We start from the raw sequence: 72,089 nt of genomic DNA, 5'->3' as shown, positions 1-72,089 counted from the left end.
TTTTATCCTTTCATCCACTAAAGAGCATCTAGGTTGGCTCCACAGTTTAGCTATTGTAAATTGTGCTGCTATAAACATTGATATGGCTGTGTCCCTGTAGTATGCTGTTTTTAAGTCCTTTGGGTATGGTCCAAGGGAGGGGTAGCTGGATCAAATCGTGGTTCCATTCCCAGATTTCCAAGGAATCTCCATACTGCTTTTCATAGTGGCTGCACCAATCTGCAATCCCACCAGCAATGTGTGAGTGTACCTTTTTTCCCCACATCCTCACCAACACTTATTATTCTTTGTCTTTATAATAGCTGCAATTCTGACTGGAGTGAGATGATATTTTAGATTAGTTTTGATTTATGTTTCTCTGATTGCTAGAGATGACGAGCATTTTTTTTCATATATTTGTTGATTGATTGTGTATCCTCTTCTCAGAGTGTCTGTTCAGGTCCTTGGCTGTTGGGGTCTTTAGCCCCCATCTTCTCTTGATCAGCAGGAGAAGGCAGAAAAGCATGCCCCGACCAGGACGAGCCAAGAAAGGTAAAGGTTGACTGGCCGCCCACCCCAGCCCTCCCTCCAGGGAGGACAATCAGATGTGCCAGGGAGAACAGTCAAAGCAGGATCTTGTTTAATAAGGAAGTACACACAGTTTATAGCACAGAAGCCAATCAGAATAAAGGTCAGAGGGGTGAAGCAAGTTGACGTGTACACCCACCCCATAGTCTGTAAGGGAAGGCACGCTGTTCACGAGGGTGGAAGTATCCTAGACCTATCCTGAGGTGGCCACTGTCACCGCCCACAGAACCACCTCCTGACTGATAGCCAGGAGCTGTCCCAGCCACGTGTGCAGCCTCAAGACCAGGAAGCAGGCATCCATGCCCTACATTTGGCCCATTTGTTGATTAGGTTATTTATTTTTTTGTTGCTTAGCTTTTTGAGTTCTTTATATACCCTAGAGATTTGTGCTCTATCTGATGTGTGAGAGGTAAAAATTTGCTTCTAGGATGTAAGCTGTCTGTTCACCTCACAAATTATTTTTTTTGCTGGAAAGAAACTTTTTGGTTCACTTCCATCCCATTTATTGATTCTTGGTTTTAATTCTTGCACTGTAGAAGTCTTATTAAGGAAGTTGGAGCCTAATCCCACATGATGAAGATTAGGGCCTACTTTTTCTTCTATTAGATGCAGAGTCTCTGGTTTAATTCCAGAAAGAGGTGAAAGATCTATACAATGAAAAATATAGAACCCTAAGGAGAGAAATCAAAGAAGACTTTAGAAGATGGAAAGATCTACCTTGCTCTTGGATAGGCAGAATTATTATTATCAAAATGACCATATTACCAAAAGCACTATACAAATTTAATGCAATTCCAATCAAAATCCCAATGGCATTTCTCACAGAAATAAGAAAAGCAATCATGAAATTCATCTGGAAAATTAAGAGACCCAGAATAGCTAAAACAATCCTTAGCAGGAAGAGCAAAGCAGGTGTCATCACTATACCAGGCCTTAAACTATTGTACACAGCAATAGTAACAAAACAGCATGGTATTGGCACTAAAACAGATTAGTAGACCAATGGTACAGAATAGAGGACACAGAGACTAACCCATAAAATTACAATTATCTTATATTAGACAAAGGTGCCAAAAAACATGCACTTGAGAAAAAAAATAGCATCATCATCAAACAGTGCTGGGAAAACTGGAAATCCATATGCAACAAAATGAAATTAAACCCCTATCACCATGCACAAAACTTAATTCAAGTTTGTATTTCATACTCACTTTCAAATAAAACTGCCAGAGGTTACAAAGTCATCTCCCAGGTGCAGTGTGCTCTTTTCTAATAAAATGTGCCCTCAGTATACCAAGCTTTCCTGTCACAAATTTACTCACAAGGCTTCCTATCCTTTCAAGTGAACAAAGACTCCTGCCATGAGACACATGTGCTCAGAGGCAACATGTTAACAGTCTGAATAAACGTTGAGAAGAGTCAGCTGGAGCTTGCAAACATGCCCAGAAGCCACAACTTCCCTTGGATAAGGACACCATGAAAATCCTGAAGGGCTTTTCCCAGCTCCCCAGGCTCCTCTCCCTTCTCCTCCTTCCACCCACCATTCCCTCCTCAGTGGAGGACAGAATGCCTCCCCTTCCTCCTGCTCTTTTGGAATTCGGTCTGCCCAGACCCAGGACATGTTGGCAGCCACAGCAGAGACCTTCCCTAGGACCAAGCACACAACTCGGGCACCCACCTGTCCAGAAGCTGGGGAGCCAACAGTGAGAAGGTGGCACCAGCGGTACAAATGTGGCTGGGACAAGCAGGGTTTAGCAGCAGTCCTCCTAGTGGTCACTCCAGTGCGGCTTGCTCCCCTTGATGTGGGAGAGGTGAGGAAAGGAGAAGACCCAGGCAGCTTGCCAGGCAGCCTTAAGCACCTAAGCCTGGGCACCTGAGACCAATTAAGAAATACCTTCTTTGGTTGTTAAGTTCACAGGTAGCTAAGTCCTGCCAAATAGAGTACAATGGGAAAAATTATTAGGGGCTTGTAACTATTCTGGAGTGTGTCATATAGTACAGTAGAGAATGTAATAACAGTGTTCCCTGAATACTAGGCAGAAAGGTTACAAGGTAAGAGTCCACCACACTGAATTTCAATACCCATAGCAATCTTTTAAGTCCACTTTTTTCATTGAACTATAATGTAGACTTATAAACATCCAAGAAATAAAATTAGCTTTTTAAAATTTACAACATGAATACACCTGTACATCTGCCACCCAGATATTTGAAAAGAGCTTTAACAATTTGCCCAAAACTTCTCTTCTGCTCCTTCCTAGTTCTTATCCCATCCAAGCGGTGCCACCATTCTGAAATATATATTAGTTTTTGTGTTTTTAATTAGTTATTTATATAATTACTAACTTATGCATGCTAGGGATCACCATTGAGTTATATCTCCAACCTGTGGGAATTTTAATAAATCTTCTCTTTATTCTGAACCCTGTCCTTGGTTTCCCATGAAGCTCTCACCAAGTCCCTGGGGATCTTTTCATTGCCATATTCTCCTTTTTTTAAAATCTATGACTGAGCTTCCTGATGAGATATTTTACATACATCTCATCTCTGTCTTAAAACTGCTTCATGATCCCACCTGCCCAAACATGTTTTAGTCATAGTCTTTATCTGGGTGAATATTGCCATCACCTGCAAAAACATCTCACCCAAAGCTTGAGTGGCATCTGAAACACCTTCCCTTCCCTTTGTTACAACATTGTTCTACCTCTTTAGCACCTATCGAAAGTATCTTTTTTCATATAGCACTTCTTCTCATTTAAGCCCTCATCATTTTTTCCATGAATTATGCATTGTTTTTATTCATGTGACTCTTCAGTAACTTAACTGAAAACATATTTAGGGCCTAAACTTGTGAGGTAAGTGATGTAAAAGAATACAATTGGGGAACAGGGTTCCCCTATAGAGAAGACCTCTCAGAAGCCTTAAACAATAAATGGAAATGTTCTGATGAGTGAGAACTGCATAAATGAGCATCATGAGGCAGGAAAACATTCAGAACATTCCAGAAGTTGAATTATTAGTTACTGGAAACTGCCATCCAATGAGAATGGAAAGGTAGTCATGGGTCAGATCATAGATCAGATGGGCTTTCTACAGTGATTACAGAGGGAAGTAGAACTTTAAAGTAGGAGAATGACACAACTTTAAATGTTAAGATGACCACTGAATTCCATGTGGACCACATTGGATAGAAGCCCCTCTCCCTATGCCCAGACTTTTAGGATTGCCAGGAATTACCTCTAGGTGCTCCTGATTCTGAAACCAGATGAATTAAGATTTATCTCCCATACCACTTCCAAAATAAACTTTAAAATCTTAAGATAATGGACTAGTATTTCACTACATAGCCTTTGCCTACTTGCTCAAAACTAACACTATTGGGCTGGGGTTGTAGTGTTCACCTAGCAAGTGCGAGGCCCTGGGTTCGATCCTCAGCACCATATAAAAATTAAATAAATAAATATTGAGTCCAACTACAACTAAAAAATAAATATTAAAAAGAATTTTAAAAACTGACGCTCTCTAAAATCATCTGGTACTTTAACCATATCAAACCATTTGTATTTTTTTTAAATTTTATTCTTTTTAGATATACATGACAGCAGAGTGAATTTTGACATATTATACATACATGGAGTAATGAAGCATAACTTATTCTAATTAGGATTCATTCTTATAGTTGAACATGATGTGAAGTTACACCATTCATATATTCATATATGAACATGGGAAAATTATGTCTAATTTATTCAACTCTCTATCCTATTCCCATTCCCCTTCCTCTCCCTGCATTCCCTTTTGCCCAAAACAATGAACTTCTAATCTTCCCTCCCCATTCTACTTATTGTATAATATCATCAAATGTAAGAGAGAAAATTTGGCCTTTGGTCTTTGGGGACTGACTTATTCCACTTACCATGATAGTCTCCAGTTCCATCCATTTACCAGCAAATGCCATCATCTCATTCTTCTTTGTGGCTTAGCAATTTTGCAGTGTGTGTCTGTGTGTGTGTGTGTGTGTGTGTGTGTGTGTGTGTGTGTATTATATTTTCTTTATTCATTCATCTGTTGAACAGCACCTAGGTTGGTTCCATAGCTTAGCTATTGTGATTTGTGTTGCTATAAATATTGATGTGGCTGTATCAGTGTAGTATGCTGCTAATATACTGATTTTAAGTCCTTCGGGTGTATGCAGAGGAAAGAGATAACTGGGTCAAATGGTGGTCTCTTTCCAAATTTTCTGAGGAATCTCCATACTGCTTTCTAGAGCAGGTGCAACAATTTGAAGTCCCACCAGCACTATATGAGTGTATTTTCCCCCACATGCTCACCAACATTTTTTATTACTCATATTCTTGATAATTGCCATTCTGACTAGAGTGACATATCTCAGTGTAGTTTTAATTTGCATTTGTCTAATTGTTATAGATGTTGAATATATATTTTTATATATTGCTTGACTGGTCATATTTCTTCTTTTGCAAAGTGTCTGTTCAGTTCCTTTGCCCATTTATTGTTTGGGTTATTTGTTATTTCGTGTGGCTTTTTGAGTTATTTACAAATCCTGGAGGTCAATTCTCTGAGATTTTTCCCATTCTGTAGTCTCCTCTTCACATTCTTAATTTCTTCCTTTGCTGTGAAAAAGCCTTTTAGTTTGATGCCATCCCATTTATTGATTCTTGATTTTACTTCTGGTACTTTAAGAGTCTTGTTCAGGAATTCTGTTCCTAAGCAGACATGATGAAGAGTTGGCCCATATTTTCTTCTAGTAGGCACAGGGTCCCTGGTCTAATGTCTAGGTCCTTGATTGAGTTTTGTGTGGGGTGAGACAAAGTGGTTAAATTTCGTTCTGCTACATTTGAATTTCCACATTTCCTGTATGTTTTGTTGAAGAAGCTATGTTTTTCCAATGTATGTTTATGCTGCTTTTGACTAGTATGAGATAACTTTATCTCTGTGTCTTCTGTTCTGTTCCATTAGTCTTCATGTCTGCTTTGGTGCAAATACCATGCCATTTTTGTAACGATGCCTCTTTAAGTTCTGATACTGTGATGCCTCCTGCTTCATTTTTTTCACTGAGGATTGCTTTGGTTATTCTGGGTCTCTTATTTTTCCAAATGAGTTTCATAACCACTTTTTCTATTTCTATGATGAGTGTGATTGGAATTTTAATAGGAATTGCATTAAGTTTATACAGCACTTTTGGTAGTATGGTCATTTTGACAATATTAATTCTCTCTATCCAAGAACATGGGAGAAATCTTTGCATCTTCTAAGGGCTTCTTTAGTGTTTCATAATTTTCATTGTAGAGATATTTCATTTCTTTCTTTTGTTAGATTGATTCTCAAAGATTTTTGTTTGTTTTTTAAGGCTGTTGTGAGGGATAGTTTTCCTAATTTTTCTTTTAGTTGATTCATTATTGGTGTATAGACACATGATTGATTTATAGGTGTTAATTTTATATCCTGCTACTTTGCTGAATTTGTTTATGGTGGTGTCTTTTGGGCCTTCTAAATATAGATTTATTTCTTTTGCAAATACGAATAATTTGAGAGCTTTTATTCCTATTCATATCCCTTTAATTTCTTTCTTCTGTTTAATTGTTTTCGCTAGAGTTTCTAGGACTATGTTGAATAGAAGTGGTGAAAGAGGGTCTTCCTGTTTTTTTCCAGTTTTTAGAGGATATACTTTCAATTTTTCTCTATTTAGAATGATGTTGGCCTTGGGTTTAACATATATAGCTTTTACAATGTTAAGGAATCTTTCTACTATCTCTAGTTTTTATAGTGTTTTGAATGTGAATGAATTCAATATTTAGTCAAATTCCTTTTCTTAATCTATTAAGATAATCATGAGATTATTTTCCTTAACTCTATTGATGTGGTGAATTATTGATTTCCACATGCTGAAACAACCTTACATTCCTGGGATGAACTCAACTAGATAAAGGTGCACTACCTTTTAAATATGTTTTTAATGCAATTGCTCATTATTTTATTAAGACTCTTGCATCTATGTTCATCAGGGATATTGTTCTCAAGTTTTCTTTCCTTGATGCATCTTTGTCTGGTTTTGAATCAGGATGATACTGGCTTCATAAAATATGTTTGGAAGGGTTCCCTCCTTTTCTATGGAATAATTTGAGGAACATAGGTGTTTGTTTTTCTTTGAAAGTCTGGTAGAACTTGGCTGAGAATCCTTCTGGTCCTGGGCTTTTCTTCCTTGCTAGGCTTTTGATGGCATCTTCAATTTCATTGCTTGAAATTGATCTGTATAAATTTTCTATGTCCTCCTGATTCAATTTGGACTCATTCATTTCTATGTCCTCCTGATTCAGTTTAAGTCATACAATCTAGAAATTTGACAGTCTTCAAAATTTTCTATTTTATTGGACCATAAATTTTCAAAATTGTTTCTGATTATCATCTGTATTTCAGTAGTGTTATGTCTTGTTGATGTAAAATTCCCTTAAGCAGTATGAAATGACCTTCTGGGTCCTTTCTCATTAACTTTGGCTTAAAGTCCATTTTATGTGATATGAGGATAGAATCTCCTGCTTATTTGTGAGATCCAGATAAATGATATATTTGTCCCATTCTTTTAGCTTTAGTTTGTGGATGTCTTTTCCAATAAGGTGAGTCTCTGGAAGACAGCGTATTGTTTTGTCTTGTTTTTAATCCAATCTGTCAGTCTATGTCTTTTGATTGATGAGTTTAGGCCACTTATATTCAATGTTATTATTGAGAAATTATTTTTATTGCTAGTCATTTTGATTTCTTTCTGGTTTTTACTTTGAATTTGTTTTTCTTTGATTGTCTATTCTTCTAGTGTAGTCCCTCCATTTTCTGATTTTAACTTTTATTTCTCATTTCTTCTTCATGAATTACTTTATTGAGTATGTTTTGTAATGCAGGCTTTCTAGTTTTGAATTCTTTTAACTTTTGTTTATCATGGAAGGATTTTATTTCATCTTCAAATCGGATGAAAGCTTAATTTTTTCTGGGTATAGTATTCTTGGCTGGTATCCATTTTCTATCAGAGTTTGATATATATTATTCCAATACCTCTTAGCTTTGAGGGTTTTGATTGAGAATTCAGCTGAGGTGCATATTGGTTTCCCTGTACATGTAAACTGTTACTTTTATCTGGCAATATTTAAAAGTCTATCCTTATTCTATATGTTAGACATTATGATAATACTGTGACTTAGTGTGGGTCTGCTGGAATTTTGTATATTTGGGGTCCTATAAGCCTCCTGTATTTGATTTTCTATTTAATTTCTAAGGTTTGGAAAAATTTCTGATATTATTTCATTGAATAGATTGTGCATTCCTTTGGTTTGTATCTCCAAGCCTTAATCTATCCTGATAAACCCTATATTTGTTCTTTTCATATTATCCCATATTTCTTGGAAGTTCTATTCATGGAAATATTTTCTCCATGGTCTACTCTATTTTGAAGATCATTATTTTGTCTCCGTTATGTAAAACTTGGTCTTCCAAGTGGTGTAGTCTGTTCATGATGCTTTTCATTGAATTTTCAATTTGGTTTATTGTTTCATTTTGGGGATCTCTGCTTGATTTTTCAGAATCTCTGTTTATTAAAATGTTCTTTCACTTCCTCTGTGTTATTTCACTCCTTATGTCAACCTATACCTTGCAAATTAGTTTAATTATGAACATTCTAAACTATTCTCTGAGATTTATTCCACCATGGTATTGGAGGACTCTGTTATTGAAGTATTTTGGTTTGTGGAGGGTGATTTTTTCCCTTGCTTTTTCATGTTATTTGTGTGTCTATCCATCTAAAATTATGATTTTAAGGCAGTAGAATTTCTACATTGTGGACTTACAGTGTCCTTGAAAGTTTCCAGTACATAACAGTTTAGTGGGAGAAAAATTAAAACACACAATACAAACAATATATAGCATTAAATCAAATAGTTCCTATTATGACATCTACAATATTAATTGTCACAATAAATAGAAATCATGTGGTCAGTTATTGCCCATAGTAATCAAGGTAAGTTTGCAAAACATTTTATAATTTCAAATAATGGACAAGGAGAAAGCAGACGTGACATAGAATGTGATAATTATGAGGAAGGAAGAGAGAACCTAGAAGTAAAAAATTAAAGGAAGAGTGAAAGAGAGAACAATCAAAATTGGTTGTTAGGAGAAGAAAAGGGAGAAAGAGAATCAAGGGTAACAGATAAGTGAGAGAAATAATATATAAAATTTTAAAAATAAAAATAAAAGAATACAAAATAAATCAAAATATATTACTCATCCTAGTCCTGAAAAACAGATTCATGAAAAAATCTGGCTTCAAAAATGCTAGAAATGAGAAAAAAATATGAATATGTATATGTGTGTCCATGAACCATTCAGGTCACAATTAAACAGAAAAGAAAAAATAATAAGAATTTAAAATTAAAAAAAAACATCTTAATGAAAATTTATAGAATATTTTCCACTGGAGTTTAAAAGATTATCAGCTTTCCTACTCCGCAGTGTTAGATGGGATGGGCTGCAGTGTAATATCTGCTCCACTCTCAGATTGGGATTGCTGGAGTGTGAGAGGATATCCTGTAGGTAGATCTTTTAGTGGTGGGGTTTAGGCTTTGGAAGGCTTCAGGTTCTTCATTGAATAGTGATTAGTCTAAAGATTTTAAATCATAATACTGACAGGGCCCAGCAGTTAAAAGTCCGTACTGGAAGACTACACCCCAGAGATCTCCCCTAGGTTCTACTCATGTGGTGGAAGAGCCAATTTTTAGCCCCCTACATCACCTGTGGACCCTATGTTTCCTTGTCTATTAGGCTCAGTCTTCAATTCTTCCACCCTTGTGAATTCCTGGCTATGCACAGCTCTCTCAGCAAGTAATGCAAGTGGCAGGATTGAAGGGAAATGGAGAAGCTAGGTGGATTTCCACAATCAGTATACCTGTGTGCAAACCTCTCTCCATTTTTTACTTTCTCCTGGTCACTTACATTCACTCTATGTCATGCAGTATGAGTTTGCCAGGAACAAGTTCCCTCAGCTGCCAGCCCCTGCACAATGGCTGCAAAATTGTTCCTTCCTCTGGCCTCCAGAAGCAGCAGGAGAGATTCATCTTCTTCCCCACAGAAGGAAATTATGTAGCATGCCTTTCAATTTAGTTGGGCAATACCTTTGATCTCTGATCTCTCCATATCCAAACATGCCTCAGGCCATCTAAAAATAAAATAATTCCCTTATCCCTCCAAGTTGCTCTTGGAGGGACATCTCTGGCTATTGCCTCTGATGTCAATCACTACAACCCCAGCAATGGCACTGGGGATTTATATCTCATTTTATTATATCCAAACTTCTGAGTCCCTAACCTGTTTTGAACGTCCAATATTAAATCTCAGTAAAGTCCTCCCCGCCCCCCTTTTTTTTTCACTCACCTTGCTGAGAAGCTGCCTATCTGCTTTCTTGATTTCACACCATGGAGCAGCTAGGAAAATGACCTCATGTGTTCTGCCATCTTGAAAAACCTGTACATAAGGTTTTGGAGTTTTTCATACCATATGTGTGTGTGTGTGTGTGTGTGTGTGTGTGTGTGTGTGTGTGTGTGTATGTATTTTATGAAATAAATAATAGATATTTTATGAAAATAAATATATACATATATTTATTTCATGAAATGTTGATTATGGTATTGACTATAGAAAATATCTAATACTATTGGAGAAAAGCTAAACCCAAGACTTAGTTAAAACAATTAACTTTTAATACACAGAGCACTATGAAGAAAATGGCATCTCATTGAAATGATAGTATTAGCCAGTGAATCTTTACTTCATCCACAGGGTGGAAAAATTGACTATACGGCTGCTTTCACTATGAATCTGTCAAATAGAATAACCATTGGGAATTCGAGTCACCCAAGAAAATGGAAGGATCCTGCTAAAAGCTTTCTTGAAAGAATGAGCTCAGTGGTAGACCATCACTTGATTTAATCTCCAGTATAACCAAAAATAAAACAAAGCAAAATATAAGTAAAAAGACAAATATAATACAAAAGTGGGATAAACATACTAGTATATATTCTTATTAAATTCATATTTTGAAAGTTGGTATTATAATTTTCATAATTTGCCTTGTTCTGATTGGTCTAGTGTGAGGTTAAGTTATAGATGTATGTAATATGAAAGCACGTACACAGTGAGGTAGGAATGGCCAGAACTGTACAAAACACAGTAAAAATTTATTCACCTGATATTCACATAATAACCAGGAAAACTGTATAAGTTTTGAGATGATGCCTTAGTCAAATCATAAGAAAAAAATTTTTCCTTAAAGTTCAAATATAAAAATACAAAACTTTGTCCAGACACATGTTGTAACAACATTGCAGGAAGCTCTGAAGGGCTAAAATGATATACAAGATCACCAGTAACTGGGGATTTCTGTTGACTGGCCCCTAAATTGCTTGATTCCTGTAAGTATTTTGCTTTTAGGAAGGGTAGATGGATGGACTGTGACCTCTTGAACTGTAGCCCAGAACAGTGAAACAATGATGGTAGAAAAGTGGTGAAATCTGGACAGAGTTTGTAGTTGAATTAACAGCAATGCATTGATGTAAATTGTTAGCCTCATCACTATACCTTGTTTTATATGAATCATATAAAATATTAATATTAAGTGAATCTGGGTAAAGGGCACATGAGAACTTCCTACACTATCTTTTCAACTTTTCTATAAATCTTAGATTACTTGAAAATTAAAAGTTTACCAAAAAATGTGGGAAGGAGACTTAACTATGTACCGGTGCACACAAAAACAAACCTGAGCTGTAGTGATGTTCTGATAACAGCAACAGAGATGAATACACAAGTGTCATTTCAAAAATAACCCATGGAGAAAAGAGGAAGTAGTGGTTGGGGAAAGGGCACATGAGCCTCCTGAGTGCTGGCCATGTTTTACCTTCTTGACCTGAACGGGGGTTGCACACATGTCTTCATTTTTGTTAATTCACTGAACTGTACTTTTTATTACATACCCTTCAATCAAAGAAAGGATTAAAAATATTTCAGTATTACTAGCAAATACTTTCCCATTTCTGGTAAAGGTGAGGATGAACACAGAATATAGAAATAAATGAGGTGTACAAGTGGGGGGATCCTGTGTGGGCCCAGATAAAACAGTCATTAGACTCTAAGTCTAAAGTTTTTAAACCTGGAAGGACCTTGGGAATGACCAAATTTAACCCTGGCAAATTCTTCATGGAGGCAGGTTCGTAGGTGCTGCTGTGTTGAGACAGGTAGGGCCAGACATGGGTGTCTTAACAGAGCTCTTAGGAGATTCTGAAGCAACCACATATATGCCACAGAGACATCTGGGGAGTGAAGTGATTTCAGAGCCAGAATATCCCAGAAATCCACAAGAACCATATCCTCGGCCTGGCTTTCTGTATAACTAAATCTCAAACCCATAGTAAAGACTACTGAGATTTGAGACCCCCACTAGAAGTATCAGTAAGTTCACCAACCTTAATAAGATTATCATAGACATGTTTTGTTATCATCATGAATTTTTTTACTCTAGAAATATCACTGTTTTTTTCAATATAATTTAGATTTCATTCTTCCAATATAGCATTAATATTTTAACATATTTGTTATTTATTAAGTAATGGCAGATCATAGTTCATAAACTATTAAAATAGAAGGGCTACTAACCTATGTATTGAGGTTGTAAAATGAAAAAATGAATCAGTCAGAGATATTATAACTAGTCAAGAGTTTCTAGAATTCAATTCTCTTTTTTCAGACTGATAAATTCAACTGAATTTCTCCCCATAATTATTGTCTAATAAGAGGAACTTATATATACTAGTTTTGGGCTTGGATTCTTTCATTTATAGTTCTGTTAGTTGTGATTTTTCTGAAAAATTTTTGTATTGAAAACACTTCAACAGTATGTTGGCAATCATGCACAACAACAAAGTCTTCATTGAATACTTAAAATAAATTAAGGTGCTTCTTATTAATGTAAGAGTAACTCATAGTATATTAAAGGTGATTTTAATTACTTCTTTTAAGAAATAACAATTTTAGGTAGGCAATTGTGAGGAAAATTATCATCATAAAAGCCAAAGCCACATGATTTTTCCATAAACTCAAAGGTGAGAGATGGATGCCCTGGTTTGTCAAGAATTCTTCACCAGTACATCTGAAATTCAACACAAAAATATATGACTAAATTCCTAACGTCTTTCAAATTGTACTAAATATAGTTGCTATTCCTTTGTTAAAGAAGTCTACAGGTCATCTAAATATTCAGTATCTGTCATTTCATAAGTAATAGCTAACATTCATTGAGTACTTCAAATTTTGCTAGATATATTAAGCAACCTGTGCCTGACAGCTTAGTTAATTTATAAAACAATCTAAAGGAATATAAATATTATGCATATTTCAAAAAGGAGATGATGCAAGCTTAACTTACTTTGCCAAGTTTACAGATTCACACTATGAACCAATTTCCTAGGCTTCTCAGATTCATCTGTTTTCAAATCTATAATGCTGCTCTCTTCAAAGGAAATACTGATCAAGTAAATTCATTTTCTCCTCATAGGAAAACCTCAGTTTTGATGATGACAACTCTGTCCCCTGTTTATATGATCAAAGCTCCTTAAATTCTGCTTACATCACAAGATAGTCATTCAAAAAATAGGCTAAGGATTCTAAAACCAGAACCAGGGGGGGAAAGGGCTTGTGAACAGAATTCTGTTCTGTCAGCTCTCACACCAATACTATAATGAGTATTGCAGATAGTCAGCAATGGGAAGATACCAGCAGGTCTAGGATCAGGCTCAAACCTTAAGTAGCAGCTGGAGGAGAGCAGGATGGAGTGCCTCTGTCAGAGGTGAGAAAAGTACCTGGGCAGGGCTTACCAGTAGCCAATCCAGAAGTTCACAGAATATAAGCCCTTAGTAAACCATGAAAATAGTCTATTACAAATTCAAATGTTCTGAAAAAGAACTCATCTTTTTCACATTCGATAATATTTTACTGTTAAGAGAACAAGAGTTACACAACATGTTCACATACATTAGTGCACAACAATTTACTTTACAAGTTAGAAAACTTAGGCTTAGAAAGTCTTATTGACCTTGAAAGGATCCTTACCAGCTCTAAGGCCAGGGACCTTTCCATATCATAGTATGATAGTAAGCAAACCCAATGTGACACTGAATGCAAACTTACATTACATAATTGGAACAGCTACTGATTTCTGTTGTACTGAGTTCTGGACAGTAGTTTTGTCCCAAAAATTCATTGTGTTGCAAAGCCTAAAACACAAGGGGGAGAAGGGTAAGATAAATAGTTTCAAGAGATTATCACAAGGGGGCAGGGTAAATAGTGTCAAGGGATTATCACAATTATGCCCTCAAGTTTAATGTTTATGATTACTTTTTAAAAAATTCTCTTTCTTGCCATGTCTTTGCCACACCAAAGTACCTAATTTTCCCTGGAAATAAAGTAGACTAGGGTTGAGATGCTGGTTCCCATTGGATAAGAAAGGAGAACTCTGGTTAGATTAGACTGTGGTTACTTCCTTCTCTCCCAATTTTATAGTTTGAACACTATAATTAACATGATATAACAGTGAAATGGTTCTGTGATTGGGTTTGGAATCTCTGATGGCTTCATAACTGTGGCATGCTTGGTGGCTAGGAAGTTTCTGTGCAAAGACACAGAATGCCTGGCTGCTAGGAAAATTTCTGTGCAAAGACATGGGATGCCTATCTGCTGTAGGAATGCTCTGCATAAGGAGGATCTGTGCTAGAGTCTTATCAGCCCCAACCTTGACCTCAGGCTCACAGCTCCTGAGAATAAACAAAACTCTCTTGTTAGACAACCACGATGTTTCACCAAGCTCCGTTGCACCTGAATCTGTCCACATAACAGTAAATTTAAACAATGGACACTTGAGAGATACACAAACCTCTTAACATTACATATTGCAACTATAGCATGTAAGTGAGGAATAAGCTGCATAATGTTACTTACTCTGTAAGCTGCCTAACGACACAACGAGCAATAATGTACTACTGATGCCAATGATCTAATGAAACTTATTGATATGAATAAATAAAGCTTACAGCTTGAATATTCTGCAATTCTTCCTCTGTATCTTGTCTCTGTGTCTCTTTTTATTTTCCTTACATAATAGAGCTCAAAGAATAATGCTGATTTATAATATCAATCTTCTCTTATTTATTTTTTCCAATCCATTTTAATTAGGATAGTCAAAAATGTAATCATTCTATATTGACTCAGGTTATTTTGGAGTTGAATATCTCATGAAAGACAATATGGTTTTGAGTATTATATGATTTTCGTTCTGTTCTAGTTTTCCTTTTGATATAAACTATAAATTCTAGTCTCTCATCCTCTCATTTACTTCCTTATTTAACTAAAACACTACATGTTTATCATCAACTTTTATCTTCACATTTTACTATGAGATTTATCTATGACTTTCCTCTTCCTCAAACAATGGGGTGACTGGGGAAAACCCCATGTGACTCCAGGAACTTGTGCTAACTGAGGCTAACAGGAGAGTTTCATTCATTGCTCTTGAAATAAGACTCCAAAATCACAGACATTCACAGCTCATGGCTGGAGAAATGAGCTGGTCAGGCTTTATTTTGCTTTTCTCATAGCTTGGAAACACATGTACTGTTAGAGAAGAAGACAACTTACCAAATAGCCATAATGAGGGATACTGAGGTACTCAAGCCATGATAGCCAAGATGGAAGAGGAGTGAAAGTCAGCAATATACCCAATAAACCCTATAAAAAGCAAAGACCATGAATCAGAACCCAACTGGTGATTTTATGAAGAATTATAGATAATACCTTTTTCAACTTTCAACTCTACAACTTTCCAAACATTTTCACTAGGATCAACTCTCTTCATATTTCTTCCAGTTACTCTAAAAAAAAATCTTCATCGTTTGAATGTGTATACACCTCTGTGTATCTAGGGTTGTTTATTATTTTAAAGAAAGAAACATTTCCTATAATCTGTATAATATATACTATTTGGATGATCTAAAATTATTAAGACTATGTCCTCAACATTCTCTGTAACTGCACACAATAGAAGTTTAAGAAGTAGTCATTCCTTGGTACCTGAGGGGGATTGGTTCCAGAACCTCAGTTCACAGATACCAAAATCTTCAGGTATTCAAATACCTTATTTTTAAAATGGTGTAGTATTTGCATGTAAATCATGTACTTCCTTTTTTTACTTTAATATTACTTCCTATATATTTCAAATCCTTTCCATATTCCTTAATGATACTATAACATAAATTCTATATAAGTAGTTGACAATACATATTTTATGGCATAATGACTAAAAAATGACATTAAGAATAATTTGAGGTTCAGAATGCAGGCTTCAGATTACCCAAAGCCTAGAACTGATAAACACAATAATATGATGAAGTACAGCAGAAAATATGGTCAATACTTCCATTTAAAGCTATCAGAAATCAATATTACAATAGAGATACTAGGAACGACTTCTCAAAACACAAGGAACAGCTACGAGGTTCACATAACACTTGTCCTAAATGGTACAATTTAGGTGGTACTTGGTACCACTAGGATAGCAACATAATGACAACGTTGTATGTCTGCCCACATTTAGATTTGACCTAACCAAGTGCTTCATATAACACATACCATCTCTGAGTAATATGTGGTTTCATGACTATGGTTTTAAGGTTCTACCAAGATCCTTTACACAATATTCAGTCAAAAAATCCAATAAATCAAACAATTCATCTGTATTTATTAAAGGATATTTTATTTATTAGATGAAATATAAACAAGACATCACTTTCTGAATGAGATACATTGTAGTTGACAAATTTAGAAATGAAAGATTTACACTTTGACAAGAACTTATGCTGATTATGTATCACTGAAAGACATCTATTGTAGCAGAGATGACAAGTGCATTAATTGGTTAAGCACTCCTATTTAGTCCATGTCATGGAACAAAAATGTGAGAACTATGTTGGGGATATAGCTCAGTGGGTAGGGTGTTTGCCTCATGTGCACAAAGCCTTGGGTTCAATCCCCAGCACCACACACACACAAAAAAAAACCCCAGGGGAACTTGTTCTGTTTATCTGTTAATTCATCTATTTGATTACAAACTTTAGGGCCATGTGAGATTAGAATTAAGTAACCATTATAAAGAAAAGATAAGCAGAAATACTTGATATAGAGATTCTTAGGAACACAAAAAGGGAATCACCTAGTACTGTGAACGTTGGAATTTTCCAGTATTCTTAAAACACTCCTTTTCAAAATACAGGACCCAGGTAAGACACCCCTCCCCATGACACACACTATTACACTTCTCAAGGAGCTTCACATTCACCTTGGAGTTTCAATGCATCCAATGAAACTGTCTCCACCGGTTAAACAGCTGGGAGTTCTCTAACTCCAGCATGAAAAGCAGGTAGAGAGTCTACTGATCTCATTACTCTGATTTCTAAAGTTCAAGGTCTTATTCAATGCTATCAAGAAGTGTCTTTTTAAAGCTCATCACTAAAGACATGTTCATACTAATGACATTAGAATACTAGCAAAATAAGTTTGGATAAAGTTGAGAAGGAAAGCTGGTAAATTCTCTAGAATATACCTCATCTAGGCCTCCTGTAAGCATCCAAGTCCCATGTATAGAATACTCAAAGTAGGTTTTAAATGACAGGTAAATGTACAAGGAAGAAAGAAGGGGAAATTTCCTTCTGAGAGAAATACAGTTCATACTCACCAGCATTAACAGATAATAGGTATTTAAAACTGCTGCTATGAACAAACGTTGATATGAACCTATAGCCAGTAGCAGGGAAGCAGTTGAATAGTACACCATCAAAAATCAAAACAGTAAGCATCGTGATTGAGAAAGCTTCTGCCTCCAGTTTCAATCCTTAGAAAGAAAAGAAGGGTTTAGCCCTGCTTCCTAGGTCAATATGTATTCAGGATCATTTACCATGCAAATAATGCTAATATTCAGAGCAATTAATACCTGAATGAAGAAAGTTACTCACATCCAACTACCATGGGCCAGCAATTTTAATTTTCACCTATATATAATTGCATGAAGTTACCACACAGATTTATTTTGTACATTTACTTCCAAAGCACTTTTCCGTATAGCACCTCTGCTTTCCTATGTGGAATTAGAACAAACTTCAGAACTACGTAGATGGAGAGGCACAGGCAACACAACTGGTCAAATTATACTGTCTTTTCCTATACTCAGACATCACCACATTGCTCACTATTTGCTGTCACTGCATTACTGAAGAAACAGGGATCAGGTTTCACAACTTCAGTGGTTTTAATGCCTGGGGGAAAGAAAGGAATCTCCATACCTAAGTCTCCCAGACAAACCATCACATGGCTCTGTGATAGAGAATGGAATAAGATAAGTATACTTTAAAAAGTGTACCAAGCAAACATTCATTATATAGTTTAAAGATTTGGAACAGCTATAAGAACACTGATCAGGAGTCTGGGGCCTAGATACCATGATCAATTCCTTATAATACACCTCTTATTTGTAAACTGGAAGTTTTTGGTTCTTATACTATAGTGTGCTATCACAAATAGATATTTCCAGTGTATGTGAGAAAGAGAGAAACATAGAAACTCAGAAGCAATTACCCTAGGGTAAAGTCTGAGAAAAATGCAACAATGATCTATTAAATCAATAAACCCCAAAGTAAACATCTTTCTCTCATTATTAAGGGTGTAGGAAAAGAAGACATGTATACACAGATTCTTTACTTTTCTATATATCTCTGTATACCTTATCAATAATACATACCAATCTAAATTTTATCTGTATATAGTCACATGTTGAGAGACAAAGAGAAACAATATAGATAGATAGGCAATAACTATCACAGCTCCTCAGCATAGTGTTGAGTTTCTTATAAATTATTTCTATGTTTCTTCATGATACATGGCATCTTGGTAAAATGAAGTTTTGTAAATATTGAAAGTTCTGTTGAGTAGAGCATGGGGAATGTGTGCCATCCCAGTTCTTCAGGGGACTGAAGCAAGATGATCTAAAATTTCAGACCAGTCTGAGAAGCCTAGAAAGACCCTGATCAAGACAAAAATTTTTAAAACAGCTGGGGATGTATCTCAGAGATAGAGCGTTTGTCTATCATCCATGAAGCCATTGGATTGATACCCAGCATGGCACCAAAATCAAAAACAAAAAGCTTCACTTGGGAAAGACTTGAAAACAATACTCAACTGAATGGCTATTTTTGAGCATGCACAATGGATACACACTTCCCTAGTGGTGGGAAGTGTGTACTTCTATTTGTAAGTACCATAAACATGCTTGCAAAAGAAATTGGTTTTAACACATAAGCAAAACTAAAGACACATTCTCTTTGTATTGTTACTTACCTATCAAGAAGTATGCTACACAAGTACATATAATTGGCAGCAAACTCCTGGGTAGTAATTCAGATACCAGTTTTCCAAAGAAGTAAGATGACACTTCATACCATCCACTAATAAACTCTTGTCTACAAAACAAAAACACATACCATGCATTCCAGATTAGTCCAAGGCACAGCCCAGTGGAGATGCTGCTGTCCAGGTTCCTGCTGCCACCAGGTCTGCCATCAGCTGCCCACGGGCTCCAGGCTGACCCTCCCACCTTGTCCCCATCCCTTCTCCATTGCAGGTATAGCCTCCCTGAAGGTGGGACACAAAGTCTGCATCTCCTCACTCTTCTCAGATACCTTGCTTCTCCTCTCAGGCTGACCCCCTCTTAGTAGTACCAAAAGGGCTAATCTTAGCAGTAACAGAAGATTTTCTTCACTCCAATTCTGACCCTGTAAAAGATGACACTGTTATTCTCCAAGGCCTCAAAGCAACTTATGATCCCTAAACTTTTTATACTTCTGCTACTCTCATGTTAGAAAAAAGAAAATGACTTCTCCCTCCAACAATCACCAAGCAACACACCCATCAGCTACCAAACCCTCATCTTTCTTCTTCCTGATGTCTTTCTCCTGAAATTCCAAACTCTTCCACCAGTATCTTAATTCCTTCCCTTTCTGATAATTCCAGTCTTTGGCATATAAATTGAGTAAAATATCTTCCATCTTTGAAAGCATAAGAAACAACCCAGTCTGCTTTTTAGTGTAAGACTGCCCTCTTGATCTTTCCATTCCTTCATCCACTAAGGCCAACTGTACTCCCACCTCCAATTGCTAATCCTACAACTTAACTCTCTACCAAGAACTTCAAACTTTTCTTGCAAGGGTAATGGTGGCCTGTTATTTCCAAAAAACCTAAAGATACTTTTCAGCTCTTTATTGCTGGATTTCTCTGCAGCACTGCAAACTGATGACCACACCTAATTCTGAAACTTTGTTTTCCTTTGGTGACAGGCTCCACAAGCTTTTGATTTTCTATTTCACTCTGGACTGCTTGTTTTCAATTAATTGTGATTACCTGCATACATATTTCAAAAGCTCATGTTACACAATGATAAAAACATACAATTTATATTTGTCAACTAAACAAACCAAGAAATAAAAGAAAAATACTGGTAATCCTCTGGGTCACACCTTTGACTCAATTATAGATCCACTCCCAAAATAGAAACCTACTCACCTAAAGAGCTTGTCCAGTTCAACACTCTTTCCTCCTAACAGGCCAGCCAAACTCTGGAAGATAGTCAGTGTACAGAGTGCCCGGGCTCTGCCAGGACAGAAAAACAAACAAACAAAAAATCCTCAGTCAATTCAAAGCTATTAGATCAGCTTTCAACTCACAGGATCTCTTTCCACAAATTATATAACATTTTTCTTTAGTATTTTGTTATGGCAGCCTGAGCTATCTGGTCAAAGAAATACCATCACCTTGAATTCAGTGTTTCTCTGTTTATATTTTAGGAATGAATGCTTGGCACCATTCCTAAAATATAAACAGAGAAACAGCAAATTTAATAAACTCCTCAGATGGTTAAAAATTTAATTAGCCAGTTTGATTTTAAAGTTGGGTCAAGAAAATGGTGAGACATGTGGAAGAAAAATGCCAGATGTTAGAAGGAACCCGCACTCTATTCCTTCAGACACACAGACAGCACACACATCAGCAAAGCCCGACAGCATCCTTGACCAGGACAGCCATCTTCCTACAAGGTCTTCAAAAATAAATCAAAGAGATATAATTTAAGAAGAAAAAAAAATTATGTGTACCTTCTCAGTAAAAGAATTGTGTTTTTTTAAAAAAATATATAATTTTTGTGATTATATACCAACCTCCTGGAAATAAGAACAAGCTTCTCTTCAAACCAACTTAACTGATATGAATGATTTTTAATTGAAACATTTTGAAAAAAAGATAATGTAGTACATCAATTAAGTGACATAAAAAACAAGAGAAAAGAATATTTTAAATATAAATTCAAGTGAACAATTCCAGCTATATTAAAAAAAAAAAAAAAACAGGAATCCAGAGACACTCCATATATTTTCTTAATGCCTAAAGAATGATGAAATAATAGTACCTGTAAATGTTTAAACATGTAAATGTTAATATGATAATTAAAATAAATAGGAAACAGCTATGCCTAGTAGATAATCAACTACATAACTTTGAGTCCAAAAATCTACCTTATGTAAACTTATAAGCTAATTTGAGATGTATGGTATATAGCAAAGACTCAGTTCAATATAACTAATGATATTATAGTGTTCATAACTCTGAGAAAAAAGACAATGAAATTCATTCAGATACATAATATGATTTATTTTATATTACTTTTTATTATTATAGAACCAATTCATTCTAATTCTTTATAAGATAGTAACTCACATTTGTCATATCTAGTATTATCTGATTGATTTTAATTTTTAATTTCAAATAAATCAAAATATACTTGTGCATATATGGTACAAAGTAATGATACTATTCATAAATATGTTAAATAATGAAGTCAAGGTAATTCAGGTAATCTCTACCACCTCAAATATTTATCATTTTTCATGGTGAAAACATTTGAAATTTAATCCAAGCAATTTTGAAAGGTATATTATTATTTAGCATCTTCACAGCAATGAGCAATGTATCTCAAAAAAATAAAAAAAAATATGTGTCTCTTCAATCTGAGACTTTGTACCCTTTAATCATAATCTCCTCATTCTGCCCATCCCTCAGATTCTGGCAACCACTATTCTATTCTATGCTTCTAAGAATTATTTAATTGTTCTGGAATGTATGTATAAGTGAGAATATGTATTATTTGTCTTTCTGAGCCTGGATTTATTTACTTTCCATAATATTCTCCACTTCCATCCATGTTGTCACAAATGACAAAATTTCATTTTTCAGTGCTGAACAGTATTCCATTATGCATACATACTGCCTTTTTTTCCCCATTCTTCTACTGATAGGCACTTTGATTCCTTAACTTGACTATTGTAAATAGTGCTGCAATGAACATAAGACTGATGACATCTTTTTCACAAACTGATTTCAAATAATTTCCATAAATATCTAGAATTGGGATTAGTGGATGCAATCATTTTATAATACATTTTCCAAATTTGCTTATCCATAACTACAACCTTACAAAGCTATTAATCAAAGGTGTTCACACTCTACATAGGATTCAAAGCCAGTTCTTAGTTATACAGGTTAGAGAAAGTGCAAGTATAGTACTTGATCCCAAAGAAGAACAAAACCTTTGGCCTCCCTAGCAATTTCAAATGATAAAGGACTGATAGTCACTGCTGGAGAATGCTTTAAGGACATAGTTTCCAAAATGATGCAAAACTACTGTTTTCTAATCAAAAGAATAAATCACTGATCACCCCAGGAGGGATTAGGTAAGCCACACACATAGGCTACTTTCACATAGCCAAATGCCCACAGAAAATGTGAACAAAGGTAAGTCAAAAGGACAAATTAAAATAAGGTTGATGTCTAAATTCTTCAAAAATAATCTCAAGAAATTGACCAAGATGCTTAGCATAAACAATTTTTTTTGGAACCGGGGGTTGAACCCAAGGGCACTTTACCACTCAGCTCCAGCCCTAGTCCTTATTTTTTGTCTTGAGACAGGATCTTGCTAAGCTGCTGAGGCTGTTCTGACTCCACCTCCCAAGTAGGTGGGATTATAGGCAGTACCTGGCTCTGACATAAACAATTTACAGGGAAAAAATAATTTACACTGATATACAGGTTTCAGTCCACCCTTGGCTGACTCCTTTGGTTGGGGTTAAAGCAGAATATTATGGCAGAAGTGATGCTGGAGGAAAGCTGCTCAGCTCATTGCAGCCAGGAAGCAGAGAGAAAGAGAGAGGAGGAGGGGCCAGGGAAAAGATCAACCTTCCATCAGGGCATGCCCCCAGTGACCTGCTACCTCCAACTAGGTCCCAAACCCATGAGTCTTTCTAACTATCAATTGATGAATCCACTGGGAGAAATGTGCCTTCATGATTCTATCACTACCCAAAAGTCCCACCTCTGAACACTCCTGCATTGGGGAACCCTTCAACACATGAGAGTTTGGGGGATAGTGTAAATCTAAACAATGCTCATTCTTAGTTTAGAAAATAGCCAGCCTTCTCAATGTATCAAAACAGACTTGACACAAGCTTTTACAATCACCCTCTATAATAAAATGAGGATAAGATCATACAGCCCCTTTGACTGTTTAGAGGTAACCTTAGGCTCTGGATGACAAGCAGCCATCCCATCAGGTAGCCACGTATGGTTCTCCATACGTGAATTATAAGGAGGACCCTGGGTATGGGATGTTGCTGAGCACCTATGTTCAGAACATGACACAGCCAGTTAAATCTCTCATCATGAGGTGAGATTAAAGGACACATTACAGTTGAAACTAGGCAACAATCACAACAAGTAATATGAGTGCTCAACACAACAGGAAAAACTGAGTCCTGCCCTCTTATCTGAAGCTCCTATGTTCCAAAAAAAAAAAATTCAAAGAAACTGACTCACTAGTAACAACAACAACAACAGACAATCTTGACTACATCAAAAATAGAAACATTTATGTGTCAAACACACTACCAACAGAGTGAATAGATAACCCAAAAGATATAAGAAACTATTCACAAATTAAGTAAATGATAAAGGATCAGAAATTCATGAATACAAAGAACTCCAAGTCAACAATAATGAAAAAATAAAACAATTAAATTTTTGAAAAGGCAAAAGACTTCACAAGATATTCACCAAAAATCCAATAGATCTCTATTATTTACAAAAATAAAAATGAACAAGTTCTGGTGGGGATGTGGAGAAACTGGGACCCCTGCCTGCTGCTGGAACAATGGAAAATGGTGCAGCTGCAGTGGAGGACAGCATGGCAGGTCTTGGAAAACTTAACAGAAAGTCCTTATAACCCAGCCATTCAATATACCCCATTGAGGTGAAAGCAGAGACTTACAGAGATAATTCTACTAATCGAAGTATTACTCACAATAGCCAAAAAGGGGTCAATGACACAGACTTTCATGAATGGATGCATAAACAATATAGTGGACAATTAGTTGGCCTTAAAAAAAAATTCCAACATATACTAAAGTATGGATGAACCTTGAGAACATTATGCTAATGGAAATAAGCCAGTCAAATGCAAAAAAAAATATTATATGACTGCAACAGAGAAAGTCAAAGATGGCTGCCAAGGGTTGGGAGAGGTGGGTATGGAGACTTACTATTCAATGGTATGAAGATTGCATTTCAGAATATGAAAGAAAGGTCTGGAGGTGGATAACAGTGATGGATGTTCAGTATAAATGTATGTGATGCCACTGAACTGTACATATAAAAATGGCTGAAAGGGTAAACTTCAGCTTGCATATAATTTACCACACATATGTATACATGTGTAAAAAAAAGAATATTGACTCTTTCCTGAGTTTTGCGTCATACTTATCATAAATCCAAATTCTTGAATGGATGTCTACAAACTTGAATAATGTAATGGAATTTTATCAAAATCAAGATCCAAATTTACCTACCTATGGTAGATGTCAGTACAATCATGTTTTAGTGCCAGGAAAAATGCACTTATGACCAATCCCAGAATGACTGCCACAGTTATCTTTTCAAAAAGAAAAATGAACATAAAAAAGGTAAGAATTTAAATTAGAGTTAAGATTTTTCATGTCATTTATTATTATATGATATATATATATATACATTTTTCATGTCATTTATTATTATATGATATATATATATATATATGATATATATATATATAATCACATCTCTCCATTTCAATGAACACTTTAATGGTGTGGCCAGAGTCACTAGGAGAATATAAAGCAGTATATGTTATGAAAATGCTATCTAAATTAGATGGCAAATTAAGGTATCTTTTCTTCAGGGAATTGGCAGGACAACAAGTAGACTACTGGACAAGCTAAAATTACTCTCAGTGTCCACCAGGCACTGTCAGTTAAGGGTCCAGTTCAATTCAGGTACTGAACCCACAAATGCTACTAAAGTTGACAGACATGCAGGGATCTGGGGAAGTCATTTGGGAACAAATCAAACTCAATACTATAACAGTATTAAAATGTGAAATAATCAGTGAAAGACATTTATGGCATAAAGGAAAATAAAGTTAAAAAAAAATGAAGCATGATCTGTAAAGAATAGTTTGTGAGGACCCTAATTTGGAAAGACTTCCAAATAAATGCTGATGGTTCTACCAATGTGCAATATAAACAGGTAAACAAGAGTCTTTATTTCATACAGAATAACTTTTAAGAATATTCAATTTTTCAGTTTCAACACTCCATATTCTTAGGTTTTTTTTTCATTCCAACTTGACATCTTATACTACCAATAAGTATTAGGATGTTTCCTATAGTTTTCAAATATTTAACAAAACAAAGAATTGCATGACAATATCATGCACACTATTATGAGGTTACACATATTATTCTGTCTTACATTAAAAAAAGAAAACTAAGCATTAGTAGTGATAATGGCCATATATCTGATCTTTGTGTATCTAGTTTGTTTTAAACACAAAGATGAAAAAGGAGTTCTCCCAAAATGTTACTCAGTCTTTGTTCAAATATGTTGAACCAACATTTCTCAAGGATATGTTCTGAGGGATGTCTATAGCTTTCACTAAAAAAAAAAAAATCTATAGATGTTCAATATGTTAATAGAAACAATGAGAGATGAAAGATGGCGGCGAAGGGAGTGCATCACCCCAGTGCGCCGCATCACTGAGCCAGTCAAAGAAGATATGAAACGGCTGAAGGATATCTTGTTGGGAATTTCCAGTGAAATTGAGGCGCTACAGAATCTAATAGACAGGTTTCCATCGTGCGAGGTTCGGCAGTGGGAGCTCCATTTCTCCGCACGGAGGGTCGCATAGCCTGATTGCTCCGCGGCGGGTTGTCTGCGGCGCGCGCTGGGGATCGGCAGGGAGCCGGAGCGGGAGAACAGCGAGGAGAGGGAGAACAGCGATACGGATTCGGGGGGCCCCTGCCAGTGATACATCGGCAGCGCTTGGTGCGGAGTTCCGGCTTGAGACAGAGGAGAGAAGCGGTGGTTCCAGTCACCGGTCTGACCACGGAGGACAGCGGCCTCCATCTTGGAGAGATGATGTAATCATCCCATTGTTCTGCTGATCTCAGCTCATTCAGCTACGGAACAGGTGAATTCAGGCTGGTATTTGCCTTCGTCTAGCAGACAGATTTCTTGCTCAGGATCGGGACTAGGGATCCTGTGGAGAATACTCTTGAAGGCTCGTGCCTGGCAAGGTGTGCGCCGGGCACTGAGCAGCGGGACTTGGGTTCCCGGGACTTGGGTTCCCGGGGCTAACCGGGCCCAGGTCTGAGGAATCTGCGGAGACTGCCTGTGAAGGCGAGCTCCGAGTGGAGCGTGCGCTGAGCTTGGGGCGACTGGGTTCTGACTCCCGAGACAGTTTTGGCCTGGGGCTGGGGAACCCCGGGGGTCGCTCGCTGGGGCCAGCTCCCAGCGGAGAGAGTGTATCCGGATCGGAAAGGCGGGGTTCTTGCTACCTAAGCTGCTTTGGCCCAAGGCTAGGGAACCGGCGGTGACTGCTTCTCGGCCAGGGTCCTGCTGGGTGCTGTGGGGGCAGAGTGGAGCTTCCACCTGCGCCCAGAGCAGGCCAAGTGACCCGCCGGCGTGGTACCATGAAACCCCAAATGCAGCTGGTGCTGAAGAGAGAAGCCGCCCACGCTTAGAATAGGACCAGCGACCCACTGGCAAGACAGGCCAGGTAGCTTGCCAACGTGGTGGATACGTAACACTGAGGCAGTCGCGTCACACTGGTTGGAGTGGGGGTGGAGCAGGGTCGCCGCCAGGGTCCGGAGGGGGCTCAGCGACCCGTTGGAGAGGTAGTCAGGTACCCCCATTGGGAGTGGGGGCTGTGCAGAACTGCGACCCACCGGCCTAGAGGTCTGCCAGCGTGGTAGACACGTCACACCAATTGGAGTGGGGGCACAGCAGAGCCGCCACCCACATCCAGATCAGGACCAACGACCCCAGGGTGTGGTAGTTACGTTACCACAATTGGAGTGGGGTCAGAGCAGAACAGCCACCAGTGCCTGCAGTGGGGGCAGACCTGCGACCAATTAGCGTGGTAGACAGACCACCCTAATTAGGGGAGGAGCACAGCCACTACCCGCCCTGCAAGGGAGACTCCCCAACTATACAAGAGCAATATAAATAAATAGGAGGTAAATTTCAAAAACACAACAGTTGCACCAAGCAGGAAGAAACGCGAGCAGTATGAAAAGACAAGGAAAGAAAGGTCCACAAGCAATGCAGGTCAACTCAACTTTAGAAGAGGTAATAGCTGCAACAGACGGAATGTCAGATAAAGAGTACAGGATATATATGCTTCAGATGATCTGGAGTCTCAAGGAAGACATGAGACAGCAAAATCAGTCAATGAAAGATCACATTGACAAACAAATCCAGGAAGTAAAAGATCAATTTCACAGGGAGATAGAGGTAATAAAAAACAAACAAATTGAAATCCTGGAAATGCAGGAATCATTAAACCAACTTAAAAACTCAATTGAGAATACTAACAGCAGATTAGATCACTTAGAAGAGAGAACATCAGACAATGAAGACAAAGTATTTCAACTGGAAAAGAACATAGACAGCTCAGCAAGTCTGCTAAGAAACCATGAGCAGAACATCCAAGAATTATGGGACAATATCAAAAGACCAAATTTAAGAGTCATTGGGATACAGGAAGGCACAGAGCTCCAAACTAAAGGAATAAACAGACTATTCAGTGAGATTATACAAGAAAACTTCCCAGACTTGAAGAATGAGACAGAATCACAAATCCTAGAAGCCTACAGGACGCCGAATGTGCAAAATCATAAGAGATCCACACCTAGACACATTATAATGAAGATGTCCAACATACAGAATAAGGAGAGAATTTTAAAAGCTGCAAGAGAAAGAAAGCAGATTACATTTAGGGGCAAACCAATCAGGATAACAGCTGATCTCTCAACACAGACTCTGAAAGCTAGAAGATCCTGGAATAACATATTTCAAACACTGAAAGAAAATGGGTTCCAACCAAGAATCGTGTATCCGGCGAAATTAAGCTTCAGGATAGAAGATGAAATTAAAACCTTCCATGATAAACAAACGTTAAAAGAATTCGCAGCTAGAAAACCATCTCTTCAAAAAATCCTTGGCAAAACATTACAGGAAGAGGAAATGGAAAATAACACTGAAAACCAACAATGGGAGATAGGACAGTAAAGGGGGAAAAATAGTCAAAGAGGATAACAAATCAGGTTTAGAAACATCAATAAACAAATATGGCTAGAAGAACAAATCATATCTCAATAATAACCCTAAATGTTAATGGCTTAAATTCACCAATTAAGAGACACAGGTTAGTAGAATGGATCACAAAAGAAGACCCAACAATATGCTGCCTACAGGAGACGCATCTGATAGAAAAAGATATTCATAGACTGAAGGTGAAAGGTTGGGAAAAATCATACCACTCATATGGAATGCGGAAACAAGCAGGAGTGTCCATACTCATATCTAATAAAATAGATTTCAAACCAAAGTTAATCAAAAGGGATAAAGAAGGACACTTCATACTGCTCAAGGGAACCATACACCAACAAGACATAACAATCATAAATATATATGCCCCAAATAATGGTGCGGCTGTGTTTATCAAGCAAACTCTCCTCAAGTTCAAGAGTCTAATAGACCACCATACAATAATCATGGGAGACTTCAACACACCTCTCTCACCACTGGACAGATCTTACAAACAAAAGTTAAATAAAGAAACTATAGAACTCAATAACACAATTAACAACCTAGACTTAATTGACATATATAGACTATACCACCCCAAATCAAGTAGTTACACTTTTTTCTCAGCAGCACATGGAACCTTCTCAAAAATAGACCATATATTATGTCACAGGGCAACTCTTAGACAATATAAAGGGGTAGAGATAATACCATGCATCTTATCTGATCATAATGGAATAAAACTGAAAATCAACGATAAAAGAATGAAGGAAAAATCAAGCATCACTTGGAGAATGAACAATAGGTTGCTGAATGATCAATGGGTTTTAGAAGACATCAAGGAGGAAATTAAAAAATTCCTAGAGTTAAATGAAAACACAGACACAACATATCGGAATCTATGGGACACATTGAAAGCAGTTCTAAGAGGAAAATTCATTGCTTGGAGTTCATTCCTCAAAAAAAGAAAAAACCAACAAATAAATGATCTCATACTTCATCTCAAAATCCTAGAAAAAGAAGAGCAAAACAACAGCAAAAGAAGTAGAAGGCAAGAAATAATTAAAATCAGAGCTGAAATAAATGAAATTGAAACAAAAGAAACAATTGAAAAAATTGACAGGACTAAAAGTTGGTTCTTTGAAAAAATAAATAAAATTGACAGACCCTTAGCCATGCTAACGAAGAGAAGAAGAGAGAGAACTCAAATTACTAACATACGGGATGAAAAAGGTAATATCACAACAGACACTTCAGAAATACAGAAGATAATCAGAAATTATTTTGAATCCTTACACTCCAATAAAATAGAAGATAGTGAAGGCATAGATAAATTCCTTAAGTCTTATGACCTGCCCAGATTGAGTCAGGAGGATATAGACAACCTAAACAGACCAATAACAATAGAGGAAATAGAAGAAACCATCAAAAGATTACCAACTAAGAAAAGCCCAGGACCGGATGGGTATACAGCAGAGTTTTACAAAACCTTTAAAGAGGAACTAACACCAATACTTTTCAAGCTATTTCAGGAAATAGAAAAAGAGGGAGAACTTCCAAATTCATTCTACGAGGCCAACATCACCCTGATTCCGAAACCAGACAAAGACACTTCAAAGAAAGAAAACTACAGACCAATATCTCTAATGAACCTCGACGCAAAAATCCTCAATAAAATTCTGGCGAATCGGATTCAAATACATATCAAAAAAATTATACATCATGATCAAGTAGGATTCATCCCTGGGATGCAAGGCTGGTTCAATATACGGAAATCAATAAATGTTATTCACCACATCAATAGACTTAAAAATAAGAACCATATGATCATCTCGATAGATGCAGAAAAAGCATTCGACAAAGTACAGCATCCCTTTATGTTCAAAACTCTAGAAAAATTAGGGATAACTGGAACATACCTCAACATTGTAAAAGCAATCTACGATAAGCCACAGGCCAGCATCATTCTGAATGGAGAAAAATTGAAGGCATTCCCTCTAAGATCTGGTACAAGACAGGGATGCCCTCTCTCACCACTTCTGTTCAACATAGTCCTCGAAACACTGGCCAGAGCAATTAGACAGACAAAAGAAATTAAAGGCATAAAAATAGGAAAAGAAGAACTTAAATTATCACTATTTGCAGATGATATGATCCTATACCTAGCAGACCCAAAAGGGTCTACAAAGAAGCTATTAGAGCTAATAAATGAATTCAGCAAAGTGGCAGGATATAAGATCAACACGCATAAATCAAAGTCATTCCTGTATATCAGTGACAAATCCTCTGAAACGGAAATGAGGACAACTATTCCATTCACAATATCCCCCCAAAAAATAAAATACTTGGGAATCAACCTAACAAAAGAGGTGAAAGATTTATATAATGAAAATTATAGAACCCTAAAGAAAGATATAGAAGAAGACCTTAGAAGATGGAAAAATATACCCTGCTCATGGATAGGTAGAACTAACATCATCAAAATGGCGATATTACCAAAAGTTTTCTATAAGTTCAATGCAATGCCAATCAAAATCCCAATGGAATTTCTTGTAGAAATAGATAAAAGAATCATGAAATTCATATGGAATAATAAAAGACCCAGAATAGCAAAAACAATGCTAAGCAGGAAGAGTGAATCAGGCGGTATAGCGATACCAGACTTCAAACTATACTACAGAGCAATAGTAACAAAAACAGCATGGTACTGGTACCAAAACAGGTGGGTGGACCAATGGTACAGAATAGAGGACACAGAAACCAATCCACAAAACTACAACTATCTTATATTTGATAAAGGGGCTAAAAGCATGCAATGGAGGAAGGATAGCATCTTCAACAAATGGTGCTGGGAAAACTGGAAATCCATTTGCATCAAAATGAATCTGAACCCCTATCTCTCGCCATGCACAAAAGTTAACTCAAAATGGATTAAGGAGCTTGATATTAAATCAGAGACATGGCATCTGATAGAAGAAAAAGTTGGTTATGATCTACATACTGTGGGATCGGGCCCCAAATTCCTCAATAGGACACCCATAGCGCAAGAGTTAACAACTAGAATCAACAAATGGGACTTACTCAAACTAAAAAGTTTTTTCTCAGCAAAAGAAACAATAAGAGAGATAAACAGGGAGCCTACATCCTGGGAACAAATCTTTAATCCACACACTTCAGATAGAGCCCTAATAACCAGAATATACAAAGAACTCAAAAAATTAGACAATAAGATAACAAATAACCCAATCAATAAATGGGCCAAGGACCTGAACAGACAGTTCTCAGAGGAGGACATACAATCAATCAATAAGTACATGAAAAAATGCTCACCATCGCTAGCAGTTAGAGAAATGCAAATCAAAACTACGCTAAGATACCACCTCACTCCAGTAAGATTGGCAGCCATTAGGAAGTCAAAAAACAATAAGTGCTGGAGAGGATGCGGGGAAAAGGGCACTCTTGTTCATTGCTGGTGGGACTGCAAATTGGTGCAGCCAATTTGAAAAGCAGTATGGAGATTTCTTGGAAAGCTGGGAATGGAACCACCATTTGACCCAGCTATTCCCCTTCTCAGTCTATTCCCTAAAGACCTAATAAGAGCATGTTACAGAGACACTGCTACAACGATGTTCATAGCAGCACAATTCACTATAGCAAGATTATGGAATCAGCCTAGATGCCCTTCAATAGATGAATGGATAAAAAAAAATGTGGCATTTATACACAATGGAGTATTACTCTGCATTAAGGAACGACAAAATCATAGAATTTGGAGGGAAATGGATGGCATTAGAGCAGATTATGCTAAGTGAAGCTAGTCAATCGTTAAAAAACAAATACCAAATGACCCCTTTGATATAAGGGGAGTAAACAAGGACAGGGTAAGGACGAAGAGCTTGAGAAGAAGATTTACATTAAACAGGGATGAGAAAAGGGGAGGGGAGGGGAGGGGAGGGGAGGGGGGATAGTAGAGAATAGGACAGACAGCAGAATACATCAGACACTAGAAAGGCAATATGTCAATCAATGGAAGGGTAACTGATGTGAAACAGCAATCTGTATAATCTGTATACAGGGTAAAGTTGGGAGTTCATAACCCACTTGAATCAAACTGTGAAAGATGATGTATTAAGAACTGTGTAATGTTTTGAACGACCAACAATAAAAAAAAAAAAAAGAAACAATGATTCTCAGACAGATTCATAACAATGTCTTCCAAATTGATTTAATCAGAAAAACTTTAGCACACTGAATAAACTCTAAATAATTTTATTTAGATAATTCATTTATTCTAAGAACTTCCAAATACAACTGCTGGCTAGAGGTCAATTATGAATTGTATAAATATTTAAACTAGTTATTTATACAATTCATAATTGTATATGAATTGTATAAATAACTAGTTTAAATCAAAACATAGTTATCAGGTAACAGATAGGGTCTTATAAGAAGGAAGCCATAAAACAAATCTATCTTAACATTTTAACAAATCTATCTTCAAAACTTAGGCAAAAAGAACACTCTAGTTTAAGAATCCTAAACCACAAGGATCATTAAACTATGCTCCACAGGTCAAATGGGGCCAACTACCGTTTTTTCTTTTGCCCACAAACTAATAACAGCTTTACAAAGTAAAAAAAAAAATCATAAAAATACTATGTCTTTTGATAGGAGATTTATATGAAATTCACGATCCATGAATCAAAGTTTTAGGAGAACATAGCCAGGTTCATTTTTTTATGTGTGACCTAAGGCTGCTTTCACTCTAATGTGAGAGGTAACTACCTGAGACAAGGACTATATGGACCTGAAATATATTTACTTTTTGGCACTTTCCACAAAAAAGTTTGCCTCTTCCTACACAAACATTCCAGCATTTACAAAATTGTTGAGATTTGTCCCACTAAACTCAGGGATCTCTAAGAGTTCTCCCCTTATTCTAGAGACTACTATTCTCTGAATATTGCTGGCCTTCCTTTTGCAGAACTGAGTTTGCTGATGAGACCAGAAGGCTGAACACCAAGCCTGGAGGCACTGGGCTTCTTTTTGCATCTTAAGGACACCAAGGACCAAATGCACAATCCTGGTGTATTTGCAAGTAGCTATGTCCTAATCATACTCTGTCCAGAACTACTACTTTGAGAAGCAAGTAAGAAACATAATACATAAATCATATGAAAGAATGAATGGATTACATCACATTGTTCAAAAATATATAATGCAGGTTGATAGATCTAAGTCATCTGACATGCTTCCAAATGACATCAAATTTGCTCTGAAACAGTAAAACTTTACCTTTGATTGGTAGGACATAAAACTGTCCATGGTCTGAGAGAAATGACAGATCAAAAGCACAACAAATATTTGCAGAAATTGACAATCTGACTGAAATACAGATGCAGGCAATAATTAAATATGAACATTATGATGGTTAACATTAAATAGTCAGTAGTACTTCATTAGAGCCAACAAAGGCCATCTTTCAATACTCAACTGAAAATCAATGATTGATAATGTGCATTTGGTCCTAGGCCTCCTTAAGATGCAGACAGAGGCCTAGTGTCTCCAGGCTTGGTGTTCAACCCCAAACAATCAGCTAAACTGATTTCCTTACAAATGACAGAAAATGAACTGGAAGTTAGAAAAGCTTTGTATGAAACAGGGGATAAAAACAACAGAAAAACCTTGAGAAGTGATAATGAACAATGACCACAGAGCTAGGCAATAAAGAAAATTACATTATACCATCCTAGTTAAGAGGGTTAACCTGACAGTGAATAGCCTTGTTAAGTCTGGTTACTATCTGTGCATAAAATGCAAACCCTTTGAGGTATCTAGTGCTTTCTAAAGTTTAAAATCTCTCAATAAGGAAGGTGAATTATAAGGAACAGCACTTTGCATACAGGATCCTCCACCAGACAGTGGGCAGCCCAGACAATGGTCAGCCTAGACAACCCTCAACTGTATTAATTAACATCATTTTCTCTCACTGCCACATTTCAAGGGAAAAACAATCCTCTTGCCCCTACTGCCTTTTGTCTCCCGTCCCTCTTCTCCCTCCGTTGGTGATTAAATTTTCTGTATAGACCTTTCTTCAATCTGATATATTAATTATCATGTCTCTACCCTCATAACAAATGAATTGTGTGAAACCAGAAAAGTTTATTTTTACTCATTTTGTGTACTGCTTTGTGAGTTCCCAAAATGCAACACATGATCCTGTGAATGACTCTGCAAATAAAAGTGGACAGCTATGCAATACCCATACATATCTGAGACAATTTTTTCTACTCAATATTACCCATTATAATTTGTCTAAATCAACAAAAATTCTGGGTGAGGTAATCCAAGAATCACTAAGAAACTTTCCCATAAGTAAAACTTGTGATTTTTTGTTGTTGTTGTTCTATTGGCCATGATTACATACCAAATGAGGCAAGAATAATAAGTGAATGGAAGAGAATAAACCAATTCCTGAAGTAGATCATATCAAAACCATGTTAATTCTACAGGGGTATTTCACAGCATAATTAAAAGAGTCTAAGGTCACCTGAAATATGTTTTCTTCAGGATCACTCAACAAGTTCTTGAAAAAACACCAGACAATCCATCTGATCTGATGATAGAAGGAGGTGATATAGGTGGTCTCCTTGAAGGCTGAGCTCATCTTTTTCTGACCACCTGAGAGTTGGTCTAACTCAGCTTTCGTTTCTCTGTAGATGGAGAAGTTGAGGTAAAACTCAACTAATGTTTATATGACTTGTATTTTCCCCTTGGAGAGCTCTTCAGTCTTGTTGACTTTCAAAGAAAAAATGAATAAAGAACAAAAACACTACTATCAGACAACAAGTTATTTAATCCATTTTTCTATGACTCCTTTCTTCAATAACAATTTGATTTTAGAGCTTGAATATAAAAATTACTAGCTTTATTGCCACATTTCACATTAGGAATACACAGGTGAATGAGCTGGCTACTACTATGATTGTAATTACAGATACAGGAAACTCACTGACCTTTTCCTCCCAACTTGGAACATAACTATTAAAATAAATATCTTCATACAGAGTTATAATGCTAATGTAAAAATCTGGTCCTTTAATTCTACATGTTAATGTATAAAAAACTGTTTCTCATAAGTACTATAACAATGAGCATATTTATTTTTAAATGGAACCCCCCCCATACAATCAAAAGTAGCATATAAATGCTCACTCATACAGAAAACAAACAAACAAACATAAAAACATAGCACTGACAGGTAACAAAGCCTATCTGCTGACTGGTATCAGAACACAACATAATGCAAATTCACAAAGCCCTGTTAGGATATCTTTCCATATCACAAAACCTCAGCCAAATTGATTAGGCAAAAACTGTAAATCTGAGACTGATGTACCTTCATGCCCTTCTTCCTCTCTGTTTAATACCATAGCAGAAAATTCTCCATTAATTATCTCCAGAAAGAAGACTGCAGGGCTGTTGTACAGCTCACAGGGATAACCTGCAAAAGAAGGCACTCCAACAACTCAACCCAATGGTCTTCAAAAGTAAAGAGGACTCACACAGTGTGAGACGGGTGAGACTAGGGAAGGCAGAATTATCATCTTCTCCCTCATTTTCATACATACATATATACATACATACAGACAGACATACATACATATCCAACCAAATCTGGACTCTTTAGAACATATTACATTAGTTATTATCTACAATAAGTAGTAAAATTCAATAAGCTATCTAAATTTCCTGGAGTTTATCAATACTTTTTCATAAGACTAAGGCTAAGTATAGGAAGGAAGTTTTGAAGGCCCCGATGCATTGTATTCTCTGAGTTGATCCAGGAAATACTGGAATGGCAGTACTAATGACAACAAGATAGCTTTTCCACCTATTAAATTCATATTTCAAATTTATCATCTGTCAATCTGTCATAATTCCAAAGAGGAACAAATCCTTCAGAGTAGCATTCTGGAAAGAAAATGACCAGTACAGTACACGTGAACTCTTTCCTTCACTTGTAGTGGCATAAATCATCTAAACTTTGCCTGTGGTCTGATTCTTATCTCCTCTGGACTCCCCCCCAGACCCATACATGCTTGGGTACATTTTTTAAAAAATTTTTTTAAAGAGAGAGTGAGAGAGAGTGAGAGATAGTTTTTTATTTAAAGAGAGAGTGTGAGGAGAGAGAAGGAGAGGAAGAGGGAGAGGGAGAGGGGGAGGGAGGGAGGGAGAGAGAGAGAGAGAGAGAGAGAGAGAGAGAGAGAGAGAGAGAGAGAGAGAGAGAATTTTTTAATATTTTATTTTATTTTTTTTAGTTTTTGGTGGACACAACATCTTTGTTTGTATGTGGTGCTGAGGATTGAACCCGGGCCGCATGCACGCCAGTGGAGCACGCTACTCCTTGAGCCACATCCCCAACCCCCATGCTTGATTATTTTTAAAGGAGAGATATTAAACAAAAACAAATTTAAAAAGACAACTGCTTGGGGTCATAGAGAAGCATCTATGATCATACCCAAATATTTCTGAAGCAGATTGTATGAGCTGTTAAAAAAATCACATAATTTAATAAAAAATTCAAAGAATCGAACATCCCTGAAATATTGGTCTAATCAGATTTGGGATTAGCCATTCCATTGACTAATAGATCACTCACACCCACTTAAGTCCTAAATCTTGAGTCTAATGTTTCTAGAAAGTTAAGTAGCATCTCCACGAGCTCTCGTGAAGGCAGAGCAAGATTACATGTCACAGTAAAAACTAAAAAAGCAATATGTAATAGGTCTCAAAATAATAATATTGGGCCATTCCATAAATATTTATCTGACAGAATAACTGGATATAAATCCAAGTAGTTAAATTTTGAACTTTCAGGGAAAGATTACTGTTACAGTTTGGATATAAATTTCCCCAAATATTCATGTTGTTTTTAATCAACTGTGACCAAAAGACCTGAAAATAAAAACATAGAGGAGGGAAAGATTATTTGGGCTCATGATTTCAGAGGGTCAGTCCACCATCAGTCAACTCTGTAGTGGTGGGCACAGGCGAGATAGAACATCATGGTAGAAGGGCATGGAGTAGGAAAGCATTTGAGGACATAATAATTAGGAATTAGGGAGAGAGGTTCACTCACCAGGAACAAAATATAAGCCCAAAATGTATGTCCTCAGTGACCTACTTCCTCTAGCCACCCCCTATTTGCCTATAGTTATGATCCAGTTAATATATACCAGTGGATTAATCCATTTATCAGGTTATACCTCTCATAGTCTGATCAATTTACCTCTGAACATTCTTATGTCATCTCACACATGACCTCTTGGGGAAAACCTCATATCTAAACCACAACACATGTTGTTTAAGGCATGGTACACAATATAGCAATCTCATAAATTAATAACTTGAATGGACTACTGTGTGGTGGGAGGAATTAAGTCACTGGAAGTATGCCCTGGAAGAATTTATCATGCTCCTGATCTCCTCTCCCCTCCCTCCCTCCCTCCCTCTCTGTCTCTGTCTCTGTTTCTCTGTCTCTTTCTCTCCCTCCCCCCACCCTAGCTGGCAAGAGTTGCACAGTTTCCACCACTACACCTTTCTGCCATGATGTTTCTCACCAAAGGCCCAAAGAAATGAAGCTTAGTTCTCACCTAAGGCCACAAGCAATGCATATAGCTGTATTGGAGTGAAACCTCCAAAACCATGAGCCAAAATAAATCTTTCCTCCTCTAAGTCACTGTTCTCAATTATTGATCACAACAATGAAGAGTTGATTAACAAGAAGTGTGGTCATTCCTGTGACTATACCTGACCATGTGCTTCAGAAGCCTTTGAAAATGATTTGTGGGAGGAATTTGGAAAAATGTGGAGATACAAGATAAAGAAGCTTTGGAATGTTGTAAGCAGAGGTTAATGGACAATTATGGTGTGATTTCAGGAGACCAGAATGTCAACAAGCATGTGGACAGTAAAGATTGTGTTCATGAGATTTCAGATAGTAATGAGGACTGTTTTGGGAACTGGACTAAAGTCCATAAATGGTACATTCTGACAAGGAAGTTGTTTCCATTTTGTTCATGTCTCGACACTCTCTGAGGCTGAATTTAAAGATGATGAACTAATTAATCTACTAGAGGAAATTTCAAGGCAACAAATCATTGGGACTGTGGCATAGTTATTGCTAGTAGCTTTTAGCCATATTTTTAGTGAGAAATGGCAACAAGAAGCAGAGAAGAAACATTTAAAATTTGTCTGTTTGGCCAGAAAAACACTTGTAAAACTGCAAATAAGGAAGGTGTGGTTGCTGAAGAAATCAGAGCCTTTAAAGAGAAACCAATGTTTCATGGAGAAAAAAGGAAAGATGTTTAAAGGAGTAAAAATGATAACTAATTTGAAAGACTCTGCTATGAGAAGAGTGTCCTGGGTTACATTGCAGGCACAGGGCCACCTAGAAACTTGTCCTGCCAGGACTCATTTCACTGTCCAAGTACTCAGTAGCTGCTACAGCTATTGTTTGAGCAGACCCAGCTACTGTTCCTACAGGCAGTGGGCCTTGGTGTCATCTGTATTGTGCCAGTTTTAAATAATGCAGAATTCTGAAGTAGGGGGTTCATGAAAGTTTTTACCCAGATTTCAAAGAAAGGCCTGGGAGATAGGAATTTGGGTCAAGGTTGCAGTCTCTGCAGGCAACCCCTGAGAGGGTGATGTGAGATTCTGTGAGAGGAAGCTAAATCAGTAATGGAGTTGCCAGGACTAAGAGATGCCATGAACCATGGAATGTCTGCTGAGGAAGGATATATGCAACAAAAAAGGCTTTTTTGGAGGCTATTTATCCCCTTTTGAAATGGAAATGTCTACTCTGTTCCATTGTATATTAGAAACATGTAACTTACCTATTATTATCTATATGGGCCCACAGCTAAGGTGTTACCTTGAGTCTCACAAAATACTTTGGATTTAGAGTTTTGAGAAATGTTGGAATTGTTAAAGACTAAAGGAACTTGTAGGACTGAATGCATTTTACATTATGAGATGAACATGAGCCTTTTGGGGTTGGGGCAGAATATTATGGTTTGGACATAAAATATACACTTTAAATACTTAAATACTAAAGAATTTAAGACTCGGTCTCCAATGTACAGAGATGGAGCTTTTAAGAAATTATTTGATTATGAGGGCTCTAACTTCCTCAGGAAACTAATTCATTTCATGGGATAATAATGAGAATAGATTACTTAGAAGTGGGACCTAATTTGAAAAAGTAGGTCACTGGGTTCATGCCCTCGAAGGATTTATTTTGTCCCCAACCCATTTCATCTCCTTTCCTCTCCCCTCCCCACCTTTCTTTCTCATTCTCTCCCTCCTCTTTCTCCTCTTCTTCTTTTTCTTCTCTCTCTCTCTCTCCTCCCTCCTTCCCTCCTTCTCTCTCTCTCTCTCTCTCTCTCTCTCTCTCTCTCTCTCTATCTATCTATCTATCTCTCTATCTCTCTATCTCTCTTTCTCTTTCCTGGTTGCCATGAGCTGAACAGCTCTCCTCCACCCTTTTTCTGCCTCACCTCAGGCCCAAAGCAATGAAGCCAGTAGACTGTGGACTGAACATCTGAAACTAGAAGCAAAAAACCATCATAATTTTTGTAATTAGTTTTTCTCAGATATGTGTTATAGGAATGAAGAGCTAACCCACACAGTCACTGGGAAGTAGAACAGCCACAGGACCAGTACAAACACTCTCACACACATATGCTGCCATATGAAGAAAATGTTTGGCAACAAAGTGACCAAGAATGTTTTAGAGTGGTAGAACCCGAGGTAAATTTATACAAAGATCAAACAGCACTCCCATCAACACCTCTGTTCTCTCCCAGAATTCCAAGAATGAAGGATCTAGTGCATGAAAAAGTCAACCAAACCTGCTGATGCAAAGTATTCCAAAGCCTTCTGTGGAGGACCTTGGTACAATAGTTTTCCTGAGGCCAATAAGGTGAGGCTGTCAAACAGCTTGAAGATGGAATACCGAGGGTGATTAATGGTAAAGATGATTGTTGGTCCCTGCTCAGAAATCCTAAGTCAAAAGAGGGAAGATGATGAATCATTACACATCTAAACCTTGCACTCCTGATAAAACAGTTTATTCTTACTACTAAAACAAGAGTTCGAAGTTCAACTTCATTTTCTCTTATAGTCTTATCACCTAATCTTATGTTACCTACATGACACCTGGGGAATCTAAATTCAACATTTTTAAAAATATTTTTCTACTTGTAGTTGGACACCACACCTTTATTTATGTATCTTTTGGGTTTCTTTTTTTAGTTGTTGATAGACCTTTATTTTTTAATACATTGTGCTGATGATTTAACCCAGTGTCTCATTTATGCCAGGCAAGTGTGCTATTGCTGAGCCACAGCCTCACTCCTAATTCAATGTTTTTATTAGTACTAAATTGTTAGAAATTCACTTTAATATGCAATTTAAAAATTAAACATGGTATCATTCTTTATTATTTCAACAACACTGCAACTCAAAAAAAATTCATGATGGGCTGGAGATATAGCTCATCAAAAGTGCTTTCCTAGCATATGTAAGACCCTGGGTTTCATACCCAGATATGCAAAAAAAAAAAAATCAAGATTTTTGTGCACCTTAGTAATTATTATGAAAAAGTAGTAATTATTATGGGCTTTGTATCTTTAATAATAACAACTAAGGGAATTTTTATTTGCTTGTTTTGAAAGAATTTTTCGTATACATTATTAATATTCTTTGTGTTCTAAACAAGATTTAACTTGGCAGCATTTAGAGTCAGTTTTTTCCTTGGAAGAATTTTGCAGTGTTTATAAGTACCATAAGAGCAATTAAAATACATAATCAAGATAAATAAAAAAGATGATTCTTACCAAGAAAAATAAAAAATAAAAACATTAGGCTTCTGAAAAGATGGTACACCAACTGTCTAGAATCTACTATAGGGCTTGTTAAAAATACAGATGCCTAGACAGTCCTCCTAGACACTGAATTAGAATTTCTGAGGGTGATACAGGGAGTCCATATTATTAACAAGCTGTCCAGGCAACCTACAAGTATAATCAAATTTGAGAAGTAGTAATAGAGTAAATAGTAACACAATAGTCTGAGCTGAGGATGTGGCTCAAGCAGTAGGTAACACGCTTGCCTGGCATGCACGGGGCTCTGTGTTCGATCCTCAGCACCATATAAAAAAAAATAAAGATGTTGTGTTCACCGAAAACTGAAAAATAAATACTAAAAAATTCTCTCTTTCTCTTCTCTCTCTCTTTAAAAAAATGACAATAGTCATACAAATAATTCTCATTGATTATTTGTCTTCTATCACTTTAGGATTAGTTTTCCTTTTTTCTACCTTGATAAAACAATGAACATTCTGAAGTATGTACTATGAGATTACTAAACGCTTTAGAAATTACTTCATTTTAATTTTCACACTATTGTAATAAGATAGTTTCAATGTTATAATTTCATGACTTTTAACAGAAAATGCTTAAAAGTTAAGCGAATACCCACTAAGTCACAATTATGAAGAAGTAAGGCTATGATTCTATCTCTGGTTTAATTTGTGGTAGAAATAGTGTTAAAAGGCCATTTCACATGAGTTATTATTATGGATACAAAAAATAAAGGTATATCAAATATCAAAGTAGATATTTAAAATGTTTATGAGCCAGATGTGGTGGTATGTGACTGTAATCTCAGCTAGGCAGGAGGTTAAGGCAGGAAGATTTCAAGTCTGAAGTTAGCCTAAGCCACTTGGTGTACCTCTGTCCCAAAATAAGAAGTAAGAAGGTCATAGGATCAGTGGTAGAGAACACTGAGGTTCAATCCTGAGAGCAACAACAACAACAACAAAAAAACCCTTTAGAACACCCACTTCAATCTACAAATTTGATTAGTTCCTAGTATAGTTTAGTGCCCAAGGGTGCTCTGCCCCAAAAAGATTTGGGCAAGAAGACCAAAAATTTCAATAGAATGTGGAATAGATATAGCTAAGGGTTCCTTGTAAAGGCTAACAACCTAAGCTAAACCTGATACAAGTGGAACATCAAAAGGACCAACAGGACTCAGCTAAGAGAAGGATACTCCTGGTCAAAGAAACTTAGTGTTACAAAGCAAGAGGTGTGTTTATATGTGTCTGAGAGACAGTTACTTGGTATTAAATGAATAAGGTAACTAAAGAGACTACAAAAAGAGAATGGCAAGCCTAAGATTGGCCCTTCTCTCAGAAACTGGAACTGTATTCAGTAGACATCATTGAGCTGGTAGACAACTAGAAGCAGGAAGTAGAATTGTAGGAGAGCCCTGCTACCCAAAGTGTGATTGGATGGACAGTGGCATTAGTATCAGTATTTCCTCTTAAAGTCCTCTAGGGGAAATCCTGGGCTCCACCTCAGACTTAAAGAAACAGAATCTATAATTTAATCAGACTCCAAGTGATATAGCAGAGCTTGATCTCTGCAAGAGGCAGGATGCTTGAATGCTACTCAGTAAGAAACATAAAGGAAATAGTTACAATATTCTGTATCAATTCATCATTGTCTAATGAACACTGTCAGCAGAGCTGTAGATAATAAAAAATGTCCTGGGTATGTTCTATAAAGGTACCCAAACTCCAGGCCCATAACCTGGCATCTTCATTTATATGTATGTTGACATCTAGAGCATAAGCTATTTAAACAAACAGCCATCTTTGCATCGTCTTGTTTTTTCTCCCCTATCAGAAACTTTCTTACGAGTACATGGCCATCAGAGAAAGCAAGGTAAGTACTAGGGGAAGCCATGAAGGTGGTGTGTCAGGCACCTTACAGTATGAAGTAGAGGGGTTTCCAGAGGTAGGAGACAAAGATATAGCCCAGAGCAAGTGGCAGACTGGTTGCATTAAACAATTAAATCATAGACAGACCAAGTAAGTGAATATATTAAAATAAAAGGAGTCACATCTCTCATGGTCTGAAGTGACTTGCAAAAGCTGAAAGGAAAAGAACTAAAAATAACACAGAGGTATTGGACTGGAAATAAAAATAAAAATATGAACTCATGGGTATCTAAATATATACTCTTATTTAAACAGCAATTATTACAGAAATATGTTTACATATTTTTATAATATACATACATATATACACAGAGAGAGAGACACAGAGAGAGACAGAGAGAGAGACAGAGAGAGAGAGAGAAAGAAGGACTGAAAATATTGCTCAGGTGTAGAGTAAGTGCTTAGCAAATATGAGGCCATGGGTAGGAACCCTACCACAAACACAATAAAAACTCCACTACACACACACACACACACACACACACACACACACACACACACATCTGTATACACACATATAAAATCCATGCAGGGCCAATGTTTCCAAATAAAATAGAATATATTTTCATATTTTATATAAACACATACAGTAGGCCTAGGTATGCCTACTGAAGATCTAAAAGCAATGCCACTCCAATAGCAGTGAATACAATAGCAACCATATTTTGGTTTCTTAATATTAATTAAACCAGAACAAACCACATCCATCCACAAATAGCTAACTCGGAAAAAGTGCAACATAAACATGGAACATCACAGTGACTACAAAGTAATGATGGAAGAATGATCAGGGAGAGGTCAAAAGAACATACAGACCATTGAAAAGCCATCCCTTAGTCAAATAAAGATCAATTCAATCATTAAAACAGTGAAGAAAAGCAGATTCCAACTCACTGCATCACACAGAAAATGAACAGGGGAAAAACTCTTCCTTAGATAAAATGTCAACAATTACCTCTTAGGCAACTACCACAAGAACAGGAGTTATTAGCTTAAGCTAAAATTGGTAGGTGAGACTTGAGGAGGAACACAATCTTGGTATAATAGGCAATTATCTTCCCAGAAAAAAAATACTAATCTACTCTAAAGAAGAAAAGTACTTTCCCAGCAGAGAAGCCCAGCAGACCCCAACATGATCAAATGACGGAAGTTCACACCACCTATGAGACCAGAATCAGCTCATGGAACATAGGGATGGACCCAGAAGAGGGTCACCCCATGAAATCCACCAAAACTTGCAAGGGCGTGACAGACAGGAAAGGACTGTGGAACTCACACAGATTATCAAACCAACCAAAACAGAAACGCCAGAAAAGACATGTTTCAGTGAAGAATCCCAAGGCACTGAAGGAAACAGACACTGCAGGGGAAGCTGGTGACATGTGACTAGAGTCTAAGCACTGGATGGTTGAGAAGCCACCACTGTCAACTTCCTTACCTGAAGGCTGATGTAGTGGAATGTCCTTGCCTCTTGGAATTTACACTGGGGAGAATTTACCAGAGATGGAGCATGAGGTCAGAAAAAAACTTACACAGGTGGAACATAGATGGAGGAAGAGGGGAGCAAATGCAGTAAAATAGAAGTTAGGGAATCCAGGTGAGGAAACTGGGAATTTTTTTTCTTTAAACTTTTCTTGGAACTTTCCTGTCAGTTTGAAATAATTTTTTATAATTTTAAAGAAGATGTTCAAAAATTAATCTTAAAAATTTCTCCTATTACATTCCTGCCAGTCTCCTTTCTTGATAGAAATGAATGACTTTTTTCCCATTGTTCTACTTTTCCAGGCCCCCACTTAGGATTCATAACAGGCCAAGTCCATTTCCTAAGCTGATCCAGTTGGTTCCACCTTCAAAAAAGACCCAGAACCCATGCTTTTCTTACCACCTGACCACCAGCATCCTAATAGGACAGGGCCTATTTCTGCAGCTATTTCTTGGTGTCCTTCATTCACCTTGGCCTCATTGTGCAGTCAATGCTGACACTCTCAAAATGTCCCTGGACCTTAGCAGCAGAAAATATGTCTCACAGGGGGCAATGAGGTCTATGTATTCTGTCCCAAGCCCAACTTTACTTTACATAATTTCTAATTGCCTGAATTGTGGCCTCTCCAAATCTGATATATTAAAGTCCTAACACCCAGCACCTCAGAATGTGGCTACCTCTGGAGAGTCTTTAAAGCAGTCACTAAGATTAAAGAAGGTCATTAAGTGGTGACTCATCTGACTGTGTCTATTGAAGGATCCAAGAAGAAACAAGTTGTAGACACCTTGATCTCAAATTCCAGCTTTTAGAGCTGGAAGAAAAGTAGTATCTGTTATTCAGCTCCCCAGCCTGTGGTCTTGTTATAAGAGTCTAGCAGCCAACCTGCACTGGGTTCTGTCCCTCTGGCCTCTCTGATGCTCCACACACATCAAGCATCAAGCATGCTGTGCCTCAGGGGCACCGGCTGCTCCTTTCAACCAGAACTCTCTGCTGACAGAAAGAGCAGGACTCACTCTGTCACAGGTCTCTTATCACATACTTGTGGTCCTCCTTGACTATCCTGTTTTTTAAAACAATTCCTCACTCCCTTCGTGGCCTTTCTTCCCCAAGTTGTTCATTAATTTTTCTTAATAACACTTCTTTGCTCCTTGACTATTTCTCTTTAAAAAGAAAGGAAAGAATTTTGCTTTTCACTTCTGAAACCCTGGCACCCTGAACCCCTGGTACATAGAAGTGATCCAACTGTAAATAAATAAAAGAACAATGTTCCTACAGTATTTACCTTTTCAGGAGCAAAAGTACAGTATTTGCTGTGCTTATATGTAAACCAGTTGTTGGTCGATCCAAGAATAAGATGGGAAGATCAGCAATCAGCTCCATTGCTATACTGGTCCTTTTTTTCTCTCCTCTAGATAAAACCTAAAACACAGATTATTACATTATCAACAAGAACCACTATGGTCACACCATAGTGAATTAACTTCATTTGGTGGATTAACTTGATTCCTACAAGATACTTTATCTCTATTACCCTCATTATTCTGAACAAGAAAAAATGGACACCTGAAAGAAGAGTTATAATAATTATGAGAGATGTTAACAATTGAGAAATCAAGGTGAAGAGTACTAGTAATTATATTAATTTCCATATAATTAACATAATAATAGATACATACTAAACATAATGTATAATACATAAATAATACAATGTACATATAATATATAACTATTATATTAATTACCTCAAATCACATCATTATAGTAATCAGACCATCTTGTCTAGATTTCTGTTATGTTCAAAATATCATAAAAACTAAAACTATATAAAATTATTTGATACTATTAGATTATGTTAATTATAAGAAATCAAAAACAGCCTTTACATATATTCCCCAGAAATCCAAGAAAGTAACTAAGGACAATGAATAAAATGGTAAAGAACAGAGTTTTAAAAAAAAAGTACCAAACTGGAATGAGAAGATCAAATAAATAAAGAGAGCCAAGGAAAAGAAAATCAATACTCAGTAATAAAAAATAAGTAGCATCACAGGACTATTTTTCTAAATAAAACACTTCATATAAAGCCTATCAGCAAGTATAATAGGAAGCAGCCGCCAATAGGATGCTTCACCCACATTCTTCATTTATTTAGGAGGGAAGATCGGGGGCTTCATTCAAAGACACTACATTCTAAAAAACTCATCATCACATACAGCTCCAAATATCTGCTCAGCAAACCCTCCACATGGAGTGGTAAACTGTAAAGTTCATTCATTCTCTCCATGATCCTGCAAACTCACAAAAGGTTGAGTTACTTAGTTTATTCTATTACTCTTGCCCACAAACGTACTTCTCAAACCTAAGTGCCTGGTAGATGAGTCTGGAAATAAATATTGGCAGAAAAAATTGGGAATGAGGAGAGGATGAGAAAAAAAAACTGCCAAAGATAAGCTATAGAAAAAATTAGTAGCAATGCAAATTAGAAGTCAGTCCTACTGTGATCAAATATAATTCTGGAAGTCAAATTACAGACAAGTTATATATACAAAGAAATAATACCTGGAACTTGTCATTTATCAATTCCAGAAAAATGCCTCAAAAAAGCCATGAAACAAAGGTCCCAGGAAGAAGAGAAAGAAAAGAGCAGTGAAAGTCAGGAAGAGAAAAACAGGAAGAAGAAAAGTTAGTGCAAAGACATCAAATGAGCCCTGACTACAGCAATGAGACCACACTCCACTCCAGGGATTCCACCATCTTTAAGATTGTTTCTCCAGCTTCATTTCCACCTTCACAATAGTTATGTAGTCATTTTTCTCATCATTACAGAAAACAGCCACTCATGTCATAAGAAACTTCTGATTAAGGTCACACTGTCCACACAGGGAGGCCCGCTTTTCTGGCTACAATTCTACCAGTTTTTTTCACTTTACCTTGAAATCAGCCACTCCACTTAGATCTAAATCCTCAATGACCTTGTTGATCCTCTAATTTTTTTCATGATTTGTCATAGTTATTGGAAGCCGAAGAGCTGCTGAGAACTGCAAATTTTTTCTCACTGTCATGGTGTTGATCAGGACATTATTCTGAAGGAAAATACAATTTTCATGAGACATACTGAATCTTTTCTTAGACTATTCCTCTAGTATATGTAACTCAATAGATGAAAATAACAAACCCAAGAAAATGCTGTAGTTAATGCTGTGTTTTCAACTCTGCTAACTACAGAGACTCCATATAGAGACAGCTGCAGAGCCCAGGGAGGAATTTCAACACCCATCTGAACATCCAAGTGGAGCACAGGGAAGTATGATATGACTACTGGCATACACATTCAAGTATGTTTTCAGGAAGGAAAAGAGGCACGGAGCGCAAAAACATATCAGCAGACCCTTCTGAAAATGATACAAGTAGAATTGATATCCATGCCCTACATAGGTCATATTCCAGGTCCTTTCTGCCTTTCCATTTAACTCCACCCTCTTTCTAATAGGAAATTATGAGAAGCATATGTAAGAAAAGTTGATTCTATGAGTATGTCACAAAATCAACTAGAAGCACAATAAACTGCAAACCAAGGCACTTCCCTATATAAAAACATATGAAACCTAAAAGTAAACCAACTAATACTTACTTGAACCACAAAACCTGAATAATATTTGAAATTGTCAGGTCAAAGTCCTCCATTGATCAAGAAATCTGCGGATAATCCACTTAGATCTTTCCTTGCAGCTAAAATGTTTAACAACCTACAAAAGGACAAACATGGTACAGCTTTTTTTCCCTTCAATACAGGCCATCTCTCTCAGCTACTGTTAGTTCAAATTCTGTTCAAGCTATGAAATTAACTAATTAAGAGATATATGACTTAACTAAAATTTTGTACATATGTGTGTTTGTGTGTTTCTGTGTTTGTGTATGTGTATGTGTGCTTATATTCAAATCCTCACCTTCCTTTTCATTTGTGCCATAAAAAATCACAGAAATATAAAAGCAAGGCAAATTTGGCTTATCCTGCATAGACCTCCCAAAGGACCTTCCTGTCCATCTGACATTGGTGGATCCAACCCAGGAAATGTGCTCTTTTATCTAAATGTGTCTTCAATTATTCCTATGTTCCATCTCCCCACATTTAATATTATTCCCTTCTTATTCTTCCTCATTAGCTCATAATAGGTTCGACAGGTGTACCTCAACCACTTTATGATGCTGTATTAGTGAGACTGATAAAAGTTATTTCTAAAAGCCCACTGAAACTACAAAAAGAAAGCTGACTTATAATTTCTGTTATACTCACAAAGACTTGTTTTGACCTTTGGGTACCATAATGGCATTGAGACCAGGTTTCATGATTCCACTGAAACACAAAAGCAAAAATGAGTAATGATTCAATTTTAAACAAAGTTATATTAAATTAGGATCTATGTCAAATACACTTAAGGAAATTTCATGAAATTGCATCAGATTCTCATTAACATCTCTTAATTATTTTTTTAAAAAAGAAGCAGGAAATTACTTACTGAAAATAGGTATATTCTGACTGAAAAGAAGTTAGTTACATTCCTACCTGTGACTTTATGCTCACATAGTGTGTCAGTCATTTATATTAGACTTGCCCTTCCCCTTCCTTTCTTAATAGGAATATGATGGATGTCCTGGGAGTAGGGCAACAGACACCAGAATCTTGTAATACAGGATGTGAAGCAGTGAGAGAGTAGAGGGGAAAAGTTGTAGGCTGTGAAGAAGCTTATATGATAAAATAAAAGAACTCAACAAATCAGTAATTATATTAAGACTATGAAGAGGCATTTTTTCACTGTTTTTAAATAGACTTTAAAAAAATACATTTTTAAACATGGAAAATGTGTGAAGAATCTACAGTGCTAGATTGGAATTGGTGCATTAATTAGAAGAAATAGGTTTTAATCTACACAATAGTTATAGAAGAGTATAGATGGAAGGGTGCTGAGGAACCAGCTGCCATCCACCACTCCACTTATCCCTCCTGGACAGAACCACAACCTCATGCACTTGCATAAGGGATTCAGTTTTATTTTTTTAAACAAAGTTATATATACACACACACACACACACACACACACACACACACACACACACATATGTGTGTGTGTGTGTGTATGCATGTTCATGTATATATATATATATATTCTTTAGGCATGTCCACTGAGGTGGTTTAATTCTAATGACACATGAATAGCAATGAGCATTCTAAACACTCATATGATGGTTTATAAATACCATTCTCCACAATTCCACAGAATAAACATCAGCTGATTCTGGCCTAGGGTCAGTGCACAGTTTGGAAATTTTTTTTGTAATAGGATTAAACCTAGGGACTCATACATGATAAACAAACACTCTATATTTGAGCTACAGCTTCAGCCTTTTTAAAATTTTACTTTGATACAGGGTCTTTTTAAATTGTCCAGTCTGGACATGAATTGTGATTCTCCTGTTTTGGTGTCCTCAATAACTAAGATTACAGGTATATGCCTCAACATTAAAAGTGTATGGAACTTCTAGCTATAACAAGAAAATACTCAAAGAATGAAAGAATAAGTCAAAACAGTGAAGAAGGAAGGAAACTCAAATAGAACAGTCTCCCACTGACTAAGTTCAGACCAACAGAAGTATCAAGATAAATAACAATAATAATACATTACCACTAAGTGTTATTGAAAGAGGAATCCTTGACTATTTTCAATAGAGTAAATTAAAGAGGAAATGGTAAACTGAAGCTTTTTCCTCTTAGTTTCATGCAAATTATGAGATAATGGAAATAAATCACCCTTTGGTAACTATCATATTTTCTGATCCAGACAGGAGTCATGAATGAATGGGAGCTGAAGCTGGTGAGTTGGAATATAATAAAAAGCAAGATTCTGGATTAATGTCAGAGCACCACCCTTCACAATAGTAATGAAGTGCAAAGAGAAAAATGGTGACACTGTGGTGAAATTTGGCAGACAAATGCATGACCAGGTGATCAATTTTAACATCACCTGAAGTTGGATGGAATTAGAAGGTACCAGTCTGGATGAGCCTGAAGAAACATGATGTGGTGAGGAGCACAGTGATGGGCAGCCCTCAGAAACACTCTTGCCTTCATTCTGAGGATACCTGTCTCCTCAGCTGCTGCCAGACAACAAATGAGTGATGACACAGGAGAGGGTCCTTCTTTCTAGAAAGTAAGGCTGAAAGAGCTAGGGATAGAAAATGATCATGTGAACGGTCTGCTCTCAAATGATTCCCAAAATACACTAGTAAAGATGGATGAAAAAGGAGACACAGTAGGGCCAGGCTCAGTGGCATGCGCTTGTTATCCCAGTGGCTTGGGAGGTGGAGGCTGGAGGATGTCAAGTTCAAAGCCAGTTTCAGCAATTAACTGAGGCACTAAGCAATTCAGTGAGACTCTGTCGCTAATAAAATACAACATAAGGCTAGGGATGTGGCTCAATGGTCAAGTGCCCCTGAGTTCATTCCCCAGTACCCCGCCCCCCAAGAAAGAGACACAATGATGGGAGTAAACAGTGGAATGTAAACAGGTAAGGAGTCTAGTGAAAGGATTATGTTCATGCAGGTTTATGTTTGCAATCATTTAAAAAATAATCATTAATCTGAAAATTTCCCAAAGAGAAGAATGAATTTTCCTCACCATTATAGAATATTCATAAATCTTCAGGAATGGATAATTTTTTCCTGTAGTTATTAAACATTGGTAAGGAAAAGTTCAAAGGCTGTGTATGAAGACAAACTAAGCTTAAGGGAAAGTTTTTCATGAGGTATGAAAATCTTTTCAATTCTCAAAGTCAAATTTGGTTTAACTTCTTCTTACAAAAGAAAAGCAAGAAAGTATCCAAAGGAAAATCGAGATTCTCACCACATTTCTTGGAATATACTTACTGTTTTGAACGGTGACTTGTGCTATCAAATACAAATAAAAAATAATATGAGTAACTCTTCCTCCATCCAATAGCCTACTAACCTGAAGTGAGCAGACAGGAGAAAGATCTGAAACACAACAACCCAAAATGGGTGTCCTTTCCCACAGATACTTACACCAGAAACACGAGAAATAACAGCCCCCAAAATTGTAAAAATTGAAAGAATTTCAAAATTTGACTGCACTTTTATTAGCCTAAGAGCACAAAACCATTACCCCTGTCCTTTGCTGAGAGGCACAACACTGAGCCTTAAGCACAACAAGAAGTCTTGAGCAGAGGTGACACTTAGGGTATCCCATCACTAGTCTACTTGGAGGAAAAGATAATCTAGAGGTATTTGGGAGTGTGGCTCAGTGGTAGCAAGAAGGCTCACTGTGCACAAGGCCAAGGGCTTGATTCCCAAAACCAAAATGGGCAGGGGCAGGTAAATGTACCTTCACATGAAGAATGCACTTTATATGTATTTAGCCTACACATATTCAAATCAAATTACCTTTTACCTCTTTCAACAAAATCTGAAAGTACAAATATTTTCTTGATTATCTCACAAAACTCTTGTCAGCTTTTAATAAATCAATTCTATCCAATCATTAACAAAGGATAAAAACTTTAGATCCACTATTCCTATTCTTATTCACCTGGTCAGGATTTCTTAACCAACACAAGAGAGACAAGAAGCAGGCATGACAGCAGGTATTGCCAGAGAAGAGCTACAATCCTGCACAGAGCCCCTGAGCTCAGCCCATGAACCCTCAGATCCTCACCATTTTTCTCTCAGGCACACCCCAATACTGTCTACTCAACCCTGTCACTTCCTTGTCTTCTGAAAGATGTTAGGCACTAATGACAGTAAAGACCACCGATGCACACAAAATGTTAAGAAAACAGGTCAAAAACTGATTTTATATAGAGCTACAACCATACCAGGACTCTTATAACCACTTTCCCAGCCTTGAAGAGTCAGAAAAAGTTGCTTGCTTACACTAGGAGTAGTTATTTCCTCTAGTGAAAGACAAAACAAAACAAAACAAAACAAAACAAAAAAAAAAAAAAAAAACAAGAAACAAGTGTTGCCAGGGCAAATCAAAATTCATTTCCCCTCACGATTATCTCACAAAACTCTTGTCAGCTTTTTATTAGTCAATTCTATCTAATCATTAGAGGGAAGCGCAGTTCTCTAGCAATCAGACAAATATTAACAACCCTAATGGCCAGCATCTGTGAGCTCATATAGATACAAGTAGCCAGAGGTTCCAAACTCACTGCCACATTATGACACATTAATTGCACAGTCATAAAAACAAACAAAACACGATGCAGTTCATAAATTCTCTTCAAAGTTTAAACTACCTGATAACTGATTCAATCATATCAGTCCTTGTTTAGCCTAAAGGAAAGAAAGCATCCATCTATGTCTCTACAAAACTTATACTCAAATGCTCACAGCAGTCTATTGGTAGTAAGCAAAGCCTATAGGCCAATAAAGTGAACTTTTAAAAAATTCATGCACATACCTGATATTTGATAGTATTTCTTTCTCAACCATTCTTCGTTGGAGCAGAGAGCCACTCTTCACTTGTACTCGATAGCAGATATTATGAAAACTCAACATTGCTCCTTGGGTAATTGTCTCTTGGTCACCAGCGATCATCTCAGGGAGGTCATTGGTGTGTCTTTGTAGCATTGGGATAACAACCTGGTCATTACTGGAAGACATCTTCAGAGGTTTTGCCTTTCTGTGGAGGGAAAAGTAATAGTAAGTTGATATTCCATATAAATGAGATTGTAAACTCTAGATACCAATTCATTGAAAACAAGGTGGTTTTAAACTGTGCTGCAGTGAGTTAATTTTTTTCCAATGGATAGTCTGCATCACTATGATAAGAATAACCTTAGAACCTAAAATGAGAGACAGATGAAACTTTAAATGGTTGTACTCAAATTAGATGTCAGATAAATTCCAATAAGCAAAATAGTTGAGTATGAAAATTACCTACAACTCATAAATAAGAAAAAAGACAAGTGAGCCAGGTACATTGGCACATGCACACCTGTAAGCCCAGTGAATATGAAGGCTGAGGCAGGAGGATTGCAATCTCAGAGGTCAACCTGGGCAACTTAGCAAGACCCTGTCTCAAAAGAAATATAAATGTATCTCAGTGGTACAGAACCCTTGGGTTCAATTCCCAGTGCTTAAAAAAAAAAAAAGGTAAGGACTGCTCCTAACTTCAAAAAGCATATTATGATACAGCTTCAGTTCTGGGACAGCCTACATGAGCATCATAATATCCCCTGTACTTTTTTTTAATGTTGGAAGTGTTCATAGTGTTGTTACCAAAAAGGGCTTAGACAAGCAGACAGAGACATGAGAATTCTCTGTATTTAGAGTCTAGACTTCACATATCTGGTTATTATGTACTTTCAGTCAAGTAAGAAGGTAATCTACAATATTGTTTACAATGCAACAGATTTCATTACTAGGAAAACATTTAAATTCTAGGAAGATATCAAATTAAGTATAAAAATGATTAAGTTAATTAAACCAATAGTTAAGCAGATCAAGACTTGAAAACAAAAACTGAAAAAATAAGTCAAAATTAAGAATTCAAGCCATAAGTGGTTCTCCATACCTACAGTCCTAGCTATATGATTAGGCTGAGGCACAATCATCATGAATTCCAGGTAGCACTGGTAGTACAGTGAGACTGTCTCTTATAAGGAAAATAAGGGACTGTGGAAGTGTAGCATAGTGGTAGAGTGCATGTTTGAGACCATGAGTTTGACCACAGTACAGGGGAAAAAACATTAAGCATTCAATAGTTGAGTTTAGCTACATTTTAACAATGATAGTGGAAGAGAATTAGTAGAGTTTACTGAATTGAAGAGAATTAATAAACTTTAGTTTTCTGAATTGAAGAGAATTACATAAAAGAGAATAAGGAACACAGGGCATAATAGGAAGAGCCTGATCTACATGTAATTGAGATGTGGGAGAGGAGGGAAAAATGAAGCAGCATCAGCCATTAAAAAAATACTGGCCATAGTCTGGAGGTTGAAGCAGGCAGACTGCATGTAAGGGCAAGACCACAATTTTAAAGTTTAATATGTTGGAGGCAACAGCAACTTCAGCATCCATATGAAAGATCTTTGTCATTCCCATCCCTTGACTTTCTCTCCTCTAATGATCTTGTCCTCCCTACTCTGCTTCACTATGCCTATTTCTGGTCCCCCTTGTCTAAACAATATCACATCAGTACCACTAAACAAAGAACTGGTAACTCTGGTCCCCTTTGTTTTCCAGTATAGTTATATTGATTAAAATTCCTTTACTGCTTTTTGACATTACTTTTTCTGTCATTTTTTAGAGACTAGTGGCTAGACCTAAGTTTCTAGGACTCCACCACATTGGACCTCTGGCCTAGGACTTCAGAAACAATACTTAAAGCAATCAAAATTACAACTCTGATATTTACAACTATGACAAGCCATTTCAAAAAGTACACTTAGAACATGCACTGTTGCAAGCATTATGGAAACACTGAGAGGGCTCCTCCATTGCCAATCCTCAGTCTCCTCTGCATAATTGTGTGACACACACGAAAGACACAGCCCTCAAATGTAAATGCCAGATAAAGCTTCTCTGAAGAGACACAATGTTATCCCCTTTATTGTCACTAAACTGTGTGACAGACCATTCTGTATTCATTATGGCCTCCTTGGTGTAACATAATTATTAAGTGCAGAGGGCCCTTGGGTCAGCCCATGTCCATTGTAATGTGCTCCCTCATGGCAGCTTTCTACTCTAGGTTGTGTATGATTTTGTAAACATCATATTTATGCTCACTTCAAATGCTTCAAGGATGCTTAATGACAATAAATGCAGAAACATTTATTTGTAATTTAATAATTTATTTGTAATTTATTTGTGTAATTTAATACACTTTGTTTCAAAAAGAATGTGTTTCCTAAGAGAATTCCTGTAGAATACCCAGGACCTGGAATAAAGATGCCCAATATACATTTTTTACTATGAATCTCTATACATTTCTGAAAAAATAATCAGCAAATACATTTCCATTATTAGGTAAGAAAATAAAACAAGGTACTATTATAAATACACAACAAGCTGATATATTTACAACTTAATTTTTTTTTGTCATATATTTGAACATTTTTAGCATTATTTTTATATGTATTATAAAAGGCTGGTTAATTTTTAAAGTTAATTATTAAAACTTAACCACTCACAGAAAAATTACAAAAGGAAATTCAATAATTCTTTAACAAACCACCCAAACTTGGAGTTAAACTTCATTTCCTGTGAATTAAAAAAAGACCCAATATAGTAGTCAATGCCTTTAAAATATGTATGTGAACAAAATTCTCCTACGCCTTTAGGAACTCCTAAGCTCAGTAAATTTATGTCCATTCAATATCAATTCCATTTATCTTCACACACTTGGAGACACATAAGGATTTTACCTTAACCAACCTGCAAAAACCCACTATAATCAACTGCTCCACCACATCATTTTCTGAAAATCCATTCTGAATTGTCAGTTTGTATTTCATAGTCATTTTCAAATGAAACTGCCAGGTTCTGCACATATAATAAGGACTTAGGACTCTCCACTTGAGCCTACGAATATCCAGTTGACAAGTAAAAGAAGGATTAAAATCTTGGAATCTCTGGATCCATGTAACATCTGTCTCCTTTACTCTCGGTCACCTTGGATTCTGGAAATGACAGACCTGACCAATAAACCCCTTGTGATGAGTGGAAACTACCCCTGCACACACCATACAAAACACACATACACATACAACTAGGAAATGCCAGCTTTCTTATCTCCACCAGGTTCCCACCAGACCAACTGTGAGAATGATCACTCATGCCATAGTTTGACAAAAGCTGCCTAACTATGGATACTTCTATGTAGTTCCCCTTGTCTTAATAATCTAGAAGTTCATATCAATGCCCCCAAATACAGGGTCTGGAAACACTGGTCTACTTCCCAGTATACCTATACTGATTAAACTTCCTTTCTGCTTTTCACCATTACTCTTTCATTTGATTATGAGACAAGGGACAGAACTGATTGCTAACTCCTCCCCACCCCACCCCCATTTCATCAGGCCTCTGGACTATGACTCTGGTTAACAAAAACTCCCATCATCTCACTTGAGCAGCATGCTTGCTATTTTTTAACAAATCACAATATAAACCAACTTTCCTGCCAAACAAATTTCCCCAAGTTGTGTGTGCTCAGAGGAAGGGCAGTTAACAGGTCTTGACTCAAACATTGAGAGGAGTCAGCTGGATTTTTCAAACAGGTCCAAAGAAACAGCTTCCTCTTAATATGATGCCAATCATTTTCTGCTGTGCTGTTGAATTCCTGAAGAGCTTTCCCCAAATACCCCTGGCTCCTTTCCAGGCTGCCTCCTTCCTGCAGTCTGGGACCACCATGAAAAATATGACCCCTTAAATTTAAGAGCATAAAAATTCTGAGTGGGGAAAGTGGCCCACCTCCCCTTAAAAGAGGGTCAAGTGCTCCTCAGCAACAGGTACAAGTGAATAAACACAAAGACCCTTACTTTTTTTCAAGGAACCAGCCTAACACTTTGTCAGAGCCATGTCTCCCTCTGACTCCCCAGACAGCCTCCCAACGTATTCACTTGGGGTTTTACCCACAAGCCAAGTCCAGTGGGGGGTTTCGGGGATCCCCATTCCCCAGACTTCTGGGGACGTGGTCTGTGCAGATCCTGGACCATGCTCACAGCCACCACAGAGACCTTCACAGGACCCAGAGGTCCCCAGTGAATCTGCTGTCTTGGGGTCAGCCACTCACCATTGGAGGCGCCTGGGAAGGTGCGGGCGGCCCAACTCAGTGCTGCAGGTGGGGAGGAAGTGGTGTGGACGAGGCTTCGCCATACTGGGATCCAGCTTCCAGCGGCTGCCTCCCAAGAGCTGGCTCCCCAAAGCCCAGACAGTAAAATGAAAGAGGAAGGGGTGGTGCTGCTACCTGGAAGCAGTAAGTAAGCATCAGGGGGCCCGAGAGCCCAGGTTCTGGGAGAGTGTCCCAAGATAAGGAGAGGAAGCCCTGTTGGTTGAAATAAGCCCTCAGAGGGAGGGAGAAAGGGGTGCTGTCATGCAAGCTGAAGGGCTGACACTTGCTGTTGGCAACATGGAACACCTCCCTCTTCTTCACCAGTACTTCTCATTGACTAATGTACAGAACTTTTCCTGCAAGTTGGTGAGGAATATATCCAATTATTAGTTTAAACCTACTAATCCTTTGATTTATGTGTGGAACTTCAGTTTTACAGAATTCCTGCTAATATTTGTCCTATTTTCTTTATTTTTTTCTTTGAGGCAATGAGGATCGAACTCGGGGCTTTGAGAATCCTAGGCAAGCTGTCTAGCTGTGAGCAACATTTTCAGCCCTCTTTAAATTTTATTTTGAGATAGGAACTTGCTAAGTTGCCTACACTGGCCTAGAATTGCAATCCTACCTCAGCCTCCTGGCTAGTTATGATCATTGGTGAGGGCCATGGTGGCCAGCTCAGTGTGTCCTTATTTTATGTCCACCATAGACTTGTTAAAATACATTCCAGCATGGAGCAAGCAAGGAATTTATGTTTCCTGTGCAAAGTGACAGCTTCATTAAGGCCTGATACTTGAGCCAAAAACATCTTGGTTCTACTATCTACATCTGGTATAGTGACATGTTATAGCAATTTCATATCCTTATTGGCCCATGGGTAATCATGGGAAAAAAGTTGATTTCTAATGGCTTAAGTTTATATGTTATGCTTGTTTATCCTTTTGTTAATTAATTTTCAGAATTTATGGTTTTAAAATGCTTCTTGGTATGTTATTTGTGGTTTGTTTTCTATTTGGGGGGAAATGCTCTTTTTTTTCTTTTTCTTTCATTTTTATTTTTGTTTGTTTTAAATTTAGAGCAACATAAATTCATTGTCTTGAAGTTCTGGAACTAGAAGTCCAAATAAAGTGAAGGTAGGGTTATGTTCCCTCTAAAACTGTAGGGATCCTTCCTTGCCTCCATGTCACTCCCAGTGATTGCTAGCAACTCTTGGTCTCTTTGGCATGGAATTGTATCACTCAAATTCTCTGTCTTCATGTAGAACTCTTCCTGTCTCTGTCTTCACTAGGTGCTCTCCCTGCCTCTGTCTTTAAGTGGACAACCTATTATAAGCACACCTGTCCAGCTAATTTTTAATTTTATGGATATACTGTATTTCTCTTCTTGGCTTAGCATAGTACCAAGTTTTGTAAATATTCCAGAGATACCTAAAGAAGAAACTAAGTGATTTCTTTTGATAGTAGAGACTGAATATCCCTTATTAGAAATACCTGAGACTAGAAGTGTTTAAGACTTTGGACTTTTTTAGATGTTGGTCTGTTTGCATACATATACTGTGATATTTGGGGGATGTGATACAAATTCATATAATCTTTGCATGAATGTAATTTATACAATATCAATATACAACATTTTAATAATTTCATGGATAAAACAAAATTATATTTCATGGAAATTTCCATTTGTAGTATTATACCTGCCCCTCAAAGAGTTTCAGATTTTGGAACAATTTCAGATTTAGGGACATGCATCTTGTATGAAGTTAGATGTGTATATAGTATGTCACATATTCATTTCAAACCCTTCATATGTATAGGTCATTTTTGTCTACTTTCTCTGTCAAAGATTGAGATATGTAGGGTTAAGTTTCCAACTACAATGTAATTTTCCTATTGCTCTTCATATACAATCTGTTATTGTTTTATATATCTTAAAGCTCTGTTATTCCATATATAAAATTTATGATAATTAAATCATGTGTGTGAATCATTTATCCATATTAAATAACTTTTGTTAGATTCCATAGTCAACCTATTGAGTATAAGACTCCTTTACCCCTTTTAAGAAGCATTCCCTTCTCATATATTTTTTCAAAATTTCATTTGTCTTTAATTTTACTTTGAGGGGTCTTATACAAATTCTAAGGTGATTTTTTTTATTTTTAACCAATATTTGGAAACTCTGTCATCAGTAAAAGTTTAAATCATTTTTATTTATACTTTAGCCAAATTTCTATCACCTTAGTTCTTTCTTTTTTTATACTTTTACATAATTTTTATTAATTTCTTTTCTTAATTTTAATTCTTTTATTAATTTTTTTATTTGTTCTTTCATTCATGCCATGCAATTTACACAGAGATATGAATTTATTTGTTTTTAATATTTGTATCACCATTTCCCCAACAATATTAAGAATACAATAGTATCTATTAACTATTTTGAAATAATACACCATGTTTTAAAGGCAGCTTTTGGTAGTTTACATGCTGGTAGTTTGATGCTCTGTGTCTTATGTTTTATTCTGGCTTAGTTTTTGGAAAATTAGGGGTTGGAACTGGATTGCAATAACAGAAGAAAATATGTGCACATGGATACATATGTGTCCTTTAGCTGATGTATTGTAATATTCTTTTCCTTTCTGGTCCTCACTTCAGGTTCTCTGTTCCATGTGTCAGCTGTGTCCTTCACAATTTATTTCATTTAGTGAGAGTGAGTGCCACCTTCCAAGTCTTTTGAATATGCTGATTTCTCCATTGGTAATGAAAGGAGAAGTGATGCAACTGTCACATCCCAGTTGCATTTTAAGATGTACAAATGCTTTCATATACATTTCTTTAGCTGGGCTTCACAAAACCTCTAGATAATATTATGCTCATTTTCTTGAAAATAGAAATCAAACCCAGGATAGTTAATAGCTGTCCAAAATCCCAAGACACCAAGCCTCAGAATCATGAATCTCAGAGTCAGACAGGATGGAGCAAAGATGAAACACTAACTCAAATTGTCTGACACTGAATCCAGGGGTCATTTACATTCCAGTTACATAGAATTATGATGTAGCTGACTTCTGAAGTGTGTAGAATTGGCACTCAAATACAGCTGAGACAGCCCAGGATTTAGGGAAGGTGAGAAACTAAGTTCATGTTTGCTCATTAAAGATGTTTCAATAATCACTGAAAGCTGTAAGGCTTTGTTTCTCTGGCTGTCCAGCAGGGGGTGCTTTACAACCAAGGAGATCTGTTGCTTATCTCTTACTGAACAAAACCAATATAAAGTTTCCAAGAATTTCAAAAGTGAAAGTCAATATTGGGTTTGGAACACAACAGGAAAATAAAGGAGGTACATTTTTTAAATTAGTAGCTAAGATACCTATATTTACTTATTATGCATAACTATACCATTATTTAGAATTCAAATATTTTAAGTAATTTTTCAAAATTCCTAAAGATAAACTGCAAACCCACAGGTGAGAAAATAGCAGAATGTTCTATATTAATCTATCCAAAGTACCTTCTACTTTCATATTAGTTGAAAGAAATTAACTTTTTTAGGTGTTTTAGGAAACTTCACTCCCTATACTTTCATGTCAGCTTTGTCCCATCAATTGGCTCAGAATCCACAGAAGGCCTCTGCAGACTGTATCATATCTGTGTTCATCTCTATATTGGAAATGCTCAGACAGCTTGTTCCCTGGGGAAATTATGAGCTCCTTTTCTGGAAGGATAAGTAGGCTCTTGTTAATCTTCATGTTCAATACCTGTTCCATGAATATGAATGTTAGAATTCTACACCCTTAACTAGGGTCCAATACAGTTTTAGGTATGGCAGGTCATGTAGCTCTAGAAGATGACTGTTCTTGTCCTACGAACTTTGATTTGTAGCATAACAGGTGAGTTCATCTTACTAGGGTATCTGAAAATTATTTCTAATCCTTCTGATATATTACACAAGTGGCATATAAGATAGATAGATAGATAGATAGATAGATAGATAGATAGATAGATAGATAGTTAGATAGATAGATAGATAGATAGATATTTATTGCTATTGACAAATGTGGGTTTTGGATGTCTTGGTCACGAAGAAAAATATCTATGTGACCTGACATCATAATTTCAGCAAAGCTTAGAAGGTGATTCTCCCTTCCGTGCCCTACCAGAGTCAACAATATCAGGAGGACCACCTTGAGAATTATCGAGAGTTTGTTTTACTATACTTATATATCATGTTTTCACCCTCCATGAATCAGTTGATGCACTGTGGTTGATACTATATTTTGGCTATTTTGAATAGTGCTGCAATAATGGGAGTGCAGAGATCTTTTGAATATACTGATTTCATTTCCTTATACACTTTAGTGAGTTTGCTAGCACATATGGTATTTCCACTTTTAGTTTGTTAGGGAATCTCCAAATAAAGTATAGTTATATAAAGTTTGAATTGGAGAGGAAAAATTTTTCTGGTTTAAAATCCTTATTTCTCAAATGTATATTTGTGATTTCAAATTTATATTGACACATATGCATATTCGAAGGATTCTCTATTTTTTTTTTGTGTGTGTGTGTGTGTGTGCTCTTTGGTAAATATACTTCCAATGTCTAGTATATTAAGAAAGAATTATTATCCAAAGTACATGTATGAAGACACAAATTGGTGTGAAAATATTTGTATACAACCAGAGATGTGAAAAATTGTGCTCTATATGTGTAATAAAATTGTAATTCATTCTGCTGTCACATATAAATTTCTAAAATCAATAAAACAAAATAAAGAATGCTTGTTTCTTTTTATATTGTGACAGTAGCACCAGGGCACTGAAGCAGGGAAGGATAACACAAATGGATCAAGAGAGAAACATAGTGGACCAATTGGCATGGGAACTCCTGTAGAACAGAAAGGCAGTCTGAGCTTAGATGATTTAGAGGTGGCACAGTGAGCAGTTTGTGAAATGTTGTCCATGTTTCCTCAACTTTTGAGCAGAAAGCTGAAGCAGGGAGCAGTCTTGTGGGGCTCATGCTGGATCATGCTGTAGGAAACCTGGGAGATCATAGCAAATATTGTCTCATTGTGCCAGCTAGCACATACTATGTGGCCTGAATGTGATTAAAACAGAGATGATTGCATACAGGGGAATTCAGGTCAGGGATTCAGAGGAGAGTGAAACTCTCTTTCTCTTTATGGCTGGTGCTTGCACAACCATCTGGAGAGTGTTGGGAACTGAACAGGTGGACATGTCTACATTCAGGGAGACTTGGATATTTATGGGTGGTAAAATGTACAAGACCTGCCTTTCCTCTTTCAATCAAGGCAATTGGTTAGCCCACAGTATGTGTTGAAATTTTGGGAAGCCCCTGAGGTTCAGATAACCACAGAAATCAACCTGTGCCCACCCCTAGAGATGTGTTGATCTAATCTCTATGCAGTAGAAAACAGCCGACAATTTCCACAGATCCTAGATGTCAATCATTGGCACTTCCTATTTAGGTCTAACTCTGCATCAACCCTGCCCTACAATTGTAATCAATCTAATATGTCCAGACAGAACTCCAATAGAAAGTACTTCCCATTGTATCCTACCTCATGCTGGTAAACAATGAAGCTGACAGCCATTTCAGTCAATTTCTGTTCCCAACACTCCTGCCAGCCACTTGGTAAGCAACACAAAAGAAGGAAGGGTTTAATATCCCAAGTGCTTGCCAACTCAAAGGGGTGAATAGCCCAAAAAGAAATAGATCATATCAGAATCTCTGGGACACTATGAAGACAATTCTAATAGGAAAGTTTATAGCCATGTGTGTCCACATAAAATAATCATAAATGTCCCAAATAAACAACCTAATAATGCATCACAAGATATAGAAAACCAAGAATAAACAAATTATAAAATGAGTAGAATTGATAAAATAATTAACATCAGAGTCAAAATTAATACAATACAGAATAAAGAAGATATAAAGAATCAATGAAATGAATGGTTAGTTTTCTGAAAAGATAATCCAGACTAATAAATGCTTAAGCAAACTAACCAAAAGAAAGACAAGACCCAAATTTATAAAATGAAAGAAAAGGGATATCACTTAGAAATCTTGGAAATCCAGAAGATTATTAAGCAATATTTTGAAAATCTTTAAATCAATAAATTGGAAAATGTAGAAAAAATAGATATATTTGTAGATATATGCCTCCCTCCCCCCCAAAAAACTGCACTTAGTGGATATAAAAAATGCAGACAGAACAAAAGCAAGTAATGTAATTGAAACAGTAACATAAAGACTTCCAACACAGAGAAGGCCATGATGACAGGAATTCTCTGAAAATTCTACCAGTATTTTAAGTAAGTACTACTGCAAATACTCCTCAAACTATTACATGAAATAGAAGGGGTGCAACACTTCCAAATTCATTCTAGTATCACCCTGATTTATAAACCACAGGACATATTCAGGAAGGAAATCTACAAACCAATGTCTTTGGGGAAGAAAACTGATGTAAAATCTAATCAAATAATATAAATTGCATTCAACAGCACATTAAGAAGATTTTACATCAAGACAAAGTTTATTTTATTCCAATGATTCAAAGATGGTTTAACTTATGCAAATCAATTTAATTCATCACAAAAACTTAATTAAGAAGCTGGAATTGTGCTTCAGTGGTAGAACGCTTGCCTGGCTGATGTGAGGCTCTGGGTTTGATCCTCAGCACTGCATATAAATAAATAGATAGAAAAAAAGCATTTATAAAGAAAAATATTTTTAAATATGTATATAATTAAGGACAAAATCACATAATCATCTCAATATGTGCTTTGGGTTTCTCATACACAAGTTTTATAATGTTGAGCTAAGTTATTTCTATCCCTAGTTTCTTCAGATTTCTTAACATAAATGCATAACTACATTTAGTTAGTCTTTTTATACATTTTTTGACATTATCATATTACTTTTGTCCTTAATTCTATTTATTTGATAAATTGCATTTATTGATTTTTGCATGTTGAACAATACTTGCATCCCTACAGTGAAACCCACTTGATTATGGTGTAGTATCTTCTGAATATGTTTCTGAAAACAGTTTGCTAATATTGTATTAAATTAGATTTTTGGTATCAATGTTCAATAGGGATATTAATCTGTACTTTCTTTGTAACATCTTTACCTATTTTTGGCATCAGGTGATATGGCTTCAAAGAGTGAATTTGGGGGTCTTCTTTATCTTTCTATTTAATGGAATCATTCAAGAAGAATTGACATGAGTTCTTTAAAACACTGGTACAATTTAGCTCAGAATTCATCTGGTCCTGGGCTTTTCTATTACTACTTCAATAGTTTTGCTTGAGATTGGTCTGTTTAGGTTTTTTTATATCCTCCTAGTAGGATACAACAATTGTGGTAGGTCCTATGTGTCTAGGAATTTATCAATATCTTCTAGATTCTCCAATTTAGTGGAATATGTGTTTCCAAAATACTATTTAATAATCCTCTGAATTTCAGAGATATCTGTGGTAATATCTCAGTTTTCTTGTCTCATTTTATTAATTTGGATATTCTCTTTCCTTGTTTTGATTAATTTGGCTAATCAAAACAAGGAAACAGATAACCAGGTTGCCAACTAGAGCAGCCTGAAACTGAAGCTATTTGAAATAGTTCTTAGCTTCCCTTCTCTCCAGTATAAATCAGAATAGAATGTGAAGTACTGTCCACAGGGGTTTAGTCCAGACAGACTAGATTGATGTACATCTAGGGTGAAGCTGATGCAAATTTCTAAGTGGGAATTTCCAACAGTTGGGGTTAAGCTCTGATCAGACCTTTGAAATTTTGTCAGGTGCTATCTCCTAGGACCAAGCAGATTTCTATCTCTGCTGAGTGTCTCAATCTCAGCGGCCTCTTGAGAAATCCACTCACAGGATGAGATAATCAAATTTCTACAACTCTTACAGACTTCACCACCCATGAACATGGCCTTCCCAGGCTCAGTTTCTATTGTAATCATGCCTGCCTGTTTAGCTTCCCAACTCTGTTCAGCTGGTTACATAAACCAGCCGGATTCAGAAGGAAAATGATCCACATTCCCCTCCATATTCCTAACCTGAGTCCCCTTGGGAACAGTCTTCTCTAGGCCTGTTTCAATCCCAATCTAATGGACACACCCTAGGCCACACTGTAGGTCCTTGCCAGCACAGTATTGCAATATTTGCTATGACCTGGGTTCCTGTTCCATGCTGCAACAGGACATCTTCAAGATGGCTGCCTGCCTCAGCTCTTCCAGTTGAGAAACACAGAGCACTTTTAAACACCAGCTCTGGGAGTTTGGCTAAGTTCAGACTGCTTTTGTGTTCCACAGGTTTTCTCATGCTGAATTTGTGTGCCTCACTTCTGTCTTTCTGTTTGTTTTCCCTCCACTCTGTGGGGAACTCGTGCTGCTGCCACCACTGCTTTGGCTCTAATGCACGCTTTCTTGTCCTCTGTTACAAGAAACCAAATTTCTGGATTTTTATGATTCTATGACTTTCCAGTATCAAATTTCAGTTAATTCCTTTTGTCACAGACCTTTTTGAGGAGCAGAACTCCTGTTTCTTGAATCCCAAGTTATGGAGCAACTAAAAAGTTCAACTCTCTTCTAATCCATTATCTTTGATCTCTCTCTGGCATGATTCCAGACTCATTTTTATATGAAAATTTCACTTTTTATGGCTGAAAAATATGCCATTATATGTCTAGATCACTGGGTTTTTCCAATCTTTTGTTTAATGTCTTCCCTCTTTTCAGTTCTTCAAATTCAAATTTTAACATGACCATGAGTCTGCCATGACTGTCTAGAGGTGGCAAAGTTATTCCCAGTTAATATTCCACACCTTCTACGCTCAGGTTTATATAATTAAGAAGAAAATATTTAATGTGAGATCATGTCCTTTTCAAGGATGAGGAAATATTCACGGTTGCCACTTGGTCACTATGATATGTTAAAAATTGTCACTCAAAATGGGGCCCACAAACGCAAAGAAGTCAATCCATTATTAAATGTTGATGTCTATGCTACCTGCCCTTGCACATCAAGATATAATGAAACAGCCATAGAAAACCAGCACTATTCCATATACCAAGGTCTTTTTAGCACCTAGTTTGGACTGGAGTCTCTGAAAAGACATCCCTGTATAGTTTCATTTCTGTTGAAAATTATTGTCATATACTTAGAAATTAAACTTATTTAATAAGAGAAAAGATGTTTCTAATATTTTATACAAAACTTAGAACTCCTTTTATCTTTTTTTCTAAGTTCTCATACATGCAAAAAACAAAACAGAACAAAAGAAAACTAGCCAGCATCAGATTTCTGTCCCTTGTATGAAGGAGTGAGTAGTTAGTAAAGGAGAGGACTCCTATGATAATTGATTGATAGGGCTTTTTGTGTATGTGGGCAGAGTTATCTCTAGTTAATTGCTGTTTGATAAAAGTCAGAAATTGAAATGATTTATGAAAACCTGACCCTGGAAATACAAATTCACTTTTATCTCACTTTGAGTGAATGAAAATATTAGATTTTTGAAGATATGCAATTCTGGCAATTCTTTAAAAATTTTTGTTTTTCTTTTAAGAAATTTAAATTTTCAGATCCAGAGTAACCACTGTAAAAAATTGAGTTATCATGGTTTACCCAGATTATACATGGATTCACAGAGCCACATCAATTAATAATAGTTATTTTTCATATTAATCAAAGGGAAATAACAGGTAGAATGAAAACATATTATTCTTCCAGAAGACTTCAATTGCTGACATAAGTAGCAAGACTTTTTCAATGATATTGACATTTTTATTATTTGGCAGCTCTCTGCAACTGCCACAACTGCCTGAAATGTGAAACCATCTTTAAGAAATGTTACATTAACCGCTGGGTGTTCTTCACTATTGTATTCTGATGTTTTGCTTTGTTTTATATCTTCTCTCAGTTCTGCATCATTTTGGTATATCAACTTGGCAGAGTTTAGGAAGTTAATAAAGTTTCAGAACCACTGTATTTTACTACATTTGTACTTCATTCTTTAGTATGTACACTATTGTTTATAGTGTGGTGATATAGGCTTCATGTTTATAAATGAGCATCTTTTTTTCTCACACTTTACTTCCCATCATGGCAAAGACCAGACAAAATTGATTTTAGAAAATTCATGTTATTTTCCATTGCAGACCTTAATCAAATATCATCTTTATGGTCTTTAATTTATCCATTTAAGTGTGTTTAATCAAAAAAAAATAAGAGCAAGTACAAATTTATAATTACCCCAAATAGTACTTTATCTCAATAATAGAATATTCTAACATTCTTTTTTTTAACTTTAATGTCAGCACCTTCACAGTCACTCACTAGCATAAAACTTTGTGTATTTTCTCTGTATTGGGGATTGGACCCTTAGGCATTCTACCTCCAAGCCACAACCCCTACCTTATTTATTTATTTATTTGACAGGATCTTGCTAAATTTTTCATGCTTTCCTCAAACTTTTGATCCTCCTTCCTTAGCTTCCTGAGTAACTGGGATTATATGCATGTGCCAACAAGCCTATCTATAGCTAATTTTTAACCCTCTGAAATGTCCTCTCCCTTTTACATTTTAAAGAAATACATAGGGAAAGTTCTTTGTTTGTAGTATTAGGACTTGGGGACACTGGAATGTATCCTAAAGAGCCACAATCCAGGAGCTGAGAGTCCTTCAGTGGATCCTTCAGTTGACCCTGGCCTTCTAGTTTTCAGTTTATCAGTCACCTACCTGAGGAACATAACTGTGGTGACTTGAACTGCTCAAATGAGGTCTCATTTGAATGTTGTGCCTTAATAGGAAGAACCTTCCAGGTTATTCAATTCATTTTATCAGATCAAACATCACAACAAGAAAATAAAACCTTGGGCCGGGGATGTGGCTCAAGCAGTAGCGTGCTCGCCTGGCATGCGTGGGGCACGGATTCGATCCCACATACCAACAAAGATGTCGTGTCCGCTGAGAACTAAAAAACAAATATTAAAAATTCTCTCTCTCTTTCTCCTCTCTCACTCTCTCTTAAAAAAAAAGAAAAGAAAACCTTGCTTTTTATATTAAAATAATTTTATACTAGTACACAAGAAGAGATTGTTTTTCTTGAAGTCCTCACATAAAGATAGATGATAGATATATAATTGATAGATGGATAGATGAATGATAGATAATAGATATGATATAGAGGCTACTTTCAATACGAAATCATTTTTCAGCCAATGAGAAGCAAACTGTAGGGTGCATTCATCCCATCTCCATTTAAAAATAACCCACATGAGTGTGAAATGCCTGAGATAGAAATGACTACCATCACACACAGAGGGAAAGACCTCCTAGTACAGAGACACTTATGTGACACTTGCATTATTGAATGGGGAGTAAGTAGGCAAGCTTCATCTTGCTACCATTTTGTAATCCTGTCTCAGCTCCTGTCTGCTATTAAAAGCCTGCTGAGATGACCCACCCTTTAACCATTTCAGCAGAGACATGGGTATGCATCAATTAGCAATTTGGAAGCCAATATAGAATGTTAGATGCCTCTGTTGGGAAAGAGAAGTTGGACAACATTCCAACTGAAATTATCAGTCCTGAAAATGGAGACTTTGGCCAGGAACTTATATGTATATTCTATGTTCTGTTCTATATCTGCTATACAATATTAAGATTCTCCCTTAATTGATAAAGATTTATTAGTCCTTCAGAATAAGATAGCCCTAATGTTCAAATAGATATTCCACCATTATATCTCCATAAATATTTTATATTGTGTATACTATAGATTATAATATATAATGTATACTATACTTATATCATACAGTGTGAGATGTGGTAGATGCTGAGTATACCATGGCAAATAAAGCAGATCCTAACCCCACTGTGATGATGATTCTATGAACTTGTGGAGAAATGTTACTAAATACACCACTCTATAGTTATAAGGCACAATTATATGTCATTGGGGTAATTATTGGTCAGTGCCTAGGAAGGCTTGTTGTTCATGATGGTGAGATAAAAAGAGCTTCAAAGAATGTGATTATTTGAGTAAAGGGGTCCGAAACTGGCCACTTCCCTTGTCTCCAATCTGTAGGTGGGAATCTTCATTATATAGTAAAGAAATGTACTCATAAAACATCTGAAGAAATTCATCTGCCACATAGTGGGGATGCAGTCTCTCATATATATCACACAAATGATAGCTAATCTAGGAGAGATAGAAAGATTGTATCAGAAAATGGAGTCCCATAAAATCCATCTCAAATTCGGAAGGACTACTTCAGTAATCCTGTGAACAGATGTGGGTAGAATTAATACAAACAAGAGTGGAGGAAAAGAAAATAGATAAGCAACCTAATGCCACTATGGTACAATTTGGAAGCAACTACCCTTATCTTCCAAGAAGGAAAAGAAAGAGGAGATAGTCATGAATAATAAATTAACTCCTGCTCCCAAAAGAGGAAAAGACAAATTCCTGCTATTAAGAGGTATAATAGGGGCTGGGGATGTGGCTGAAGCAGTAGCATGCTCACCTGGCATGCGTGGGGCTCTGGGTTTAATCCTCAGCACCACATAAAGATAAAGATGTTATGTCCACAGAAAACTAAAAAATAAATATTAAAAAATTCTCTCTCTCTATTAAAAAAATAATAAAATTAAAAAAGAGGTATAATAAAAGCACCATGAACTTGCCTGATGAATTTTTGGCTGTTTGCTTAAAGGATGAGTAAGTTTGGGGTCAAGGTTCAGGCATCTGAATTGTATATCTGGACTGGAGGCCATATATAAAATTAGCAGTACATTGGTCTTCAAAAATATTGAAATTAACAGTATTGGTGGATATGGAAGCTGAATATGCATTGATATATTGTATTCCTGACAAAGTCTCGGGCAAGTTAACTGCTATTGATGGGTGTGATGGGAAAAACAGTAAGGGTTCAAGCTGTCCACACTTATGCTTCAGTTTAGACATCTGCTGCCTATTCACTACCTAGTGTTCATAGCTCCCATTTTTAATATGTAATTGATATCCTTATCTAATGGGGTAGATTTCCATAAAACATAGTAAGGGAGTTTCATTTTATTGTCAAGAGATTAAACATGTGAGCTGTAAAGCCAATATTAAGGAGGGATGTTAAACACTCAACCATTGATTTTCCTGACCTTCTCTGTATAGTCACCACTAAACAGTGCCAGCTTCCAAATTGTTATTTAGAGATAAGGGACACCAAACATGAATTGACTAAAATAAACTGTGCTCAACCCACAGTCCTTTTAACTACCCTATGTGCCCAGTAAGAAATCTGGACAGGACTTGGTGCATCTCAATTGGTCTCTAAAAGGAAAACAAATCCTCTGACTAAAACAGAATGTATTTTGCCAGTGTAATAAGTCAAAATGGCATCAATTTTGCAATTCCTAAAGGATTGTTATATGAATCATCTATAGGTTTTTTCTTTTATGAACTGATTTTTTAAATGATTCTAGGGATTTAACCCAGGTCCTTGAGCATCCTGTGTAAATACTCTACAACTAAGCTTCATTCCCAGTTCAACTGCTGGTTCTTGTACTAACTAAAGGATATATTAATATTATTGGGGCACAGATACACCCAAGATGTAATTAAGGTGACTATTAGAATGTTATTACACAATATTAGCATTACAAAGACAAGGGCATTTCATTGAAATATTGGTATTAGCCACTTGTGCTATATGCATTCAGAGGATGAAAAAAGGGAATATATGCCACTTTTCACTATGAACCAACAGATGCCATAGTGATTGGGACTCAGTAAGTTACCCAGAAAATTAAAGGATTATGGTTAAGAGTTGTTATGAAAAATAAGCTATGTACCCTTTGTAAGTTACACTTAAAAGCTCTCAAGTGGTTTAGAAAACTAAAAAGCTTGGAGAAATGCAATGTACATTAACCATTGGAGGCAGTAAGTGTTCCCAGAAAATCTAATGCCTATGAACTTCAATTCTAAAGAGATGTAGTGAATGAATTAATGCTATGAACATAAATTTACTACTAATCCTAGTCACTCTTGTAGTTAAATATAAGCATACTGCAAAATATAATGTGCAACTGCAAATAAAGTTGTTACTTTTGTCTATTATCTTAGTCCAGACTTTTTTAGAAAAAAATAATTTAGAAAGACATTTGAAATAACATGTTGTAATGGCTCTTCTTTACCTGAATGAAACACATTTGTTTTCCACTAGATCAAAGTATAAGATTCTAAAGGTTTGAAAATCAAATTTCCATCTCTCAATTTGAATCCCAACTAAAAATATTTTTAGTAATGCCATGGTAAATGACCTATTTTATCTTGATAGTTTATTTGCATATGACGAAGCAAATTTGTCCAAAGTCTTTAAGTATACTAAACAGTTTCCTGGTCAGTTACTTTGTTTTTTACCTCTAATATTACTAGTAAA

At 36.5% G+C, this 72,089-nt stretch overlaps 1 pseudogene; it reads right to left on the bottom strand.

Annotated features, from left to right (window-relative positions):
* Positions 1–24,658: 24,658 nt before the first annotated feature.
* LOC144366462 (broad substrate specificity ATP-binding cassette transporter ABCG2-like) lies at positions 24,659–53,453 on the bottom strand (annotated as a pseudogene).
* Positions 53,454–72,089: the final 18,636 nt, after the last annotated feature.

Source organism: Ictidomys tridecemlineatus, chromosome 9 (genome assembly GCF_052094955.1).
Source record: "Ictidomys tridecemlineatus isolate mIctTri1 chromosome 9, mIctTri1.hap1, whole genome shotgun sequence".
In the NCBI taxonomy this organism is placed as follows: domain Eukaryota; kingdom Metazoa; phylum Chordata; class Mammalia; order Rodentia; family Sciuridae; genus Ictidomys; species Ictidomys tridecemlineatus.
Note: the sequence above shows the minus strand (reverse complement) of the source record. Positions and strands in the feature narration are given on the sequence as shown.